The following is a 61,235-nucleotide window of genomic DNA, read 5'->3' on the forward strand; positions in this document are numbered from 1 at the left end:
TTAAAGACATTGTTGGGCCTGAGTGGGTTTGGTTAGAAGCTCTGCTTGGGTATGTCCACATTACGAAATTAGGTCGATTTTATAGAAGTCGATTTTTTAGAAATCGATTTTAAACAGTCAATTGTGTATGTCCACACTAAGCGCATAAAGTCGGCTGAGTGCGTCCTCACTACCCTGGCTAGCATCGACTTATGGAGCAGTGCACTGTGGGTAGCTATCCCACAGTTCCCGCAGTCTCTGCCACCCATTGGAATTCTGGGGTAAGTTCCCAATGCTTGATGGGGCAAAAACATTGTCGCGGGTGGTTTTGGATACATGTCGTCAGTTGCCCCTCCCTCCGTGAAAGCAACGGCAGACAATCGTTTCGCACCTTTTTTCTGTGCAGATGCCATACCACGGCAAGCATGCAGCCCGCTCAGCTCACCATCACCGCCGCTGTTGTGTCCTGGGTGCTGCTGTCAGCAGATGGTGCAGTATGACTGCTAACTGTCATCATCCACCGCTTCCGCTGCAACTCTGCTTTCCTGGTGCCATGAATCCACCTCACAGGTCCTCTTGTCGTTCTGTATAAATATCTATTCTCGTGCCATCTGTCATCATCCACCGCTTCTGCTGCAACTCTGCTCTCCTGCAGATGCCATACCACGGCAAGTATGGAGCCTGCTTAGCTCACCACTGCTGTTGTGAGCATTTTAAACATCTCGTGCATCATCCTGGAGTATATGTAGAACCGGGCTAAGAGACGCCAGCATGAGGACAATTTTGATGAGGACATTGACACAGACATTCCTGAAAGCACAGGCTGTGGCTATTGGGACATCATGGTGGCGGTGGGGCTGGGGCCCGGCAAACAAGCCCAGACTGGTGGGACCGCATAGTGTTGCAGGTATGGGATGATTCACAGTGGCTGTGAAACTTTCGCATGCATAAGGCCACTTTCCTGGAACTCTGTGAGTTGCTTTCCCCCACCCTGAAGCACAGGAATACCAAGATGAGAGCTGCCCTGATAGCTGAGAAGTGAGTGGTGATAGCCCTGTGGAAGCTTGCTACGCCTGACTACTACCGGTCAGTTGGGAATCAATTTGGAGTGGGCAAATCTACTGTGGGGGTTGCTGTGATCCAAGTAGCCAATGCAATCATTGACATTCTGTTATCAAGGGTAGTGACTCTGGGAAATGTGCAGGTCATAGTGGATGGCTTTGCTGTAATGAGTTTCCCTAACTGTGGTGAGGCAATAGACAGAACTCATATCCCTATCTTAGCACTGGACCACCTTGCCAACCAGTATGTAAACCGGAAGGGGTACTTCTCAATGGTGCTGCAAGCGCTGATGGATCACAAGGGACATTTCACCGACATCAACATGGAAAGGTGCATGACGCTCGCATCTTTAGGAACTCCAGGCTGTTCGAGCTGCTGCAAGAAGGGACTTACTTCCCAGACCAGAAAATTACCATTGAGGATGTTGAAATGCCAATAGTTATCCTTGGGGACCCAGCCTACCCCTTGCTCCCTTGGCTCATGAAGCCGTACACAGGCAGCCTGGACAGTAGTAAGGAGCAGTTCAACTATAGGCTGAGCAAGTGCAGAATGGTGGTAGAACATGCCTTTGGGCATTTAAAAGCTCGCTGGCGCTGTTTGCTGACTAGGTCAGACCTCAGCACAACCAACATTCCCATTTTTATTGCTGCTTGCTGTGTGCTCCATAATATCTGAGAGAGTGCATTTACCAGCACAACATCCTTGTGAGGTAGACAGTGATATTCTCCTCATTTTACAGAAGGAGGACTGAGGCAGAGCAGCAAGTGACTTGTCCAAGGTCTCAGAAGAAGTTCATGATTAGGGCCCTACCAAATTCACAGTGCATTTTGGTGAATTTCATGGTCATAGGATTTTAAAAATCATAAATTTCATGATTTCATCTATTTAAATCTGAAATGTCATGGTGTTGTAATTGTAGGGATCCTGACCCAAAAAGGAGTTGGGGGTGGGGTTCATAAGGTTATTGTCAGGGAGGTTGTGGTACTGCTCCCTTACTTCTGTGTTGTTGCTGGCAGCGGGGCTGCCTTCAGAGCTGAGCAGCTGGAGAGCGGCAGCTGCTGGTCGGGAGCCCAGCTCTGAAGGCAGAGCCGCCGCCAGCAGTAGCGCAGAAGTAAGGGTGGCCTGGGATGATATTTCTGCGCTGCTGCTGGTGGGGCGCTGCCTTTAGAGCTGGGTGTTTGGACAACAGCCATTGCTCTCCGGCTGCCCAGCTCTGAAGTCAGCGCAGAAGTGAGGGTGGCAATACTGTTACTCCCCTAAAATAACCTTGTGATCCCCCTGCAACTCCTTTTTGGGTCAGGACCCCCAATTTGAGAAACACTGGTCTCCCCCATGAAACCTGTATAGTATAAGGTAAAAGCCCACAAAAGACCAGATTTCATGGTGGGGAGACCAGATTTCACGGTCTGTGACATGTTTTTCATGGCTGTGAATTTGGTAGGGCCCTATCTATGGAGGAGCAAGGGAATTGAATTTGGGTCTCATGTTCCAGGCTAGCATCCCAACCACTGAACCATTCCTTCTCTCTCCCCACTTCAAACTTTTTTTTACCATGAAACCAGAGTTTAAGAAGCCATGACATTAAGCCTGGTTTAATAAATCACAGACCTCACAATCAGCAATGGGGTTTAACTTCTTTCATGCAAAATATTAAAATGGTGGTTAAGCGAAAAGGGATTTTCTACCTGTTAACATCCTGGATTTAACTATTTTACTTATATGGGCGTGTCCTCTTTTACAAGAATACTCAATAGTGGAAAGAAGAAGTTACTCACCTTGTGCAGTAACAATGGTTCTTTGAGATGTGTGTCCCTGTGGGTGCTCCACTTTAGGTGTCGGTGCGTCCCTGCGCCGGAGATGGGAGATTTTAAGTAGCAGCGCTTGGTCAAAGCATGTGTGCGCAGCAGCTGTCTCACGGTGTTGTTGGCGCCTCTTGTAGTGCGTGCACGACCCAACTCCTCAGTTCCTTCTCTACTGTCCTCGGCTGCAGTCAAATGATGACTTCGCTAATTATGGCAAACTGCAGGAACTCTTAGGGGATCTTCCTGAAGACAAACATCCCCAGCTCAAGGCTGTCATGACCAGGGGACAAATAATAGCCTGCACAGCTCTACAGGCCTCAATGGATGTGGCAGACACAGCCATATGAACAATGGCCACAGCATCTCTTAAAACTGGGTGAGCCTGGCATTGTGTCTGATGACGTTTCCCGCAACTGGGAAAGGAAATGTGAAGAAAAATATAGAAATTGGTTAAAAGAAAACTCTATTTCTACTGCTAAACTAAAACTGAAGGGAAAGAGATTTTTTTTTTAAATAACTGGCTAAGTAAAGTCTAATCAAACTACCTAAGAGCTAAGAAGCTAAAATTACGATGTAAACGATTTTCTTTTCTAGAGATGTTCGAAGAGGCAGCACTGCCACTAAGCTCTGTCGGCAGCAGAGGAGGGCAGAGAAGGAACTGAGGGGTCGGGTCATACGCGCGCTACATGAGCCGCCACCAACACCGTGAGACAGCTGCTGCGCGCGTGAGCCCTGACCCAGCACTGCTACCTAAAATCTCTGGCGCAGGGATGCACCGACACCTAGAATGGAGCATGCACATGGGGGCACTACTCAAAGAAGCAGCAGCATTCAGCGTCAGATGCTGATCTTATGGCTGGAGGTACGCTGACTTTACGTCAGTGTAAAACATCAGAATGTGGCCCATGGTTTTGTTGCCACAGGCCATTTTTATCTTGCAAAATGAACTGTAAAGCTTAAGGACTGCCTAGAAGCATGAGTACACTGGCTGTGTGAAATACATGATTCTCATTAGAATTTATTTGAGCACTGGTTGATTTTAGGTATAGTAATGAGAAGGGAGAAGCACCCATCTTGACAATGCAGTCCTCATGCTTCCTCAAAGTATGTATTATTGTACAATGACTTCATGAGCTATGTAGTTTGAGCTGTTAGCCAGGATGGGCAGGCATGGTGTCCCTAGCCTCTGTTTGCCAGAAGCTGGGAATGGGCAACAAGGGATGGAGCACTGGATGATTACCTGTTCTGTTCATTCCCTCTGAAGCACCTGGCATTGGCCACTGTCAGAAGAATGGATACTGGGCTAGATGGACCTTTGGTCTGGCCCAGTATGGGCGTTCTTATGTTTCTTGTTTTTTATGTCTTTAAGTGTATTGGGTGCTGTGTAAATGACAGTGACAACTTAAAGGAAGGGATTGCTATAGAGAAAATTCCTTCTTTCTCAGCTTAATACATAAAACCTCACTCTCACTGCTTTATAGTGTAGCTTCTAGTGTGTGGTAGATTGGCTGTACATATACAAGTGTGATGGTGACACTTCGTTTGATGTTCACAGCAGAGGATATTCTCAGACACCAAGTCAACAAGCACACTTGGAATCATCACACGTTAGTCACAAGCCAAAAGGACACCACACTCAGTAATTAAGTTACTAGCGTGTTGAATGGAAACTCCTATGAATTCCATTGTTGAAGACCTGTTCTACAGTAGTGTTCTCTAAAAGGGGTACACTGGGGAAGAAAAACTTGCATTTCTCCAGAGCCTTTCATCCAAAGTGCTCATATTACTTTACAAACAAAAATTATGCCTCATGACCTTCCCTTGAGATAGATATTGCTGTATCTACACAGTTGGTACTACTACTCTACCTAATTTTGTTACTATTAAAATGTATATGCCCAAGTGTTTACTGTAATACCAAAGGTATCAACTACTGACTAACTTCACAAAAATGAATCAAGGATCTTAAGGTTTTAAAACCATTTGCATTTAAGTTTACTCCACAGACTGTACAAAACAAAGAGCTCAGTTCCACTCTGATTAAAGTTAAAGGCTGAACAACTTCTGATGTAATTGGAAGCAGAATCATGCCCAGGCACCTGGGCAGAGGAACCGTGTCCTTCACTAGTACTATAGGTATTTGAGGTTCGTAGTGTGGCTACTCTTTCTGTGACTTATTACCTCTAAATGGAAGTGCCGACTGTCATCTTGAATATAAAAACATTTTCTTCTGCAATTTAATTGACATGCAAGTGGAATTCCACTCGGGTAAACTGTGGAGCTCAAACTTTTAGTGCTTTCACATCTAATTGAGACAGGAGTTTTTAATAAGACTAAACAGCTGAATCTTTAAATATAGTAGTTGATCCACTGACACAATTTAAGTGCACTTCTGGGGTTGATTAAAAAATAAGATCCTTTATATTTAAATAAATGCAACAATCTTCTTTCATACAGAAAATGAATGCAATGGGATAACTGGCATCTTAACTACTGCAGCAGAGAAATAGATGTGAGAGAACCTTTCACAATGGTAGATATGTTCATAAAGCAATACCAAAGGACATAAGACTGCCCATAACACTGTCACATTTGAAAAAAAACAAAACGGACATGAACAAATATTTGAAATATGATTTATTATACTACAATCTAACAGGAATAACAGTATTTTCTAGACTGTATTGTCCTATCTCTATTTCAATGTACTTAAACAGAACACTGTCTTCTTTTTCCACAAACTTTTGCAATTGCAAAATGAATGTTTGTCTTTTGCTTGTGTTGCTGACAAGAATCCATAACAATTATGCAAAGCAAGAGGTAAAGGATTGTTTATTTATCTGTCACTGTTTAAAATATTAGGACTTGCCATGAAAATCTTCCTATTTTAAATACTGGACACAATCTATATGTTGATAAAACACAATGTTTTCTGGATTAATTTTTTTTAAGAAGTGTGAACTTAGTGTACTGGGAAGCACTAGCGTGCCTCTTCTGAGAACTGAAGTTCTTTTTCCCACAAGAACTACAGCATGAGAAGCAGCAGAGCAAGTTTACTCTATGCTGCCCCAGCCATATGCTTCAACCCTAGGCAGGAGTGGCACTTCTAGGGATGAGGATAGCGGAGTCTCCATGGCCCATTCAATTCTCAGCCATTGAATGGTAACAGCCTGTCACTACTTATGTGGAGAGGATTCAAACAGCAGCCTAAAGACGAAAGACTCTATATTGTGGTAACAACTAGGGTCCCATGGCACTGTACAAGGACAATCCCTACCCTGAAGAGCTTACAATCAAAATAGAAGAAGAAACAATAAATGGCTAAGGCAGACAGGGAAGTACAAGGAAGCAATGAGACTGAACTGGTCAATATGTAAAGCCATGGCCACAGCACACTGGCTGCCTAACAATCTATATCGCTGTATCCGTCTCCTGAGTCAGTGAGGCTCCTCTGTAAGGTGTATAAATCTGAAGCCTTCACTGGTCTTTTCATGAGACACCAACTTGTCATGAAAGGATTGGAGGAATCCTAAAACTCTTTAATCTATGGCAGCAAAATAGCAGCTGCTTTCTATACTTGTATCATGAAATTGTGTGCTGGATCAGTTTGTTGCTTTTTAAGACACTATTATGCTCAAGCATCCCAGAGAGACTCAGCCTCCATAATTCTTGCTGAGCTGCAGCTCTTTATCCACTGAATTTTCATAGCTTGATTGGCTTTCTAAACGATCTGTTCTATCAACTCCCATGTGAGTTCTAGGCTTCTGGAAAACAAACAAAAAAGCAAATTAGTGCTACAGAATGTTAGCATTTTTAAACAATGGGACAATCGGGCAGATATTTGCTAAACTACAACTCTGAATTTTAGTCTGTCACTGTTTTGGTTCAATAACAATATGGAAAAACCAATGAATGTTATCACTAATGCTTAAAACAGGAGTTTGTGTGGCAGGATATGAAAGCAGCAGAAATTGAAATATATATATATAGATATAGATATATTTCTCTCTCTATATATATATAATATAAGCAAATTAACTTTAGGATAATAGTGCCTGCTGCTAATTTACAAATTACTTGAGTGTGTGTGTGTATATGTGAGAGAGATCTTAAGTATTCATCCTATCAAAGGTCATATTTACAGTAATGGGAGTAAGAAAATGCTTTTTGATACTAAACTAATCTACCTCTAAGACACAAGTAATCACAATAATTAGTAATAGTATTCAGGAACTTTATTCTTTACCCCCCTCCCACTTCCCAGATAAACGATTACTGCCATGTTTAACTTCTGTCTCTGCTTCAAAGAGCCATATATTGAATGCACAAGGCTGTGCAGTGTCAAAAAAACCAACTGCCCTCCCCCCACAAAGCCCCAAACCTCCCTATTGATATGCTCATCCTTCTACAAAGAATTTTTTGTCATTCTCCCACTCTTCAAATGACTAAATTAAGAACATCAGAATGGCCATGTTGGCTCAGACTAATGGTCCACTTAGCCCAATATCCTCTCTTCCAACAATGGCTTGTGCCAGATGCTTCAGAGGGACTGAACAGAACAGGGCAATTATTGAGTGATCCATCCTGTTGTCCAGTTCCAGCTTCTGGCAGTCACAGCCTGGGGTTGCGTTCCTGACCATCTTGGCTAATAAGTCCATCAATGGCTGTCTTCCATGAACTTGTCTAATTCTTTCTTTGAACCCAGTTATAGCCTTCACAACATCCCCTGGCAATGAGTTTCATAGGTGACTGTGCATTGTGTAAAGAAGTACTTTCTTATGTTTGTTTTAAACCTGCTGCCTATTAATTTCATGGGATGGTTCCTGGTAAATGACACTTCCTTATTCACTTTCTCCACGCCATTCATGATTTTACAGACCTCTATCGTATCCCCCCTCATTTGTCTCTTTCCTAGCTGAACAGTCCCAGTCTCTTCAATCTCTCTTCATATGGAAGTCATTCCAAACCCTAATAGTTTTTGTTGCACCTTTTCTGTACTACTTCCAATTCTAAGAATCTTTTTTGACATGGGGTAACCAAAACCATGTGCATTTGTTCAAGGTGTGGTTGTTCCATGGATTTATATAGTGGCATTATATTTTGTGTCTTATTATCAATGCCTTTCCTTATGGTTTATAACATTCTACTAGCTTTTTTGACAGTCACTGCACAGTGGGTGGATATTTTTAGAGAGCTATCCACAGTAACTCCAAGATCTTTCTTGAGTGGTGACAGCTAATTTAGACCCCATCATTTTGTATTCACCGTTGGGATTATGTTTTCCAATGTGCATTACTTTGCATTTATCAACACTGAATTTCTTAAGCCATTTTCTTGCCTAGTGACCCAATTTTGTGACATCCCTTTGTAACTCTTTGCAGTCATCTTTGGACTTAACTATCTTGAGTAATTTTGTGTTGTATTGTATTTGTCTGCAAAGTTTACTACCTCCTTGTTGACCCCTTTTTCCAAATCATGTACGAATATGTTGAACAGCACTGGTCCCAATACAGATCTTTGTGGGACTCCGTTATTTACGTTTCTCCACTGTGAAAACTGACTATTTATTCCTACCCTTTGTTTCCTATTTTTTAACCAGTTATTGATCCATGAGAGGACCCTTTCCCCCCCACCACCATCCCATGACTGCTTACTTTGCTTCAGAGCTTTTGGTGAGGGACCTTGTCAAAGGCTTTCTGAAAGTCCAAGTACACTATATCACTGGATCAACCTTGTTCACATTTGTTGATGCTCTCAAAGTATTCTAATATATTAGTGAGGCATGATTTCCTTTTACAAAAGCCATGTTGAATCTTTCCCAACATATTGTGTTTATCTGTGTCTGATCATTTAGTTCTTTGCTATAGTTTCAACCAATTTGCCTGATACTGAAGTCAGGCTTACCAGCATGCAGCTGCCACAATCACCTATGGAGCCTTTTTAAAAAATCAGCATCACATTAGCTATCCTGCAGTTCTCTGGTACAGAGGCAGATTTAAATGATAGGTTGCATACCACAGTTGGTACTTATGCAATTTCATATTTGAGTTCCTTCTGCACTCTTGGATAAATTACCATCTGGTCGTAGTGACTTACAACGGTTTAATTTATCAATTTGTTCCAAAGACGCCTTCTACTGACACCTCAATCTGGGACTGTTATTCAGATTTGTCTCTTAAAAAGAATGGCTCAGGAATGGGAATTTCCCTCACATCCTCTTCAGTGAAGACCAATGCAAAGTATTAATTTAGCTCAGGGGCGGGCAAGCTTTTTGGCCTGAGGGCCACATCGGATTTCCAAAATTATATGGAGGCTGTGCCTCCCCAAACAGCCAGGCGTGGCCCAGCCCGCACCCCCATCTGACCCCCCCTGCTTCTCGCCCCCTGATGGCTCCTCCGGGTCTCCTGTCCCATCCAACCCCTCTGTTCCCCGACTCTTGCCCCATCCAACCCCTCCATCCCCTGACCGCTCCCGGACCCCCCGCCCCTGACCGCCCCCGGGACCCCTGCTCCCATTCAACCCCCCTGTTCCCTGCCCTCTGACCACCCCGCCCCCTGATCACCACCCTAAACTCCCCTGCATTCTATCCAACCCCCCGTCCCCTTACCGCACCGCCCAGAGCACCAGGAGAGGCAGCTGTGCCACCCGGCTGGAGCCAGCCATGCCACTGTGCAACACAGAGCACCGGGTCAGGCTGCGGCTTTGCAGCTGCGCTGCCCGGCAGGAGCTCACAGCCCCACCGCCCAGAGCATTGCGCCAGTGGTGCAGTGAGCTGAGGCTGCGGGGGAGGGAGAACAGCAGGGAAGGGGCTGGGGGCTAGCTGGCTGGGCAGGAGGGTCCTGCGGGCTGGATGTGGCCTGCAGGGCGTAGTTTGCCCATCTCTGATTTAGCTTCTCTGCAAGAGCCCTTGTCTTCCTTGAATGCCCTTTTAGCACCTTTATCGTCCAGTTGACCCACTGATCAGAGGCTGTTTGGCAGGCTTCCTATGTACTTTTTTTTTTTCTGTTAGTTTTTGTGTCTTTTGCTGGTTGCTCTTCAAATTCTTTTTTTGGCCTGCCTAATTATACTTTTACACTTGACTTGCGAGAGATTATGTTCCTTTCTAAATTCCTCAGTATGATTTGACTTTCAATTTTTAAGGATGCCTTTTTGTCTCCAACTGCCTCTTTCACTTGTTTAGCCATGGTGGCATTTTTTTGATCCTCTTACTGTGTTTTTTTTTAATTTGGGGTATACATTTAGTTTGAGCCTCTCTGATGGTGGTTTTTAAAAAGTTTCCATGCAGGTTGCAGGTATTTCACTTTTGTGACTGTACCTTTTAATTTCCATTTAATTACCTTCCTTATTTTTGTGTAGTTTCCATTTTTTAAGTTAAATGCTACTGTGGTGGATTCTTTGCTATTTCCCTCCTACCAGGCTGTTACAGTTAATTACATTACAGTCGCTCTCACTGAGCACTTCAGCTATATTCACCTCTTGGACCAGACATTATGCACTACTTAAAACTAAATCAAGAATTGTCTCTCCCCTTGTGGATTCCAGAATTAGCTTCTCCAAGAAACAGTCATTAAGGGTATCTAGAAATTTTCTCTTTGCATCACGTCCTGAGGGGACGTACCCAGTAAATATGGGGATAGTTGAAATCTCCCATTTATTATTGAGTTTTCTCAGAATAATGATTCTCAGAGTTTTGTAGGCTCTCTACTCTCCCTGACCATTTCATAATCAGTGTTGCCGCCCTGGTCAGGTGGTTGGCAATATATATCCACTGCTACACTTTGATTATTCAAACATGTAATTTCTATCCATAGAGATTCTATGGTACAGTTTGATTCATTTAAGATGTTCACTAATTTTGACTCTCTGCTTTCTTTCACATGTAATACCATTACCCCACCAGCATGACCTACTCTGTCATTCCTCTATATGTTGTATCCTGTATTACGGTGTCCCATTGATTATCGTCATTCCACCAACTTTCTGTGATGCTTATTATATCAATCCTCATTTAATACCAGTCACAAATGTACTATCCAATAATGTTTAAGTGAAAGGATCATGCTTACAGTAAGTTTAACAATCACACTTCAGGAAGTGGGACAAAGGATGTACAGAGCACACAGCGAAATGCTGAAGCCACTGGAAAAGTGAGCACCTGGAAAGTACAAAGCATTATGTCTTAGTGTCATCTGGAATGTGTACAGTGCTGTCTTACTTTCCCAACTTCACCCACTAAAACAGAATTACAAACACTTAAACAAGCAGAAAAACCCCAACCCACAGTGAAGCAAACTGCAAGAATCTGAATATTCAGTTGCTCAGAAGGCTCCCCTTGCTATGGCAGCTAGAAGATTCAATTTAATATCCACACATCCAACAGAGAAGAGTCTCAAATGGGTAGCTCCTGCCACATTTCTGTTATAGCAATAAATGAATGAAAAGCCTGAGTAAGTAGGTGAGCTTTATGCCATGTTGAGATCATCAGGAAACTCCTGCCTCTGGTAGAACCACAGAGGGAGCAGATTGCACAGGTGAGGCAGTGGTGCTGAGAATAATTTTATTGGGTCTAAGAAGTTCAATTCCTGAGACAACAAAAGCAACCTAGCAGCTCTTACCTCCCTGCAGCGCTCATGTGAACCCCCACGCCCTGATAACAGCTACTGTTCCTCACTGGGGAGGGTGAGTAGTGGCAATAAGAGCAGTACCTGCCCTCTCTTGGGATGACTTCCCTCAGGAGTGCAGAGATCTGGGCTGGAGATGTAATTTACACCCCACTGCACCAGCTTGTGTAAATGCAACCTACGACAAACTGAAAGATGTTTGTGAGCATTGCTAAAACTTTGATCAATTAACTTTCAATACTGAGGATTAATAATCCAGTCACTGAAGCTCATATCCTGGATGGCTTTTTCCCTATGCAGGAGACAGAAACGGGAAATGCTACTGCAATGGCCCAAACTCTCCTTGAAGGAGGAACACTAAAGCAACAGGCATGATCCCTTCCTCACTTCCAGCTCTGCAGGACAACCTTACCCATGTGATCTCTGCACACTGGGACTCAGTGTCTTTTTAGGGGAGGCTAAGAGAGAGCAACTGTCTACAGTGCATGGAAGGCATGCTTTGAGTTTAAATCTTTCAGGGAGGGGGTATGAGAAGGAATCAGAGAGGGAAATGACGCTGTCTGTGGACTGTATTTTACACCAGCTAGTGGTTCCCATTTGTTAGCATGGTGTGACACGGCCAGCTGAGTTTGACTGCTAACACCACCCCATGCTGTCCCTCTATTGGCTCCTGTTGCTGGTGAAATTCATGTGTTGCATCACCCTGATTGTGTCTACAGAATCCTAGCCCACACTACTGCTCTTCAGTGATGGAGACAGGGTAAGATTTACTCTTGCAATATGAGAGAAGATGGAAATACTGCTTTCCACTCTTGTTTGTGTGAGAGCAACTGGGGACTGTAAGGGGGTGAAATAAAAAACCTGGTAATGCACATGGACCAGTTTCCCAGAGTTTAAGCCAGTGGTCACCAACCAGTAGATCGCGATCAACTGGTCGATCGCGGTCTCTGGCTACTAAAAGTCTGGCGGCGCAGCAGGGCTAAGGCAGGCTCCCTGCCTGCCCAGGCCCCATGCCGCTCCCAGAAATGGCCAGCATGCCCCCACAGCCCGAGGGGAGGGGAGACGGGGTCTCCGCACGCTGCTCCTGCCTGCAGGTACTGCCCCTGCAGCTCCCATTGGCCGGGAACAGGGAACTACAGCCAATAGGAACTACGGGGGTGGTGCCTGCAGGGAGGGGCAGCACACAGAGCCACATGCTGCCCCACTCCCTCCTGGGGTCACAGGGACTTACTACTGGCTACTTCTGGGAGCGGTGTGGGGCCAGGGCAGGCAGCCTGCTTTAGCCCCACTGCACCGCCAATCGTGGTAAGTGCTGCCCGGCAGAAGCCTGCACCCCTCACCCACTCCTGGCACCCCAACCCTCAGCCCTGAGCCCCTTCCTGGAGCCTGCACCCCAACCCCCTGCCCCAGGCTCAACCCAGAGCCCTCTCCCACACGCTGAACCCCCCAGCCCCAGCCCAGAGGCCACATCTCATCATGCACCCCAACCCCCTGCCCCAGCCCAGTGAAAGTAAGTGAAGATGGGGGAGAGCAAACAATGGGGGCTGGAGTGAGCGGGGCGGGGCCTCAGGGAAGGGGCAGGGTAGATCCTGGGTTGCAGTTAAATTCAGAAAGTGATCTTGTGCTTAAAAAGATTGGCGACCACTTCAATACTGACAATAACTGTCATGTCTGCTTGGCTTGGTTCTGGTAACTAAATAGAAAAGGAGTACTTGTGGCACCTTAGAGACTAACCAATTTATTTGAGCATGAGCTTTCGTGAGCTACAGCTCACTTCATCGGATGCATACCGTGGAAACTGCAGCAGACTTTATATACACACAGAGATCATAAAACAATACCTCCTCCCACCCCACTGTCCTGCTGGTAATAGCTTATCTAAAGTGATCATCAAGTTGGGCCATTTCCAGCACAAATCCCGGTTTTCTCACCCTCTACCCCCCCCCCACACACAAACTCACTCTCCTGCTGAGGTCACTTTGGATGGGCTATTACCAGCAGGAGAGTGAGTTTGTGTGTGTGGGGGGGTGGAGGGTGAGAAAACCTGGATTTGTGCTGGAAATGGCCCACCTGATGATCACTTTAGATAAGCTATTACCAGCAGGACAGTGGGGTGGGAGGAGGTATTGTTTTATGATCTCTGTGTGTATATAAAGTCTGCTGCAGTTTCCACGGTATGCATCCGATGAAGTGAGCTGTAGCTCACGAAAGCTCATGCTCAAATAAATTGGTTAGTCTCTAAGGTGCCACAAGTACTCCTTTTCTTTTTGCGAATACGGCTGTTACTCTGAAACCTGGTAACTAAATGCTACTCTGTCTTTTATAACTGTAAAAGTGGAGGCCAATATTTCCGAATATAAGTGCATAAAGTTAAGCATCTATATGTAAACTTATAAAACTGAAGAAATGGTCCATTTCCCCTTCCGCCCCCTCCCCCAACAGCTGATTACCCAAAGCTCCCCCTCCCCCAACAGCTGATTACCCAAAGCTCCCATTTTAGTTGGCTGGAGTAGTGTGTACTTGGCATCTCGGGGTGGGGGAGAGGGAGGGGCGGGAAATCAGGCTACTTATTTAGGTGTTTGATTTTAGGCACCCATGTTCAAACATGTTGCCCAGAATTTTCATTATAGTACAACTCCAAAACAAGGGCCTGTGCCTGACGGGTGTTGAGCCTCTGCAATCCCTACTGACCTCAGTGGGATATGTTGATGCTCATTATCTCTCAGGATCAGCTCCAAAGTGTTCTACTCACAATTTGAGGCTGGTGTATGTGTTGACTGAATGGTGCTTGCATTAGTTTGTGTATCTTGGACACCTGTCCTTGCGCCATCTAGTGCCAGCTGAAGACTCTGTAGCTGTAATGCATTCAGAAGGTTTCTCTGCGATTCAGTAACCATGGCTGCATTTTCAGGGCCAAGGTTTGCTATTTGTTCTGGGGACAGCACCTTGAGGAATAAGTTCAAAAAAACAAAAACCCCTGCTTTAGGATGTCCGCTGCATTACACAAGTAATGAATCAGAGGTCCAGACTGCCTTGTACTTAGAGTGAGGAAAATAGCCACACTCTGTATTGCTGGAAAAATGCTCAGTATTGTTTTATTCTTTTTAAATATCTGCATATCTGTTTACCTGACTGGCCATTCATCTAGCTTTCAGCCTTCTCCTTTGGTTGCAACAGTACCTAGGTTCTGGAGACACTTTCTGTGCTACCAGTGCATTTGTCAACCCTCTGATATTGGAGTCTCAGCTTTAGTTGCTTTTGGGGGGGGGGGTTATACCCTACGACTGCCAAACTATTTTTTTCTTTCCTCTTGCATCATCTTCCAAACCTGCCCCATTCTTGCCTGCCTGTGATATAGACACAGGATTCCACTATCTATACAGCAGCAAGATGAAAAGATGCCGTCGTTCCACCCCTGGATTTTTCCTTCTAGATTGAAAATCTTCCAACTGTGGTCACATTGTCTTGTTTTAAAAATGGAACAAGATAATTACTGTATGGTTATGATTATCTTTCAGTACGTGGTGATTAAACCAATTTGTAAAACAGGCATCTACAATGCATCCTGTATTGCCTTGATTATAGTAACATTCAATGTTTAGCTCCACCATGGAGCAAGCTCTTTTTGCTGCAGCAGCTATGCATCCAGGTTTAATTTTAATAAAGGGCCACATTTTAGTTTAAAAGTAGGCCCGGTGACAGATCAAAATTCCATTCCATATTAATTATAATTGTCTGTCTGAGACTTTGTCTACATAAGCCAGTTGCATTTGTTAAATAAAGGTTAAGTAGGTTTGAACCTACTTAATTAAATTGGTGCAAACCTCTGCATAGAAGTGCCAGTAAATTTTAAAATAAACCCCTCAAACGAAACTAAGTTTCCACAAAGTGATAAATCTGCTTATAATCAATACCTTTAGTTAAACTGGTATTACTTTTTCATGTAGAATGCCTTAAGATAAAACTGTAGCTACACAAAGCCACAGTAAAAATAAATGCCACTTCGAATTGCTAAAGAAGAGCATTAAGCTCTTCTGGGTAAGGATTCTGTATTTTTTGTGTAAAGAACTATGTCGATCTAGAAATTTCATCACATGTCCCTCTCTCTCTTCTTGTGTACATCTGCTGAATTTCTGTTGAGAATCTCTAAAGGATACCTTCAACCCTCTGCTTTGTGGATTTTCCCGAGCACTGAAAAGTGTGACACAGTGAGGCTGCAGACTTATTGGAGCTGTCAAAGGTGCAGCATAGAACACTTTTTTGCAGCTTGTGGTCAAGGAGTTTCTCCTTTTATGGAAGCTGACAGTTAAGTTGTCTGGCTCATCTATCCATCACTACATTGAGTGACTGACCTCATGAGTGTCTGAACCAGAGGTGGTTGGGCAGAATTTTAATCTTCTCTCCACGTCAAACAACGTCTGGGTCAGAGACTTCAAAATCCATGTGCTAGTCTCTGGGCCATATTCAGAGCTGACATAAGCAGGATGAATTCCAATGAAATCAGAGTGTAGCTGCTTGTACCAATTCTGAATTCAGCCTTTCCCCGTCTGTCTGTCTGTGTCTTTCAGAAATGCTGCATAGGAGAATGCTATCAGAATTTAGGGTTAACAAAAAAGCCCAAATACGACCAAGGGGGTTGCTTGTAGCTGTGATAGTATGGATGAATGCGTTCACTGTCCTTAATAAAAGAGAAGAAAAGGAAGACCTCAACAGAATATCACTAGAGACACAGACCTTACTTTAAGCCATCTGCCCCTATGTACTCAGGCTGCAATTTTAGAACACTTTCTTAATGCTTTTTCCCTTGGGACACATTTTGCACTGAGCATAAATAAAATAAACGGTTTGACATTTTATGTGCATCACAAATATAGATGAGATAGCTGTGAGTTAATGCTTCATACACTTAACTGCCTCTCACTTAATAATCAAGCCAGAAAGGGTCTTGCAGAAACCCAAATTGAAGCATAAATTAGTATTGCAGTTTGTTTATAATAGAGTAAAAGTGATGGAATATGACTTCTTCAGTAACCGAGCACTTACTTTGAAAACTTCATCAGGTATATGTCTTATGGCTGCTGGTTGGAAATATGGCATCACATCTTTGTCAAGAGCTGTCAACTCTCTCTCATTTAAACCAGCTTTTAAGACAAAATAGGAATAGAGCTTAGTTCACACATCCTTTTCATTATGTTACGTTTTGACTAATTTACATTAATACATTATTTGGCCAATATTTGTCTCTGAACTCTGTTCCAGTAAAACATGAGGAAATCAACACTCTGAAATTAAACAGAAAAAGAGACCCTTTTGTGCACTTGAATGAATGCTCAAGTTTAACAGACATAAGAGGTAATTAAGTTATAAGTAAAGACAAATACACAATTCCTTTTCCTGCTTTCTTTCATAGTAACCACCACCACCAACCAGCTTACAGACAACTGTAGCACATAAGAAACAAATATACTATGACTGAAGTCCATTAGTAGTATTCTTTGCAATACAAAATTAGACAGTAACCTCCCTCTCCCTGAAATCCTAAATACAAAACACAATGTGGACTCTGTTCACCAATAAAGGGAAGCTTCTGCTTTTGCAGAAGGCTATCCCTGGAACACACATACATCATATTAGTGCCATACAACATGTCACTATTAAACTGACCACATTCTTGGAGTAAGCAGAAGAACTTTAATATTGACTTGGCATGCCTGCTCTCTAAAAATGGGTTCCATGAACATGCAGGGAGCAGATCAAGGGCCCAGTCCTCCAGATGCTGAACACCCTCAACTCCTGCTGACTTCAGATGAGACATTCAGTCCCTTGCAGGACTGAACCCTAAGGTAGGATTCTGGGACCCTGTAAATGGAGAGACAGAGCAGCTGTGGGCAGTGCAATGCTCTGCTGGATAACTGTATGCTGGAAAGCTGGTAGGCACCTCACTTAGAAGGAAGATCAAGAACTTAACGGTGAAAGGAAGAATAGTCCCTCCAGAGGGGTGGCCCTGAAATTTCAATTTGACTCAGCCCTGCTTAGCCAGGTTAGCTCTCTGAAGTATGTACAATGCCAAATTCACTCCAGTCTGCCCCAGCAGAAGCTGGTGCAGATTCTGGCAGAGGTCCCCCAGCAGTGGAAAGTCAGAGCACCCTGTGGAGACTAACAGTGTTTTTCTTTGGTGGGGGAAGGATGTTAATGGAAATGCTGCCTGTCTTTCCCCGGAGGGGTGACTCCTGTCCTGTCCCTGCCAGTGCAGAGAAGCACAATATGGGGTGAACCTGTCCTGTAATGCTTTTAAAGATGGTGTTTCAGAAATGTCACTGATAGAACTTGGTCTCATTACCTGCTATGGTACCAATCTCATGTATAATAGAACTGTTCCACCCTGCAGCAATTCCAAATACAGATTCTGCCACCTTCTTAAACTCTTCCAGAACAGGAGTGCTACATGGCAACAAGCCAACTCTTGCAATCACAGCACTGCAAAAGGGCAATGGGGTTAGCATGACATACTGTCATTACACCCTACATTTAAAATGTTTGAAATATGCTTAATCTATGCCAACAGAGTTGTAAACACAGTTTCAGGCCCAAATATAGATGAACACATTGCAAAGAAGTTAGAACGGTCAGCCTTAAAAAAAAAAAAATCTACAATGCTTTAAGCAACAAATTTGAGTTTCTCACTTCAATAGCTACAGTGGATCACAGTGGAATCTGTCTTAAACAGCCACTCAAGGCTCCACTGAAAATCAGTTGCTTGATCCAGGTGTTTTCTAGCCTAAGGGCTGAACAAATTTATAATTAAATATCTGGGAGTATTTTAAAGGGTCACTGAAGGTGGCAAAGTTGCCTATTCCAAATGGCCCTTCAAGCAGATTTTTCTGGGTACATGGCTTTCGTTAATGGAGGTGGCCTCAGAGAAAACGTTAACAGAGCACAGTTCAGTGGCTATGGTTTGACAGCTTCCCAAAGATTACAGAATGCCCAAAAGCTTTTGAAGTGTTGGAAAAGAGCTCTTTAGACATAGTGCTTCTGGAAATCCTTGAGGGGAGACAAATTTCACCACTAATATCATTAGCAGAGACTTAAAAATAAAACTGTATTTAATTTTGGTAATAAAGTATTTCTACCTGAATTCTGTAGCCTTTATGGTCTTGATGTCTGTGGTGTTCAGAGCACACAGATTAGCTCCTAATCCTGCTAAATCAAAGCTTTTCAGCCCATAGACTGTCTGACCAGAGTGTTCAAGAAACCCTTGTAAAATGGATTTAGCCTGCAGAGGCAATGAGATGAAGAACAGTTATAACTGTAAAATAGGGGTCTACAACTGGAAGCTGCTACTGATATCAGCTGTTACGAACTGATCTGTAATTTTACTAAACTGAGCCTGAGCCTACTCCCGCTGAAGTCAATGGGAATTTTGCCATGGTCTTCAGTGGGAGCAACGTCAGTGCCACTTATGGGCACAGTGCCTCCTGAGAAGTGCTGAGCGCCACTGCCTACCAGTACAATCAATGTGACTTGAAGGCATATAGCACCTCTTACGAAAGACTTGGCACCTCCCATGACTGGACCACAAATGAACACTTTACCAGAATAATCAGCTATTGAAGCATCTAACACAGGGGTGGGCAAACTTTTTGGCCTGAGGGTCACATCAGGGTTCCGAAACTGTGGAGGGCTGGGTAGGGATGGCTGTGCCTCCCCAAACAGCCTGGCCCCCACCCCCTGACTGCCTCCCTCAGAACCCCCAACCCATCCAACCCCCCCCCACTCCTTGTCCCCTGACCGCCTCCTCCCAGGACCCCCCCACCACAACTGCCTCCTGGAACCCTACCCCCTATCCAACTCTCCTGCTCCCTGTCCCCTGACTGCCCCGATGCCTATCCACACCCCTGCCCCTGACAGGCCCCCTGGGACTCCCATGCCTATCCAACCACCCCCTGCTCCTTGTCCACTGACTGCCCCCCAGGACCCCCTGCCCCTTATCCAACCTCCCTGCTCCCCGCCCCCTTACCATGCGGCTCAGAGCACCAGGACTGGCAGCCATAAGTAAGCAGCACATTCCTAAGGGGAGCAATTTAATATACTACACCGGTGGCTCCCGTAGCCGCGCTGCCTGGGCAGGAGCTTGCAGCCCCGCTGCCCAGAGCGCTGGGGGCACGGCGAGCTGAGGCTGCGGGGGGCTAGTCTCCACAGCCAGGAACTCAAGGGCCAGGCAGGACGGTACCTTGGGCTGGATGTGGCCCGCAGGCTGTAGTTTGCCCACCTCTGATCTAACAAAACTTCCCAATTTCAACTTAACTGAAAAGAGCTAAATCATAGATAAGTTTTTCTCTTCCATAAATGGTCAGTATGAAGCATTGCAAAATTAGAGCCTTCCTGTACTGTTTAAGTGTCTTATGTAGATGCTAACCTATGCTTAATCAGTATCATTTATTAAAATACAACAGGAAATATCAAAAGTGAAGTACTGTGTTAAAACACGCCAGTTCCTTCTGTTTCCTTATAGTGCCTCTTCAGCATAAACATCTGTTACATAGATTTCTGACACTGAGCCAGTGCTAGCTACCATCAACCTAATGTCATACGCTGAAGAGAAGTGATGGCAAGACCACATGGACAGAAATTTGCTGCTAGTTGCATATGCAAATAAAGGATTTTAATCTTCTTTTATTCACTATGTAAATCCTACTGGCATTAATGGGAGTTATTCAGGCATACTGAGAGAACAGAGTGAGTACTCGAGCATCTGAATGGAATAATTTGTAAATAACAGCTCATCTGTACAAGTGTCTGGATGTATTTAATACTCCTGGGGGCATTCTGTGCCAAAAAATTAAAAATTCTGCACATAATATTTTAAAATTCTGCACATTTTATTTGTCAAAATAACACTACATAATCACACCTGTTTCATTTATTTCAAAATACCTGTCAGCAAGTATGTCCGTAGCAATACGGATACACAAATTCCCCCAGGAGTAGAGAGTTAAAGAAACCCATATGACAACTCAGTTCCTGTTTCTCTGCCGCATTTCCTCCTCCCCTCCACCCTGAGCCCAGCTGCAGGGCCCCTCCTTGCCCAGATACCCAAACCCCCTCCCCCCCCTCAGAGCACAGCCTTGGCTGCCCCCAGCCCAGCCATCCCCATCCCCTCCCCCGAGCCCAGGGATCCAGAGGGGGAAACAGCCTGATGCTTGGTCCCAGGCTTGTATGGAGTTTCCTGTGTGTTGTCCTCTCCTTCCCTTAGGGGCCAGGGCATGCTGGGAATTGCAGCTGCCATGAACCTTCTAGCTCCCTCCCCCTCTCCCCAGCAGCATCTTCTGTGTACAAGCTGGGTTCTGCCGGGTCCATCAACCCCTAGTGGTGGCTAGCAGCACTGCAGCCCATTTCTGTGGGGGAAAGGAAATTCTGCACGCGCATCAATTTCTGCAAAATTCTGCATTGCGCATTGGCACCAAATTCCCCCAGGAATAATTTAGGGTGGTGGTAGTAGCAATACAGAATCCAGCCTTGGTCAATAAGGACTAATTGTTTTTACCAGTTTGTGTCTATTCAGAGACCTGGGTGAAATGAGTTGATGGTCTCATTCTAATCCCTAATGGGCAAGTGGTCAAAGCATAGTGAACATTATCATAATTGGTACATATTGCCACCCTCCTTGGTCCTCTCACCAGAGAGGCTTAGGACCAAGTAGGCATGAACATTTAACTACCTTCTCACCCTTAGAGGTGGCACTGGAGATCCTGGCTGAGAAAAACTGGAAGGGCAGCATGGGGAGCTGTATTTGTTCTGTAGGTGATTTCAGGTCTTGGAGGGTCATTCATCCCATGCCTTTTCACCAGCAGTAAATTTAATAAAATATTTACCTGGACAAGAGTCCATTCTGTTTGTTGACTAAGTGCCGCAACGGTGTCAACAGAACTTAAATCCAGTGCTTCTATTTCACGCTCACTCAGAGCTAGGGCAATACGTCCAAGGGAAACGATATGGTAACTCTTCCAGCCCGGCAATGCACCCCAAACCTTTAAAATAAATTAACATACAGCATCTATTAGTTCATAACGAACACTCACTTACATGCTCCATTGTCTCTACTTCTGATTTTAAAGTAATAATTAACAAAATAAAACTCTATGGGCTGGATTGTGTGGTCTGCTAATCCCATTCTTCACTGTGTAAGCAGAGGTTGGACAGTGCAGAGAATTGAGCCCTTCATATTTCTAGGGTGGTGACGCTCAGTTGATCTAAAAATACTTACATTGTCACACAAGATGACTTCTGGTTAATAAGTATAAATTGGTTGAATAAGCGGGTATGATTTTCCCTTTGGTTTTTTGTTTGTTTGTTTGTTTTTAAATCTTTTTTCCTCAAATTCCTGGGTTTTAAAAAAGCCATTATTCTGATTTTACTGATTTTCATCCGAATTTTGGAAGTGCTGGAACTCTCCAGATGTGGCTCCCTGCTCTAGAAGGAGAGATGGTGACCTGGTCTCCCTCTCACAGAGTCTTCTGACCTGCTTGAGGACAGTTTGTGGCTGCTGCTTCACAGTAAGAGGGACAGGGAGGGAGGGAGAGGGACAGCGAGCTGGGTCCTGGCAGCTGAGACTGCTTGACTGCTGCAGCAACAGGCTCGCAAGGAGGGAAGACTTGGTCACTGCTACATTGTGGTGAGTAGCAGGCACCCCTAACCCACTTCCCCCGCCACAGATACTGGGCACTCCCTCCCACACAGAGCACCCCACACCGCCTGCCCATCACTGCCCCCCATGAGTACCAAGCATTCCCATCCCCCCATGCTAACTAGGAGTTTTGGAATTTACAGTGAAGCCCCTAATATCAAGCATAAGTCACCAATAGTAAACTAAAAAGAAAAGTTTTATTTCTTTAGGATTAGAGATAATAATAGTTTTGTAAACATTTTTGTCTCTCTTTGTTGCTTTTTTTTTCTGTCCTCCCATCCCTCAGTATTAATGCCAATATTTATTTGGAAAACTGAAGAAGTTACTCGCCTTGTGCTGTAATGATGGTTCTTCAAGATGTGTGTCCCTGTGGGTGCTCCACTCTAGGTGTCGGTGCGTCCCTGCGCCGGAGATTGGAGATTTCTCACAGCAGTACTCGGTCGGGGAAAGGGCACGCACCGGAGTCGTCTGGTGCAGCCGTTGGCACCTCATGTAGCACGCGCTCCCCGACCGTCCCCTCTGTTCCTTCTCTACCGCAGAGCTTGGCTGTGTGAACTCCGAAGTAGAGGGGAGGAGGGTGGGTAGTGCAGCACCCACAGGAACACACATCTCGAAGAACCATCATTACTTCACAAGGTGAGTAACTTCTTCTTCTTCAAGTGGTGTCCCTGTGGGTGCTCCACTCTAGGTGCTTGTAGAACAGTACCCCACCAAAGGTGGTAGGGGTTCGGAGTTATGTATAAGTGTGTGATGAGAGCACTGTCAGGCCAACGACAGAGTCTGAGACAAGGCCTTGGGTGATAGCATAATGCTTTGCAAAAGTGTGCTCTGATGTCCAGGTTGCAGCTCTACAAATATCTATTAAGGGGACATTGTTCAAAAATGCAATCGATGTCGCCATGGATCGCTTCGAGTGGGATCTGATGCTCACAGGGGGTTCTTTGTGATGCAGGTGGTAGCAAGTCTGAATACAGGTAGAGACCCATTTGGAGAGTCTCTGGGTCGATATTGTAGAGCCCTTGGAGTGCTCTGATGTAGAGACAAATAGTCTTGGTGACTTGCGAAATGGTTTAGTTCTGTCCAAGTAAAAGGCTACAGCCAGTCTGACATCTAGCATGTGCAACGTTGCTTCTCGAGAGTCGTTATGTGGCTTGGGATAGAAGGCAGGTAAGTGTATGGTTTGATTAATACGAAAATTTGTAGCCACTTTGGGCAAGAATTTTGGGTGAGGACGTAACGTGATTTTGTCTTTGGTAAATACAGTGTATGGTGATTCAGCTATCAATGCTCCTATTTCACTGAAACGTCTGGCAGACGTGATTGCCACTAGGAACGCAACCTTCATTGACATATGAAGGAGCGAGCAGGTTGCTAGAGGTTCGAAGGGAGGTCTTGTGAGACATTTGAGCACAAGATTGAGATCCCATGGTGATGCAGGTTGGTGTACTTCTGGGTACATGTTCTGTATACCTGCTAGAAAGTGCCGTGTAATCAGGTGAGTGAATATTGAAGCCCCTTCTATCTGTTCGTGGAGGGCTGTGATGGCAGCCAGGGGTACTTTAATAGAGCTTATGGCTAACCCCATTTCCTTCCGTTCTAGTAGGTAGTCTAGGATCATAGAGAGAGGCGCCTTGGTCGCGTCCAGCTGTTTTTGGTGACACCAAAGGGAGAATCTTCTCCACTTGTGGCAGTAAGTATTTCTAGTGGTGAGGGGACGGTTATTTAGTAATACCTGTTTTACTTTCCCCAAGTTGGAGCCAGAGAGGAACCACGCTTTGAGATGGAGTTTCGCTGGGTCTGGATGGAGCGTCAGGCCCTCGTTCTGGACAGAAGGTCCGTCCAGAAAGGCAGCGGTTGTGGAGCACAGACGTAAGAGGTACGGAAACCAAGTCTGTCTGGGCCATGTGGAGACAATGAGAATGATGTATGCTCTGTCGAGTCGTATCTTGTGGATGACCCGTGCGATCAGTGGTATCGGCGGGAAGGCATACATGAGTGACACGTTCCACGGGATGAGGAAAGCATCCCCTAACGATCCCAGTGCCAGGCCTGCCCTGTAGCAAAATAGTGGACATTAGTGATTTGTTGCTGAGGTGAAAAGGTCGATTACTGGATGACCCCATTTTTGGAATATTGTGTAGAGAACACGGTCATGGATTTCCCACTCGTGTTCCTGTGAGAAGTGCCTGCTGAGGTTGTCGGCTGTAGTGTTTTAGCACCCTGGTAGGTATGATGCTGTGATGTTTATATTGTTATGGACGCAGAAGTTCCATAAATTCATGGCTACTACGCATAGCGAATGAGACCTGGCTCCTCCTTGGCAATTGATGTAAAACATGCACACCACATCGTCGGTGAGAACAGAGATTGAGGTTTCTCGTCTGAGTGGGAGGAAATGTCGGCAAGCATTGTGTACCATGTGGAGTTCCAGGAGACGGATATGTAGCCGGGTTTCCGTAGCAGACCACTTGCCTTGAACATTGTGGTGACACAAGTGGGCGCCCCAACCTATCAGGGAGGCATCTGTTGCAATAGTCACTGATGGGGGGGGTCTTGTTGAAAGGGAACCCCGGAGCATGCATTCCCTGGCTGTGTCCACCCTTGGTGGTAGTGTCACACATCTGTTGAAAGAGTGTCCCTATCCTGCCCCGACCACCCCCCAAACTCCCCAGCCCTCTATCCAAACACCCCCCCATTCCCTGCCCCCTTACCGTGTGGCCTGGAACACCAGTGGCGGGCAGCACGGCTGCACCAGGGCAGGCAGCCACGCAGCATAGAGCACCGGGTCATGCCAGGGTCTGCAGCCCTTCCACCCAGAGCATTGCGCCGTGCGGTGGCGGGGGGACAGCCTCCTGGGCCAGGATCTCAGAGGCCAGGCAGGACGGTCCCGTGGGCCGGATGTGGCCCACAGGCCGTAGTTTGCCCACCTCTGCTCTAAAACAATGGAGCATATTATTTTATGACTAATCTTAGATTATTTCCCCAATAAGCAATGGATATTACTGCAGCAATAGAGATTATTACAGCAATGGTGGCTTTAGAAATGCACATTTTAATAATAGTAAATTAAATTATGTATTTATGTTTCTTTCACAGACATAATAGCTACCTGCTTAGCTTTCTCCTTCAAGACAATAAGCTGGGATCTGTTGAAACTCATCACAGTCCCAAGGAATTCCACATTTTTGATAAAAGTATCTGTATCCAGGCACTGCAGTTCCTGAACTGACCAAAAGGCATTTGCTTCTGCTAATTTAATTATCTCATCTGAAGAGGGAGCTGTGATTCCTGTGCAGTCTGGGAAGAAATCAAAACACAGACTGAAAGGACGACTTCTTTCCTTGAAGAAAACTAACAAAAATGCAAAGCAGCAAAGACTTTTGCTCTCTCGTTACGATGTTGATGTATTATGTATTAACTGGAGCCAGAACAATCTTGACGTTAACTTAAGCATAAAATATTTTTGCAATGAAATAAAAATGCATTTTTTAAAAGTACAAGTGCAATTAATGTTCTTGCTACAAAATTAGTGTTTACCTAAATTTAGGTAAACATTTGCTCTGACCCTGTAAGGCAGCACATGCTGGAAAGGAAAGGAGGAGCAAACACACTTTTTAAAACTGTTACCATATAAAGGTATCTTAATAAAATGTAATTTGCATGCAGCAGCTAGAAAGCATCTAACTGTCCTACGCACTGCTCAAAAAAATGGCACCCTACATTATTAAGAGTCAAATACTGAGATAAAGTCTTCCATTGACCTCAGTGGGAGTCTTGCTTGAGTCAGAACTCAATTAAGTTCCTTAGTTTGGCCTCAGTTTAAGTTTCCACATAGCTGTAGCTATGTACTTTTGTTCACACTTTTGTACTATGTACAATAGCTGTATTGTACTTTTGTTCACACACAAATTTCAGCTGAATAAACCTGCCTATCTTTGTTCAAACAAGACTTGGTGAAGTCCAGCTCATTAGCTATTACATACAGTAGCAGGCCTCTTCAGTTTGAAAGGCACGGTCAGAGATGTATGACTGTAAGCGTTGCCTGACATTTAAACAAGGCAAGTAGATTGGTTTCCAGAACTTAAATGTGAGAGAAATGCAATACTCATGTCAAGCATGTTGTTAAAGTGCCAAGAATTAGGAAAATGCAGAAAGGGATGCTTATTTACAATAGAAATGTTTGGTCTGCCAAATTGTATTGGTTAAATATCTGATATAAGGGCAGATTCTGCTTCTTTTTTTATTGTGCATTTTGACAAACTCAGGTCTCTATAGCAGGGGTGGCCAACCTGTGGCTCCGGAGCCACATGTGGCTTTTCAGAAGTTAATATGCGGCTCCTTGTACAGGCGCCAACTTTCCAATGTGCCCGGGGGGGGGGGGCTCATTACTCAACCCCTGGCTCTGCCACACGCCCCGCCCCCTCCCCGAGCCTGCTATGCGCCCTTGCTCCTCTCCTGGGGCCCCCCGCCCCAGAACCTCCTGCATGCCACGAAACAGCTGATCGGGAGGTGCGGGGAGGAAGCGGGAGGCGCTGATCAGCAGGGCTGCCAGAGGGTGGGAGGCACTGGGAGCGGGAGGGGCAGGGCGGAGCTGATGGGGGGGCTGCTGAAGTATTACTGTGGCTCTTTGACAATGTACATTGGTAAATTCTGGGCCCTTCTCAGGCTCAGGTTGGCCACCCCTGCTCTATAGGCTTAATATCCCTGATACTGATGCAAGGGAGAGCCTAGCATCCTAACATGGTCTCTTATTAGCCACTCTCCTGTCCCTAATTTAGCAAACGATTGTTCAGTCATTATCTAAACCAAACAATCTCTGAATGTCTTCAGATTTGGCCATCACCAGTAAAAAGCAGAACTCCACAGATGCTGCCTCTGAGCTGAGCTTCCAGAGCTAAACAAATTAAAGCAAGGACGTACAAAATAACTTTGTACTTTAAAAGGAAGCAGAGGACAGATTTATTTGAATCAAATAAAACTGCGGCAGTGGGTAGAACCCTGAGAAGGATGAATCTGTAGGCAAACGGAAAAGCTGTTTGACTTCTGTACCAGGAGACATTACTGCTTTCCCTTTGTCCATAATAGAAACTGGCCTCTTGTAAAGCTAGATTGTTTCACTTTCCTCCACTGCAAAAGGTCAGTTTTTCTTATGTAAATGTTGCCCACGCAGAGACAATACAGTTCCATGCCCTTGTCATGAAAACCTAATGTTTTTGGTTCTTGGGAAAAAAAGCCTTAAGGAGTTCATTTCTTGTAACACACCAGCTCTGCTGGCAAGTTTGCAGATGGCAGTATTCATTACAATCCTGGCAGCATTTCCTGTGTTTGATGCTGATTCATTCTTGTTGTTGCTGTAATCAGATTTCACACTGATCAAGCATGAATGGGGCAGATATGTGAAAATGCTTAGATCTGAACATACACAATAGTATTTCATGACGCTGAGCCAGGAGACCTAGCTTTTATTCCCAGCACTGCCGTTGCTTCACTGTGAAACCTGGGGTAAATCACTTAATCTCTTTGCCTCGGCTCTCCCCTCTGTAAAAAATGTCATAGGACACTCACTTTTATTTTAAATAATATTACTGAGAAATAGAGATTGAAAAAAAACTACAGTCCTAAGCATGACTGTTGTTATGACAAATCCGCAACTGGATATTTTGAAAGGCAAACACTGGGCCAATTAGCATGAAGTTTGAGGAGCAACATTAGACCACTGCAATCCTGAAGGTGTTTTCATAATAATCCTGTTTTTCAGGGATTTAGAAGTCAGTCACTGTAACAGGGTGGCTTCCCCCGTTAATGGCTAGAGGCCTGGGGCCAACCAACCCTAGTTACAAAGTAGACACACCTGAGTCCTCTAAAGAGCAGTAGGAATCTGCAAGAGGAGGGATGCTCAGAGAAAAACAAGCAGAGTCAGTTGTAGCTGGGAGCAAGAAGGCTCCAGCCAGGACCGGCTCTAGGCACCAGCAAAGCAAACACGTGCTTGGGGTGACACCATTCTAGGGGCGGCATTCCGGCCATCCGGTTTTTTTGTTGCTTGGGCAGCATTCTGTCCACGCCCCCGTCCCCCCTTTTTTTTTTTGCTTGGGCAGTTGTGCTTTCGGAGTTTGGGATGGCAAAAACCCTAGAGCCGGCCCTGGCTCCAGCAAGGCACCCAGCAGGAAGATTGGAGCAGAAGCTTGATGGGGATTGGAGAACTTTTATTTTGAAATGTTATGTTAATAAATGCAGCCGCAGGAAGGAGTGTGCTGAATTTAATAGGAGTTTGTGTGTGTTTAAGAATCCTCTTGAAGGGGGAAACAGACGCAAGGTGCCTGCAGAACAATCTCAGACCACAAGGGTACATTAGTGAGGCAGCTGACCTGATGACAGCCATAAAACTTCACTTCTGGCTGAAACTTGCTACGTGAGCTCTCTATAAACTGTGTGTGATTATGTTGCAGAACTTCATTAAAATTAATTCAGTCTTTCTTTCTTGTGTGTGTCTGATGACAGCACAAACTCTACACTTCAAGGCTCTCCCCCAGCCAAATTATTCATATTTGTTGAAGAATGAAAGGCCTCCACGGCACTGGAGCACCATGATGGTCTTCGGTGGGGAGCGTGGCAGCACTGGGGGGTTCTGCATTGGCTGCTCGTTGCCCCTGAATGCAGAGGGGGCCACTGGGGTGAGCCAGAGTGGCTTCTAGATCCATGTTACTCATAGACTTTAAGGTCAGAAGGGGGGACCATCGTGATCATCTAGTCTGAACTCCTGAACCTCGCAGGCCACAGAACCTCACCCATCCACTTCTGTAATAGACGCCTAACCTCTGGCTGAGTTATGGAAGTCCTCAAATCATAGTTTAAAAGACTTCAAGTTACAGAGAATTCACCATTTATACTAGTTTAAACCTGCAAATGACCTGTGCCTCATGCTGCAGAGAAAGGCGAAAACCCCCCAGGGTCTCAGCCAATCTGACCCCGGGGAAAATTCCTTCCCAGCCCCAAATACAGTGATCAGTTAGACCCTGAGCATGTGGGCAAGACCCAACAGCCAGACACCTGGGAAAGAATTCTCTGTAGTAACTCAGAGCTTTCCCCCATCTAGTGTCCTATCACCAGCAGCTGGGGATATTTGCTACTGGCAGTCGTAGCAGTCCCATCAGACCATCCACTCCATAAACTTATCAAGCTCAGTCTTTAAGCCAGCTAGGTTTTTTGTCCTCCATTGCTCCCTTTGGAAGACTGTTCCAGAACTTCACTCCTCTGATGGTTAAAAACCTTCAACTAATTTTGAGCCTAAACTTGTTGATGGCCAGTTTATAGCCATTTGTTCTTATGTCCACACTGGCGCTTAACTCCTCTCCCTCCCTGGTATTTATCCCTCTGATGTATTTATAGACAGCAATCATATCTTCCCTCAATCTTCTAGTTTAGGTAATCCCAAAACACTACAGATACTTCAGTACAGGTGCTGTGACCCAGTAGCCTGAAAACTATGTTCTAAATGACATAAAGGCAGGCTGCACTGCAGACTTGTGGCCACTCGCTGGGTTACTTTAAGCTCGTTTTATGCCATAAATCACTACCTGTGCAGGGAGGGGTGAATTTCATCCACACTACACAATTTCATCCACACTACACCACAAAACAGTAGTGTTTTGGTACCTGTAGTGTTTAGACTACCTAAACTAAAACAGATTTTGCTTTGTTACGCCAGTGTAAATCTGGAGTGACTCCACTGAAGTCAGTGGAGTGGATGGGGGGAGGCAGTGTACCCTAGAGCACTGGACTCGGTTCTGCATTAGGTTCTGTTTCTGACTCTGCTACTGGCCTGCTGGGTAACCTCAGGCGAGCCACTCAACCGCTTTGTGCCTCAGTTTCCCCATCTGTAAAATGGAGATAATGATACTGACCTCTTGTAAACTTTTTTTGAGCTCTACAGATGAAAAGTGCTAAATAAGAGCTAGGTATTATTATTGTTTTGCTGTACTGAGGCAAGAATACATCACTCCAAAACTACATTTATTGTTCCTCCTTTGTATATAAATATAGTATGATAAGGGCCAAATTCTGATCTCAGATACACCATCATAAATCTGGAATCACTCCACTGGATTTGAGTGGGGGTCCATGCAGATCTAAAGGTATCGAGCACAGAGCTCCATGAAAGATAGGGGCCTATACTATATTAAACAAAGAACCCAGGGTGAAGCTTTCGAAGATGCAAAAGGCAGGTAGGCATCCAACTCACAATGAAAACATTGGGTGCCTAATCCACATGTATGCCTTTGAAAATCTACCCATAGCAGGAGCAGGTATGTCTTTCAGTCCATTAGACTACATAGTTTAAATATTCTCCCTAGGTCATTGCACGTGATCTTTTAAATTGCCAGAGGTTACAATGTAGTTATAGACTCACACATAATCAAAGTATGTGAAATAAATACATGGGATAGACTTCATTTGGCACAAGAGTTTCTGATAAGCAAACAATTGTGTTTTTCCTAAAATTTATTTTAACCTGTAGCAACCAATATAGTCTGTTTAGACAGACCACAGTACACTGATGTCACATTTAGAACAGCTGAGTTAATCCTTTATCAGACATCAGTGTATGTTAACTGGACAGTATCTTTTGGCTCAACATTTTGGCTCTCTGCTGTCTTTCTATTCATTAAACTTTCACTTATACTACAAGTCAAGCAAAATAATTCTAAAATGCAAAATCTGTATGCAACCAGATATGTTTCAGCCCTTGTTTAGTAGTGTATTTTTAATGAAGTAAAGCATTTCATTAGTTGATCATTAAAAAAGATAAGCATGTTAATGGTGAAAGTCTTTGCTCTAATGTTTCTAAAAGACTGAACCTCTTTAAAATACTTGGCATTTTGCTTTTTGTCACACTGCCTCTCAAAACGCATTTGACAACAAAGCAAAACAAAGAGACCATTCAGGTTGCAGCAGCATAGTCAAAAATGTCATGACTGTCAATCCAACACATTGACATTGGACAGGTACCTGTGACATACTCACCAGTTGTGGGGTCAGATGCTCTAATGCTATTAATGGAGTTGCGAATAGGTTCAAATATAGCAGATAGAAACTCTTCAGGTGGAGACGCTGGCCAAGCCATCTTTGCTATTTGTAAAATTGTATTTGGGAACTTAAAGAGGGGAGATAAAAGCAGTAAGACATTTTCAGAACTCCCTCCCATTTGAAACAAAGCAGTTAGGATGTGACAAGGGGCAGGAGCACTGCCTAGGCTCCAGCGAACAAGGGGTTAACCACAACTCAGCACCCTCGTCTTTTGTTACAGGTGTTCAGGGGAAAGGACTGTAAATTGGCTCCTCGCAGATAGAGGGAGCATGATTTGCGGGAGGCTCCTGTTACATGGTCCCATGACCGGCATGAACCACAAGCTAGCAGTTTTCAGTAACACTTCTTGCTGATTTCAAACTTGTCATCTACCTATATAACTCACAAGGTGGGTGAGGTAATATCTTTTATAGGAAAAATTTCTCTCACCAACAGAAGTTGGTTCAATAAAAGATATTACCTCACCCACCATGTCTCTCTTCTATCCTGGGACCGACATGGTTAATACTACACTATATATAGTTCACAGTATGTGCCCACTGTTAATAATGAGTTAGGAAGAGTTTTAATCCAAGCAAGGTGACTCTTCACATTTGGATAGCATGATGGGGGAGCAGGGAACACTGCACTGTCTGAAGCTTTGAAAGCATGAATGTGTACAGGCTGTGTACAGATCCATAAACATATAATCTCTTCCTATATAACAGTGTGCACTTATCTATGTACAAATACAGATAACTCTTTACATTACGTGCTAAATCCCAGGAGTTTTGACTGAGTAAGGAATGCAGGACTGGGCAAAAATATTTACAAGGTTCCTTGCAAGTAGAATTAAACACCCACTAAGTACTAGAATGCACATATTTTAAATTGAATTACAACATTTACTATAGCAAAGCTTTAAAATGATCTTCTAGAAATTAAAATAAGAAGATACCTTTTCAGCAAGGACAGTTAATTCATCTTTTGACAAAAGAGCTACGAATGGTCCAATATCCTGTGTTGTTTGAGCCGTCCAGTTCTTTGGGGTGCTGAGAAATTTTTTTGGAAAATTATACACAAAATACCAAATGACTGCAATACCATCCTGACTCATAATAGTACTAAATCTGCATGTGTATCTTATACTGTGTACAGTCGCAAAGATAGATGCCTATTTACCAAAGTGACTTTTTGGGTTTTAACATCCGATCACATTTTCCTGGAATTCCTTGATTTATGGTGAATCTACAAAGCTGTCTCTCCCTCCTTAATCAGAGAGTGCTTTCCCCCCTCTTCATACATCTCTCTTAGTATTTATTGCATGCCTATTACCATAATATCTGATGAAGGATGAGTCTCTCTCCTTTTAAAACCTCTGTTCTTTTTCATTATAACAGTCTATCATATTACACAGCACCAAAATTGAGTTAAGAACTTTATAAAACAAAAATAGACACATTCCCTGTCCCACAGAAATTACACTAAGGACCCAATCCTCCAAATAATTAACTACTTGAGTAACTTTACTCACATGCTTAAATATTTGCAGGATTGGCCCCTAAAGGTACACAGGCCTGATTTTAAGAGATGATGAGCACCTGCCACTTCCTTTGACTTCAGTGGCAGTTGTGGGTACTCATCTCCTCTGAGCATCAGGCCCATATACATTACAAAAGCTAAAAAAAACCCTAGTGTTCAGTAAAACTGACATTCAACTTACATTTGAAAAATAAAGTAATTTTTAATACTTTCTTTAATATATTCAAGTTCCAAGCACTTCATTACTAGAAAAATACTGACATCTTGGAGGAAATTCAAAGAGGAGCAACAAAAAATAATCAACTCAAGTGACTGAATGTAAGGGGAAAAGACTGCAAGCACAGCTTAGCTAAGTGATGACTAAGGAGCAATGACTTTGTTTTCAGGCTCTGCCTTCAAACATGAGATTCTTCTAAAGGGAACGAGAGACAACAAGAGAGAAATTGTGTATTCCTGTAAAGTGGGGATTTGGGATAGTTTTCTTTGTATAACTGATATATGAGTTAGGTTCAAATTAGTCTTCTAGTATGACAGCTATGAATTAACATTAGTGGGGCTCACACTTTGTTGCTTCTTTAAACTGTGCTGATTGCACACACTTGGGGCTCCCCTTGCATCCCACTACTCCCCTGCCCCAAGCTTCCTGTGTGCTACCCTCCTGATCCCCTTTTTCCTTCTATTTGGCATAAGGGACTTGCTGCAGCCTCCCCACCCCTCACTCATACCAGGAGCTCTGCATGCCCCCCCATTCTCTCCTCCTCCTATTCCAAGGTTCCCCCTTCTCCCCCAATGCCAGAGGCTGACTCTGTGCACTCTGATTCCCTCCTTCCTCCCATACTAGGGTCTTCCATTCTCTCCCTGCCAAGGAATCTGTCTGTCCCCCACTCCCGCTCCATGTCAGGGGCTCTGTGTGAAACCCCATTCCATCCATGCCAGGAGCCCTGTGCTCCCCTCCCATTCCTGGGGCTCTGTGTGCCCCCCTCCTTTTCCCACCCTTCTTATTTCTCTTCTTTATGTCCAGGAGGCAAGTCATTCAGTGTCAACATGTTCAACGCTATTGGGAGGATAAGCAGAGATGAGCAGGGATATTGTGCAAGAAGACATTAACTGGTGCCATCAACCAATTGTGATCCTCACAATTCCAGAGGTGCTTGAAGCTGGGGCTCTGATGAACAGAAGGCAGGGCCTCTCTTCCATTTTCCCCCTTCCAATTTTCCACTTCCCCCAAAAATGAGTAGGGTTCTGCCCATTGGTTTCTAGAACAATCTCTGAAATGTTGGAACTGATGCATCATTCAAAAGTTATCATGTTACAGCCAAACAGAGAAATGCCATCAATTGAGTGTAGGGCCTTGCAAGGTCAGACAAGTACATAGGGTTAGGATTTTTTAAATGCAGGTTGGTTTGGACAAAGCAAATAGCGAGTTTTTATATGGATTAACCCCAGCAAAAGCAAAACTGCATGTCTAATATCTTACCCATATAACTCAGTAAATCTGTATTTAATTTCAGTCTTCTGTTCATGGCTGAGCCGTTGGCAGAATCTGAATTGGTGAAGGGCTATTGCCATGGCCCGCAGGGATATTCCATCACGTATAATTGCCGGAGGTAAATGGCAGATTAGATTTCCAAGTATGTCCACATCGTATTCATCACTGATGGAACCGTTCTGAAACAAAGAGGCCACAGTTGATGTGTTTACCTCGCTGGTAGAGTTAATATCAGGTATTGTACTGCACAGCCCAACAGTACCACAGTATGTTCAGCCTGGGAGTTTCAGTAACTGCTTGCTCACAAAACAATGGCAGATGCGCAGGTGGGTTAATCCAGTGGCTCTCAACTTTTCCAGACTACTGTATGCCTTTCAGGAGTCTGATTTGTCTTGTGTTCCGCCCAAGTTTCACCTCACTTAAAAAATACTTGCTTACAAAATCAGACATAAAAACACAAAAGTTTCACAGCATACTATTACTGAAAATTTGCTTACTCTCTCATTTTTATCATATAATTAAAAAAAATAATCAAATTGAATATAATATTGTTCTTACATTTCAGTGTATAGTATATAGAACAGTATAACCAAGTCATTGTGTGAAATTTTAGTTTGTACTGACTTTGCTAGTGCTTTTTATGTAGCTTGTTGTAAAAATAGGCAAATATCTAGATCAGTGGTCTACACACAAGATCACTTTATGAATTTAAGTGCAACCCAGGATCTACCCTGCCCCTTCCCCAAAGCCCTGCCCCGCTCACTCCATCCCCCTGTCTCTGTCGCTCACTCTCCCCCACCCTCACTCACTTTCACCGGGCTGGGGCAGGGGGTTGGGAGTGTGGGAGGGGGCTCCAGGCTGAGCCAGGGGCAGTGGGTTGGGGTGCAGGAAGGGGTGCAGGGTGCAAGCTCTGGGAGGGAGTTTGGGTGCAGGAGGGGGCTCTGGGCTGAGCCTGAGGCAGGAGGGGGTACGGGGTGCTGGCTCCGGGAGAGGGCTCAGGGTTGGGGTGCAGGGTCCCGCTGGGTGGCACTTACCTTGGGCGGCTCCTGGTTGGCAGTGAAGTGATGCAAAGGCAGGTTTCCCTTCCTGGCCTGGCCCAGCCACACGCCACTCCCAGAAGGGGCCTGCGGCCCCCTGGGGGAGCATGTGGCTCTGTGCGCTGCTCCTCTCTGCAGGCACCACCCCCACAGCTCCCATTGGCCACAGTTCCCCGTTCCCGGCCAATGGGAGCTGCAGGGGTGATGCTTGCAGGCAGGAGCAGCATATGGAGACCCCTGGCTCCCCTCCCCTGGGGCCGCGGTGGCATGCTGGCTGCTTCTGGGAGTGGCATGGGGCCAGGGCGGGCAGGGAGCCTGCCTTAGGGGCAGCCCGACTGCACCACTGGACTTCTAACAGCCAGAGATCACGATGGAGTGGGAGAGTCTCCAGGATCGACCAGTCGATTGCGATCGACCAGTTGGTGACCACTGATCTAGATGAGTCGATGTAGCTCCTGGAAGACCTCTGTGTACCACCAGGGATACACGTGCCCCTGGTTGAGAACCACTGGGTTAATCTATGGCTTCTCTCAGGGTTGCTTTGCACTCTTTTCCATTACTAACAAATGACAACAGACATCTGGCAAAGTTTAAGATGTTTTGTTGTATCTTTATGTATAATGTTGTCCTTTAAATACTGAACCAAGCAAAACAACACACACAGATCTCAATTAGAGCAAAATCCTGCCCCCTCCTCCATATCCACTGAGCACCTTCGATGCAGCAAAACTGGTGAAGCTCTGCCATGTGGAGACCAGGTAGCAGGGTTTCCTGGAGTCTGTGCAGGAATGGGTGGGCACAAACCCTGGGTGCCAAAGAGCCTTCCTCTGCAGGGTCTTTCCCTGCATGCCATTGCATTGAGGTTTATGGTGCAGAGCAGTACTGTGTGATGGGATGAGCATCTGCTGCTATATGGATCAACCAGCCAATTTCCCCCATCCAGCTCAGATGCAATAGCAGCAGGACTGTTACAGCCTCAAGGTTTACAGCAGCAGTCACAGAACAGTACTGATGCAACTTTGCAGCCTGGGAGAAAAGACCATCCATTTCCCTCTCCTCGGGAATGCCCTGTGCCTGGTACAGCTGCTCAGGATCAGCAAAAGTTAGAGAAACAGGATGTGTTTCTTGGTGTAAAAACTTTCCAGGTCTATGCTGTCCTCACCAACTCAATGCATGCGGCAATGGCTTCTCATGAAATCACTTTGGTCATGCGGGGGATTGAATATAGCTTTTAAGAAATGTTTACATCTTGGACGGAGAAGAATAAACATCATTGGGAAGCAGAGAACATAAGAATTCATACAGTCTAGAAGAGAACACAGCTGAATAGATACTGATATGCTTATAAGAAATACAGTACTAGCTACAACAGAGAGGAACAAGCAGGAAATATAGGCTTTATTTTGCTTTAAATTTTATTTGCTGAGCTAAACAGCTTTAACCCATAAAAAAGCATGAGCAATAATCCCCCTGAGCTGTACCGAAAACAACTCTGCAAAATCAGGGAGTTGCAGGAATTTTTGGCCCTTCGCAGCCATCTGACCTTTGTTCTGAACGAACTGGCAGCCTGCTAAGCCAGTATCTACAGTCTGCTATGGGGCTTGATGGTCCAGATCATCACACATATTTTGCACTAGCTTGGTCCTAAGACTAAAGTGGAGCTCTAATGCTTGGCTCGACTGGAATTTCTAAATGGCAATTTCGCTTACTCCTTAAATATAAATGCCTCTTTTTTTCAGCATGTGTAGACACGGACCCAATTCTGCAGTCCTTACTCATGTGTGAATCAGAAAGATCCTGACTACACTACAAAGCTAAGCATGTGTAAATGTGGTTATGGAACAGTTGTGGCCTAGCCTTATTATAACATATATCCTGTTCCTACCCATGTGGATGAAAAAAAAAATAACGTTATGTTATTATTACTATTCAAAATTATTTGTATTATGGTAGGGTCTAGAAAGCCCTAGGCATGGCCCAGGACCCCATTGTGCTAGGCACTGTACAAACACAGAAAAAAAGACAGTCCCTGCACCAAACAGCTTGCAATCTAAGTATAAGACAAGAGAAAACAGGTGGATACAAACCAATGGAAGAGCACAAGGAAATAATGAGACCTTGTTATAGATAACAATGTTTAAACCCTGGTAGAAAGCCTATGAGATATGGTTCTCTAACATGGTTATAACACGTATTTTCTATCCACTTAGCATCTAATGCAGAGAATTTCCAAGAAGTCTCCCACCATATGGCTAACACCAATGCAGCTCCCTAAGTGCTAGCAACGATGGGAGCACTAGCCTAGACGAGCTGCTAGTGTCTATACCACTGTATTGTCTAACTCTGAGGTCTAGAGGACCATCCCTAAGCCATGTCTACTCTAGCTCTACCACCACTGCTACCGCGGGTAAAGCTGCACCTCTGAGCGATTTCCTGAAAGATGCCAGTACAGACAAGGCCATAGACAGGAACAAGCCATACTGTAACATGGTTTGGCCATACCATGTGTCCCAGCCATGTCTCAATATGGTTATTTCTGTAGAGTCCATGGATTATAAGATCAAGCACAATATGAAATTGCAAGTACTGTGTTACAGTGAAAACACAAATCTGACAAAGCCACAAAGCAGAACTTCCTATGCAATGTTAAAGTAGCACTTATTTTACTTTGTGAGGCAGAAACCATCCCAATTTATGGTAATTGCAGAAGTGGCTTTTGTTTTGTTGCACTTTTTCCCCACCCAAAAGAAAAGTACCACGCTTACCAGACACTCCTGTACTTTCTGTAGGACTGTATTCTTTTTGTGCGAGTCTAGAATCATAAGATCCAGTTCAGTCTTCCCCAGACTTATCAGGAAAGGGACACACGAAGTGCCTGAAATGGATTCCAGATACTGAGCACTGGAGAAGGAGTTACAAAAAAACAACAACACTTAGTTTGTAAAGCTGGATTTCAGCTCAACCTAGTACTGCATGTGAAGTGAGAGGGCCACATTCAGAGACGGGTAAATTGGCATAACTTACATACTGAGGAGCTAGAAAAAGGTGTAAGTTAAAGTAGTCTCCACTTACACAGAGGGAGCTGGAACAATTTTTATAGTGGGGGTGCTCAGAGCCATTGAACCAAACTGTAAACCCTGTATATAATGGAAACCACTTCAAGCCAGAGGGTGCGGCAGCAACCCCAGCACCCCTACTTCCAGTACCTATGCTTACGCCTTCTTCCAGCTCTTCAGCATGTAAGTCAACTTATCTTCCCTTAAACAATGCCAGAGTGGGCATAAGCAGCTCTGAGGCAATCTGAGTTTAAGGGAGTTGAACTCAGGGGTTCTCAACCTTCTTCTTTCTGAAGCACCCCCACGACATGCTATAAAAACTCTATGTCCCACCTGTGCCACAACTGTTTTTCTGCATATAAAAGCTAGGACTTGTGCTAGAGGGTAGTAAGCAGGGCAACTGTCTGGGACCTCATGCCATAGGGGGTCCCCGCGAAGCTAAGTTGCTCAGGCTTCATCCCCAAGTGGCAGGGCTCAGAGCCCTGGGCTTCGGCTTTCAGCCCTGGGCCCCAGCAAGTCTAATGCCAGCCCTGCTTTGCAGACTCCCTAAAACCTGCTCTCCCGGGGGGCCCCGGATCCCTGGTTGAGAACCACTGGTCTAACTTACATGTGGCTTCTGAATTTGGCCCACAATTATAAACTTATTACCACATTCAAGCAGCACTGTTCATATCCTTCTCTGTAAAGGGGTTCTATGAAGTGGTGTTGTAGGTTCTTTGAGATATTTTGATTATATCTAGAGAGGAATTTGAACTAGACCCCTGGATAGGAGCTCTCCAGAACATTGGAGAAGTTCAGACCGCATCTGTACTTGGTGGTTGGTCCAGTTCTCTAGAATGGGCCAAACCAAACTCCTGGATTTGAGCGCTCTTGAACTCTGGGGAAGTTTGGATCCCAATTTGAACATTGTAGCTTGGACCACTCTCTCATTATAAAACTTACATTTGAGGGGTTACATCAGTAACACAGGGAAGATCACAACCGAAAAGTAGGTGTGTGCATGTTCCTATATGCCAGTATCTTATCCTGAGCTGAACTTTTGCAGGTCATTATTCCAAAATGTAAATTAATCCCTGTAGGTATTTTGGAAGCCTCTCCTCAAAGTCAGACACAGGTTAAGCAGTTACTGTCTGTGAACATTAACTTTCTTTAACAAAAATACCTCCCCAAAACTCAAATATGCCTTCTTACCTACAAGAAATGAAGTGTGTGTGTGTGTGTGTGTGTGGGGGGAATAATATACTGTTAACTCAAGGTGTACATCAAAGTCACCATGTGAGCTTTTCCTGGTCAGCCTTGTCCTTCCCTCTCCCTCTCTTTTCATCAGTTCTGCTTGACCCTCACTTATTGTCATGTCAAATCTAGATTGTGTGCTTTCTGGGACAGGGATTATGTCCACACTCTCATCTCTACCCATCTCAGTACTTCACATCTTCCCCAATCCCAGGACAGAAAGAGCACACCAGATCAGAAGACTTTCTTCATGAAAGGAAGGCCAGCAGGCCTTGTTCTTGTTTTAGGAACTTTGTTTCTCATCTGAGATTCCGGAACCCAGTCCTCAGCCCATCAGTGGAGATACCTAATTACCTGCACTGCAGGGGTGCATAAAATATCCTGTTCGGTTTCCCTTCCCTTTGTGTTACTTTCTGCTCCCTTATTTTCTCCTATAATATCTCTCACTTTCTTGGCTTTTCATTAGCTCTTGAAATCAACTGCAACAAATCAGCACAGTGAGATGAAATGACCACAACCCTGCCCTGTCTAAGGAAAAAAGGCCCAACCAAATGACATCTCTGACTGGAGTGTGAGCCAGGATCCAAGCACCAGGTGTTGTGGTTGACTTGCCAGCCAAAGCATCCATTCGTAACCCTGGTGTAGATGTGCAGGCTCAGGTTGGAGCGCAGGCTTTAGAAACCTGCAAGGTGGGAGGGTCCCAGAGCTTCGGTTGCAAACTGAGCCCTGGAACGTTTACACTGCCAATGAAACAGCCTTGAGGCCAGAGCCATGCAAGCCTGAGTCAGCTGGCATGGGCCAGCTGCAGGTGTTGCAGTGTAGACATACTGTATTGCAAGAGGAACGAGCGCTGCTGTTGTCAAAGGACTTGTCTCCTCCTCATTTTTATTTTATTTAGAAATGGGTAAGACAAATGCATGAACATAAAGGTTATAGAAGGTTTCCACACTGGCAGCTCTCTTTACTGGTTACTCATTATATAGTGTAAAAGAATGGGTGCAGGCTCTGAAAAGACTCCTGGGTTGGCAGAGGGATTGCTGGAGAGCAATGCAAGCCTACCACAATCACCCTGTCAGGAGTAGTGCGTGACACCGCTAGAGACTCAAATTGCTGACCACTGACAGGCCACAGAGACAAGTTTGAGAACCACTAATCTGCTGTGCTCCCAGTCTCTCCCTATGCTGGAGCAAAGGACCAAACATCATCCAGTTTTGATTTCCCATATGGCAATGTGCTGTGCTATCTAGACAACTGGGCTCACTAAGAAGCTTTACTACATAACGACCATTGTGATAAAGTCAGAATACATTCCAAAGTCACCCTTTGCAAGTGAACTCCTCAAAGGTAGTTTTTAATTTATTTTATAAAATAAAATGCAAGTATGTAGCAGAGCTTGACAGCACTACCAATGCAGGCATGGCCAACACAGCTAAGTGAACAGAATATTTTATGGGGGGGCGGAAATACTCCTGTAAACTGTTAACACAAAAACAATAAATCCTCCAGCTGGCACCTTTTAGAGGACTATAAAGTAAATATAGCTTCAAAAACGTACAATAGAGGCGAGCATTTCTCATCTCTCTAATGAGTCAAGATGCAGTGGGTGGATTACTGATAAGAATTTTTGGAACATGTCACTCTTTTACAATGGTCTAAGAAGGGCTGCCAAATGAAACCAAAGTTATGTGGTTTTCCATCTGAGTGGCAGACAGCCTTTTAGAATTGAATCCAATCCCAAAGCTATACCAGCCATGCTCTCCAAATGTTTCTGTTCTCTGAATGAGCAGTCCTTTGAAGCCAAGAGCATCAGAGTATACCAGCTGTTTCTGATGGAATAGAAGAAGATGCAGCATAAGGGGGTCTCTGTCAGACATTCCTGGTACCAGAGTTTATTCAAACATTTCCATCAAAAGTTTTTTTCCCCTGATAGAAAGCCCTCTTTCAATCAAAAGGAATGACTTACATTTAAGTCAGAAATTTTAGTTCTTCATTACACATTTCATGGGTGGGAGGAAGGAAGGGAGAAATGGACCACTGATTTTTTCACCCTGCTCTTCCCCCGCCCCCCAGAGAGAGAGAGAGAGTTTTCCCAGCAGGACAAACAGAAATGTTTTGAAAAATTAAAAAATCTTTTTTTTTTAAATTTGTCACAAAATTCCATTTCACTGAAAATTTCAAATGAAATTAAAAAATTCGTTTTTCAAATTTTTCCATGAGGCATACTAAACTCCGCCACCCCCCAACAGCTCTACTTGGTAAGTTAGGCATCACAAAATGTCTGTATCTTTAAACAAAAAATAAACAAACAAATGTAAGTGAATTTAGCAACTATGAAAGGTGATGAACTGAAAGGCCTAGAGAATTAAGTCCTCTGTTCATCCATAGAGCAGGTAGAGTGCAAGCTGTCCACACAATACCCTGTCAATGTGCCTCAGTCCTGCCTGGAGAGAGACCGCTTCAAAAGGGTGAGAAGGCAATTTAGTCTTTATAACAGTCCTCCATGTACCAATAAATTCCAAGTGTTATGGTTCTCATGAAGTGAATGGAACCAGGGATTAAAATTGACTTGTTTCACACAAATCCCTTAACACACATCAAATGGTAACAACTTTTGGTTGATACTGATTTGGCTGGAATCAGGACTTACGTATAAAACTATCATTTGCTTGAGTCATACACTTTTCTGGCACTAAATGGTTAAGTAAAAAAAGCTGTTGAGGATTAAATGGAACATACTGCCATGCATACTACAAGAAGAACTTACGGAAGCACTGATAAGAGGAAGGGAGGGATAGATGTGTTGGAGGTTTTCCAAAATTTCCAAGCCAAACAGTTAACCTGAAAACAAAATATTTAGAATCTTAGGCACTTATGAATTCTGAGGAAGAATGCAGATATGGTGTTTATTACATTTTAAAAATGAGCATATGTAGGATTATGCTTATCCTCAGAGAGTTTTTTCATGTACACAATTTCTGCAAAGTTGTTTGTAGCTTCCTCTTCCTGTGTGCCAGAGATGAAAAGGCCCATGCTTGGGTGCATATCAGGGTTTGTATGAGTTTTAAATAGATTATTCATGAATTAGCTCCAAATCAAGAATGAACTGCAGAAATTATTCTGCAATTAATTCTTGAACAGCAAATGAAATAGTGAAATTTGAATCTGTTAATGGACAGTTCACACAGAAGATTTGAAATTCCCTGAAAAAAAATTATGAATTCACCCTGCCCTGATCACCCTACAGTTTGTGTATTAGATTATGTATATAGAAAAATATACACACACTATTATGATTCCAATTTTACCTGATATGGAGAAAGCAACTGGAGATTCTTTTCAAAGAATCTGAAATTATTTAGAAAAGAGTCGGTGTTCATACGCTCAATCTGCTGGCACGTTACTCCTTTCACCAACTGCCCTATACTGATAGAGAGAACATTGCATGATCTCATGAATTTGTTAGCATGCTTCAGGGCAGAGGATCTTCATCTCTTTCACTCTACAGACCAAATCCCAAGAAAGAACCTCTTCTGGACCCCTCTTCATTCCTCCCCACCTCCTTGTGCTCTCCTCTTAATTTTACCTCCCGCTCCCCCCCGCCTCTTTGTGTCCTCTTCATTTCATCTCCCCTCCCCACCTCCTGCCTCTTCATGGCCTTCTCTGATAACGAATCATTAAAGCCATCGGAAAGCAGAGCGGAGCCTAAACTAAAAAGTGTTGATCAAGATCTTTGGGGGTCTTTTCATATATGTTTTGAGCTTAAGGGCTCCTCTTTATGAGAAAGATGAAGGGGCTTGGGGTCCCATGAGATGAAAGGTGTTATATAAAGTAAAATATTTTGAGAGTTATAGAAGACTGTTTGCTTCATTGCCACCTGATGATAAAATGAGGCTTCAAATGCATTTAACCTGGGTGTGAAACAGTGAGACTAGTATCCATACCTTAAGAGGTCAGCAGGAGCTGTTGTTTTCTTAGACAATAATTCATACAGAAACAAGGCCTGAAATTAAAAATACATGACAGTGCATCCTGGGTAATTTGTATGATAGCTCAATGAAATACTGTAGTATCTTTCTTATGAATTTTAAAGGCATTAAACATGATTGTGAGGCCCCAGCCCTGCAACCCCTATTCACAGGAATAGTCATTATCACTGACTTAAGTGATGGCATGTAGGTTAAACGACAGTGATCATGATACCTCTATGTATAGACCACAGGATTGATTTCAAATGCAAGTGGCAATTACACAACGTGCAGAAAGAAGAAATATGTGGCAGAATCTTGACAAGCTGTGTGCCTATTATATTAAAGAACAGTTTATCCTTATATAAAAATTCCTTATAATGCTGACCAGGTCAGTGAGACCTTTGGTTGTGAGTGTCCTCAAAGCATATTTGGATTGATTCTTTCCTTCTACCCATATTCTCCAATCTCATTCTGAATATATGCTTTTCCATCTCTACTCTCTTCCCATTCTCCAGTAAGCATCAGAACACACCTCTGAAAATGGAGTAGGAAGGGAAAACAACAGTAATGACAACTTTTTTGGTATTGGGGAAACGTGGCCTGGGATCCTAATCAAGAGAGGAGCCCCTTTAAAAATTAAAAAAATTGCCTTTGAAGTGTTTCACTGTGTTTTAGAGGAAATCTGTTTTTTGTATTTATAAAGGCATCAATCACAGCTGAAATGGAAATACGATAACTACTCAATACCTGGCTCTTTCGTAATTCCTTTTCTTTTACTATTGAAGAGTTAAAACCGGTTTCCTTCCATAAATCAGAAAGACATACTTCTTTAAAAAATGCTCCTTGTATATCTGTGACTGCTGAAGAAAGCTCTCTAGATGCAAGCATCTAATAAAGAGGAAAAAAGACATGGGACTTAGAGCTTATTTCCAGATTCATAGGATTTGACTAAATTCTTTCAATTCAATGTAATATGCCTTAAGAGACTGCAGGTAAAGAGTTACTTCATTACTCAAAATTAACATGTACTGAATGACAGAGAGTAAAGTACATAACTTTTTAAGTGTGTTTGGTGTTTGAGAGGAAAACAGAATACAAATAGGAGGTAATTATTTCAGCCAACAATTAAGCCAAAATCCACATGTAATTGACAGTATTTAGAAAAAATCATGTTCTGCATACAAGGTCATTGTGCTTTGGTGTACATGGAGAGGGGGATTAAGAATTTATTATTACCTTAGTGAGGATACCTTGTTGTTGTGCAGGTGATAAATCAGAAGCATACTGGGATAAGGTGCCTCTAATAACTTGAGAGAGCTCCTTTGGATTCATGTTGTAGAATGATGGAGTACTAATTCCAGTCACCAAAGAACCCATTTGACTAATATTATAAAATGATAAAACCTATCCAGAGAGCAGAGGAAACAAAAGGGGGAGTTTACAAATCCACATATAGCAGAAATCTTTAAAGTAAAATTTCAGAACCATTCATATTAGATGTGCAATATACGTTTCTTGGCTAAAATTCATCTTTCAACATCCTACTCTTTGGAATGGAGAGCCTCCAGTAATAGTTTTAACATTTCTTAAAGTTCAGCTAATTGTGGCAGCAACTCAGAACTGAAAGTAAAATTGTGTACTAAAAATGCACATTCTTCCTATATCAAGTGGTATCTTAGGCACTATATTTTCCTATTGTGTGTTAAAACACTGTTTAAACAGAATTTTCTGATCAGCTCTGTCAATGACAGAATTACAGAAATCTTGCACTGAAAATAAATTACAGAGTAAAACTCTGGATTCCAAACTTTTCAAAATCAACAGTTGCAGTTGAAAAAAAGGTTGCTGCACTTCGTTTTTATCAAATGTGATAAAGTTGTATCAGAAAAACCCAAATGTACCTTTTCGTAAGTGAGGTATTTGCTGGATAAAATCATAATTTGGCTTTTTGCCCATCCAGAGACTTGGTTTAATGTTGAAATAGCATTATGCACGGCTTCAGGTGACAAAGAGTCCAGCTGACTTGAAGTCAATCCAATCACCGCGTCTGACAGAGACCCAAGGGTATCATTCAAGGTCTGGTTTTGCATGGCAATGTCTAGGAGTTGAGCTTTGAGCTACACCAAGAAAAGGCAGATGCAGAGCATGAATTGTATTTAAGAGCAGGGAAGCTTGCCAACAGTTAATTTCCATTGTTACCTAAACATTATCAGGGGTTGTTTGACTAACCATCAGCACCAGAAGCAAGCATTTAGCAAGAAGCCACTTCACAAAAATCCTGAAGTAGACCCACAAATGGCAAATAAATATGAAGAGTGAGGAAACAGGCTAAGAGGACTAAATGCTGTTAAAAGCGTCAGTGGGCTTTTATCTTTTGCATTACTTATTCAAGTACTTTTCTATGTATTTCTTGGAGGTCAGTGATTTGTCACTCTTTTCTTGTTGGATTCTAAAGATGAAATTTATCCTAGCTAGGGGAGGGTGGGAAACATATTAGCTGGGATAGTTCATGCAAGAGTGAACAAATACGCACCTTATAAACATCAGCCTGGAAGCCTCTCAGTTGATTGCATTTCATCATTTGATGAAGTAAAACCTGTGCCACAATGGCATCCATTTGTTCCATATTATCATAAAAACAAACCAACAAGCCTAACCTGTATGGGAGACCAGAAATGAGTTAGCTAACTGCAAATACATGAATCCAGCTCCTGTGCTCAAAGTCTTTAACTAGCTTCCTGATCACTTCTAGTTGTCACCAACACCTTGAATTACAATCTTTATAGCTCTGAATGGTCTGAGACCTACACTCTCTTGTACTCTGTTAAAATCAGTTGGGAAACACTTGCTGTCAGAACTTAGGTTAATGACTCAATACGTTGTAGCAGGATTCTCTCAGTTGAAGGACTCCAGTTTTGGAATCTGCTCCCTTTGGAAGGATTTTGGGTATAATCCCCACTTTAGAAAGGATGAAGGGGTGAATAGGAGTCTCTGTAGGTGTCTGATAGGCTGAGTTCCTGTTGGAATTATTAATTTAATGCTGCTGGGATTTCACTGTATTGTATAATTAATTAATGTGCTGGGCATCTAGAGTCTTGGATAGGTTTTATTTTATAATTTTAAATCTAAATAAATAAAAATCTACCATGTTTCACATCTAGCATAGCTCCCTATCCACCACACAGCCAGAGTTATGTGGCTGCCCCACTGGACGTAGATTTGTTCAACAGCAGTTGTAAGAAAATCCAGTTGATACCCAACAGAATGACTGTAGCCATTTACAATGCTCTGTTGTACTATTTACCCTCACAAGACAACCATTTTCAGAGGCGGGGAAGGCGGAGGATATTTGACATGCTATGTCAAACGTGCCTTTGTTTCCTAGCATGGGCAGAGCACACAATTGTGTGTATGGCTGAGGATTACATGCCTAATATCCTTCTGTCTTAGTCGACCTGGCAACTGAAACTATGTTAAGAACACAATAAAGTTCAAACACAGTTACTACAAGCAGGGATGTGGTATGTTTTCTGTAACTGTGATAAAGAGGGATATTTTTCTTAACTGTTTTACAAAGCTTCCCTACAGACTATTTCACTCAGCACCCTTCTGATTAAGTTTATAGCAGAGTTTCATAATATAGAAGGAAAAAAAGCTGTCCACACTGGTTAGGAAAATAGTCCCTCAACAGCAAATTGTTTAGCAATGTAACAACCCACTGTTTTAGTGGCCCAACAGAAGTCATGGGACATCATCATCAGATTAACAGGAAAATCGACAAAGTATCTATAACTGCATTTGTATAACAGTTACCATCTGATGCATTACTGCATAGCCACCAAAGGCTCCTAATCTCCCTTGGGATTAGCAGCAATAAATAATGCTACTTCTTAAAAGAGCATTTTAAATTATTAATAGAGTTAAAATGTGTAAAATAAAATAAGGGTGTTGTAAAAATGGAATATATTAAGGACTTTGGAGCGTGACATTCCTCCAGTTTGTAAGAAGTTGGCACCTTGTATGGGTAGTAAAACTATTTGTGAGGTTTCTTTTCCTCATTCTTGACACAGAAATATACATGGTGGGCCTGGTTCTCCTCTCACTTACCACCAGTGTAATTCAGGATAACTCCACTGAAGTGAATAGAGCCCCACTGGTGTAAGGAGAAAAGAATTGGAGCCATAAAGCCTATTCTTTATAAGTTTGAAAAGTCCAAGGAAATGCCTCAGGGTGCTGCAAACAATGCCAGATAGTGGTGTTTTGGGACTAACTAGGATCATTTATGTGACAAAATGTAATATAAATGTAAAGGAACAAAATGTTCTTGCAGGTGGTTCACACTGAGTATTCAAGGGAAAGGTTCGTTTTCTTTCGTATTGCTATTATTGTTAAAGTGAGTTTAGTGCTGGTTTGACAGCCCTGAAGATGGAGGTCCTCTGTTTATCAACAAAACAGCCACAAGATGGTCAACAAGGCATGCAAATGTGACTCACTGCTATACTGAGGGCACAGGCTGTCTTTATGAGTTGCTGTGGTGTGCTCAACCCCTGCTCCACCTCTCCACTACCCCCTCCCCCAAGTGCGCCCCACCCTCACTCCTCCCCTGCACCTCCTGTATGCCGCTAATCCAAGGCAGGCAGGAGGTGCTAGGGGGCGTGGGGGAGAAGCTGGTCTGCAGGGCTGCCGGTGGGTGCTGAGCACCCACTATTTTTTTGGAGCACCCACAGAGTCAGCACCTATGCCTCTGAGGGCTCACTAAAGTGGGGAGGCTAGAGCATTCTTTTAACCTATTTCCTCCTTGGCCTCTCTGCTGCAACTGGTAATGTAGGTATCAATTAATGACACTTGTGGTGGTGGTGGCTAGTGTCGTGTGATTCCCTCCTCAAAGTCTATTCTGCCATAATGCCTACAGATTGATATCATCAGGCAATGGTTAGGCAGGTGGCTAGCTGAGTCGTCTTTTCTGGTAAAAACTAATTTGTTTTATTGTAACTTCATCCTCATAACCTACCCCCCCCCACCACCACACACACACACTTTTTTATCCACCTGTGAAATTATTCCTGACATATAGGTTGCAGACTCTCTCAGGCAGGGAATATCTTATGTTATTTGTCTATATGATGCCTAGCACAATGGAACCCTGATTCTTGGGTGCTACTAATAACATGGACACCTGTCCACAAGGAAGCTGGAGTAAGACCATCAGGTTATTTTAGAAGCACCTTCAAAAATTCATCAGAGGGCAACAACTCTTGGTTATTACTAACCAGTGGCAGTTTTCAACCAGCAACCTAGAAGCAAAAGACTATGATGTTCTAACAATCCCATGCGGCATCCAGTCTCTCCCTTCCCTTCGCTCCACTTTGCTCCAGAAAAGCATTTTCAAAGACAGCTAAAAATGAAAGTAAGTCTTGCTTGCCTGTAGATAGTTGAAGTGTTTCTCAGATCAAATCCCGATGAGTTTATTCTTTCTAGAAAAGCTTGCGCAAGTTCTGGTGTGATGTCATACACTGTATCCAGCTGCTTTGTTGCATTATCATAGCTTATGAATAGTCTCATCTAATTAGTACAAACAAAAGCATATTATCAGGAATCTATACAAACTAAAGACATTAATATACATGTTGGATACTATAAACAATCATCTGCCTCCATTCAGATTACACAGATGGCACAAAGAGCAATTTGGATAATACAAAGTTTAAGAAGGCAAAGACCAGTAGTTCTGTATCACACCTAAATAATTTGAAATCTAACATGGGCCTGATCCTGCCTCATCTGAAGAGCTCCCGGTGCAGCTCATGGAAGTTTTGATGCAGATAGATTGTGGGAAAGAGACAACGACAAGAATACGCATCTTATTAAGTACTTATGAATGTTGTACATTTTTCAATTTTAAAAGAGGCAGTGGAGTGGTTCATTAACAAATGATCAACTGAACATTCGGATTTAGTTTGCAACTAAGTAATTTTAATACACATTAATCTTTCATTTTTAAGTTTGTGCTTGTGATCATTCTAGCTGTGCATCACATCATTGGATAACTGATACATCCAAACACATTTTTCTACTTACCTCATTCAGACTAATTTTCATAATTTCTTCTAATGGAAGATGGACCATATATCTTCCCAAAATCCATAGATTTTCTGCACTGACCCAGGAGGATGAATCATTTAACTCTGTTTTATACAAAAATACTCATTCAAATGTAAAGAATGTCATTGTGATTACACAAACATTATACTCTATACATCTTCATTGCTGGATAATCAAAGGATCTCTAAAATCATAACACTACTAGGTCCTGCTTTTAAAAATGGACAATGTCAGATAGTTTAAATCCATAAATGGTGGAGAGGAGATGAGTTATAACCAACATTTTACAAACACTATAATAGAAGTATATTCATTAATATTTTAAATGTCAATAAATCAGCTTTGTTTGCTTTTAAAACTTTCCACTAAGGTTTGTGCACCCATCTATTGCAACTTCGTGCTAATAATGAGAATCAGAAAGTGAAAATGACTCATCTGTCTGTACTGTCTAAACTGAACAAAATGGAAAAGTAAAAAGTAGTCTGAAGTAGCAGTTTTTCTGAAATTCAGTTTCATAATCAGATGTGTTATTTGGTAACATAGGTAAAGCACTTTATAGCTGTATATTATTAACCTGACAAGGTTCCTTTAAACGACTGATTATACACTATGACTATACAGAACACTCTCATTGTTAACTGAACTGATATTAACCTCAGAGAAAGTAAAAAATATTTAGTACAGCCATAAATTAGGATAAAGGCTGAAGAAATACAATACTGTATTATAAGAAGAACAATCATTTGCATTTATATAGCATAATCCAAGGACCTCAAAATGTTTTACAAATAAACAATCACCACAGCCCTGGGAAATAATTATCCCCATTTAACAACTGGAAAAACTGAGGCACAGAGTAGCTAAGGCTTAAATTTTCTAAAAGTGGCTATGAATTTTGGGTGTCTCAATATTTGCATGCTCAGCTTGACACTTCTGGGGCCTGATCTGCAGAGATACTGATCACCCACAACCCTAGTTGATTTCTATTAATAGTAATGAATACACTTGAGGAAGTTTTCAAAATCTCTGAAAAATCAGGCCACAGGTTTCTCAAACTGAGGCATCCAAAATTAGTGGGCATTTTTGAAAACACAGCTCTTAAGTGACTGCCTTATGATGGCTGACATGGTGAAAGAGTTCAGAATAGACTCCAAAAGTCCTTGTGTCCAGTCACTTGCTTTCATCATTAAACTATACTATCTCCCACGACCAAGCACATTAAGAGACAGAAAGGGAGAGAGAGAAGAGGAAAGAGAGGGGGAAGGAATTTTCACAATGTTAAGATCCTGACTGCACCGTTTAATAGAAGAGGAAACTTGCTTTTGGCAACACTGGAGTTTAGGGTCCCTGGAACCTTTTTTTGTTCTTTAAAAAGCAGGCAGAAAATATAAAACACATCAGCACCTGTTTTTGTAAAAGCCACCAGAGTTTTTCATCTTTTGAGAGGTTGGTATTTTTAATAGGAAAGAAATGAGAATTAGCTGAGTTACTTAGAAACAAATCTCTAGTCTAGAGAGACGTTTTTGAAACATTAAAACAACGCGTCATCTCATGTTGATCCTATGACCTTGGCACAATTGGGCAGGAAGACATGCTGTTATGAAATAGCTCTCTGCTTTTCCACAGGCACAACAAATATACAAATGAGGAAATATCTGTAACAAAAACTAGCAAAAATGTCGGGAAGGCAGCCTACTACATAACATAGATATGTGGTATGTTTCAAGATCCTTGCATTGCTGAGTTGCAGTGGAAGGAGGGGATACTGCAGATGGGTGTGAAAGCTCCCTGCTTCCTGTTGTCTTCATACTGTTCCTAATCCATAATGGTCATGGGAGCAAGCAAGAGACCATGACAACCAAGACCATTTGCCAATGCTAGAACTCTTAGGTGGGGCACTGTAACTTTCAGTTACTTCTTGGCTGTATAGTCACTTGTTAATTAAGGGAGGATGTGTTTGTATTTAACGCACAAATCTGGAAGTCAGAAGATCTAGACTCTTTACAACTCTGGCTCAGACTTGCTGTGGGCAAGTAATATACCTCTGTTTCTCAATCTGTAAAATGGTGCTAATCAGAGGTGAAAGTAAGCCAGTACGGTATGCCGGTAAGAAAGAGGCCGCCGGTACAGGCTGGTACACAGCTGACGTTAAAGCGCTGCCATGGCAGTGCTATTAGCACTGTACTGGCAGGGCCACCAACTGATGGGCGGGGGGGGGCAGTTACCCCAGGGCCTGGCGGTTTAAAAGGGCCCAGGGCTCCTGGCAGCGGCCGGAGCCTTGGGCCCTTTAAATTTCTCCCAGCCACCACTGCCGCTACCATGGCAGCCGAGAGAGCCCTGAGCAGCGCAGGCTGGGCAGCGCTGAAGGGCTGGCTGGGTGAGTCTGGCCCCAGCCCCGCCCCTTCCGCCCAAGGCTCTGCCCCTTCCGAGGGCCCAGAGCCACCACCCCACCTTCCCCAGGAGCCCAGCCGCCTTGCATACCAGTAAGTCCTTTAAGGTACTTTCACCCCTGGTGTTAATACCTACCTATTTCTCAGGGGTGTCTGAGGCTCATTCATTGTCAATATTTACAGATTACTCTGATATCTTTAGATGGAAGATTGCACAGGAGCTTGATCCTACTCCACTGAAGTCACTGGGCATTTTGCCATTGATTTCAATGGGAAGAGGATCAAACCCTGGAAGAGCAAATTGCTACTATTACTCGGGTGACCAGACAGCAAATGTGAAAAATTGGGACAGGGCTGGGGGGAAATAGGAGCCTATATAAGAAAAAGACCCAAAAATCAGGACTGTCCCTTTAAAATCGGGACATCTGGTCACCCGAACTATTACTACTAAAGGGCTGCTAATGTGGTTAATGAAGTGTAAGCGCCTTCCTGATGTCTTGTTGCTGTTGCTTTGGTGCCCCCTAGTGGAACGTGTGCTGTACTGTTGGGCCCTGGAATAAGCACCTCATCCACAGGAGATAAACAGCTGCGAAAGGCATATAAAATTGGGAAGGAGGTACATTTATTTTACTTTGCTTTTAATTTTGTAATTTCTCTGAATGAGCCAGTGCCCCAGTGGTAGAACCCTCATAGCCTCCTGTTGTGTTTAAAAACATGGTAGCTAACATTTTCAAAGATCACCTATTTTCCTAGTGTAAACAGGGTACCACAGTGAACTTCACCTCTGTGCAGAGAGCCTGTACTAGGATAATACACCACTTAAATCCCATATAAGCCTTAGAAACAGGACCAAAGGGGCACACAGTCCTTGTGTATGGCCCTCTGCACAAGGGTGGAGTTCACCTTTAAGAATAAGCATATTTTATAATTTTATCTGCAGTGCAGTTCTAGCAAAGGACATATGTTTACTGTATGCTGGAGAGATGTACAGTATTTAAGAGGGCTACCCTTAACACAGCACTATTCATAATGAGGAAAAAAGTTCACTAGGAAAGATTAACCCTTTCCTGGCCATGTTTTTAGAGAGATAAGCAAGTCCTCCTTTTAATGTTCAACATACCATTGGTGATACAGGATTTTTGCAGAATCTGCTTCATCCAGTCATACACAGTACTTTGTGCATTTGCCGTTGTCTTGTCATAGAGGTCCTTGAATACTGCTGATCTAAATGATAAAATGGCACATGCAAATTAACTGATAAGTGGAATTTCTTTTAATGGTATAGATTAGCATACATGCATTTATAGCATCAGAATGAATGAAAACTAAATAGAAAATTGTATCTTGATGCCAGTATAGAGTCCCTATATCAAACTCTTTTTTAAAAAAAGTATATTTAATCAGAAGACAATAGAAATGATTGTTTTCATTGGGAAATAAATGGCTTACAAGTTTCTGAAAGTGTCTTGTGGAAGATCTTTAGGGAGGCTTCTAATGACATCAGGTTGGAGATAGCTCACTGACGACACCCGCAGAACTTGGCTTAGTATATCCACACATTCCATAGAGCTCAAAGCTGGAAAGCATTTCTCCAATGTAACAAGGAACAAAGTCCTATTTCCTCCTGGGCTTTGGAAAATTCTCTCCCTAATCCTGTCCAGATCAATAACAATATTTCCCAATTCCTGCAGGTATCCAAGAGTTAAGAGAATATATTTACTTTCATCATTAATTTAATATATATTTTAATTTGAGGCCTGAGAAAAAGAAGCATTGATACAATATTCCACTATTTCGAAATAGAGCAGCAATAAAATACTGTGGCTGATTGCATAACTGGAGATTATTCTTTTCTCCTATGGGCCAAAAATCAGCTTGAATATCTCAAGCAAAGTGAAAAGCAGAAAAAGGCTACTAATGGCTGGAGATTACGGAGTATTTGCCCGGATATGAGGGAAAATGTGAAGATTTGTGGCAACCGGTGCATAAAGTATGTATGTATGCAGATAGATAATCACCTTACCCTTCCTGCCCCCCAGAATGGATCTTTTCCACATGCCACATTTCTTGCAATGTCTATCCAAACATACGTCCTTCAGAAGACTGGACAAACACTTAAAAATATATTGATAGAGGGATGGACTAGAACTAATAGGGCCATTTTCCAGATTAAATGTCTGTGGTTCAGAGGCAGCACTTTCAGGCCTGATGTTTCAGTACCAGTTCGAGGGATGGTGATTTGGCACCACGATCAGTCCTGGAGGTGCCTGGGAACACCATGTGAGAAAATGCCATTTGCAGCTCTGATTAGTATTATTTACATAGCTCCCAAAGTGTTCTAGGCACTTACCTGTGCGCTCTGACAATGCAATCTGAATCGCAACTGTCTCTGTCTGAATAAAACAGACTCTACAATACACTGATGTCTTATAGATTCATAGATATTTAGGTCAGAAGGGACCATTATGATCATCTAGTCTGACCTCCTGCACAACGCAGGCCACAGAATCTCACCCACCCACTCCTGCAAAAAAACTCACACCTATGTCTGTGCTATTGAAGTCCTCAAATCATAGTTTAAAGACTTCAAGGAGCAGAGAATCCTCCAGCAAGTGACCCGTGCCACATGCTACAGAGGAAGGCGAAAAACCTTGAGGGCCTCTTCCAATCTGCCCTGGAGGAAAATTCCTTCCGGACCCCAAATATGGTGATCAGCTAAACCCTGAGCATATGGGCAAGGTTCATCAGCCAAATACTACAGAAAATTCTTTCCTGGATAACTGGGATCCCACCCCATCTAATATCCCATCACAGGCCATTGGGCCTATTTACCATGAATATTTAATTACCAAAATCATGTTATCCCATCATACCATCTCCTCCATAAACTTATCGAGTTTAATCTTAAAGCCAGATAGATCTTTTGCCCCCACTGCTTCCCTTGGAAGGCTATTCCAAAACTTCACTCCTCTGATGCTTAAAAACCTTCATCTAATTTCTAGTCTAAATTTCCTGGTGGCCAGTTTATATCCATTTGTTCTTGTGTCCACATTGGTACTGAGCTTAAATAATTCCTCTCCCTCTCCTGTATTTATCCCTCTGATATATTTATAGAGAGCAATCATATCTCCCCTCACCCTTCTTTTAGTTAGGCTAAACAAGCCAAGCTCCTTGAGTCTCCTTTCATAAGACAAGTTTTCCATTCCTCGGATCATCCTAGTAGCCCTTTTCTGTACTTGTTCCAGTTTGAATTCATTCTTCTTGAACATGGGAGACCAGAACTGCACACAGTATTCCAGGTGAGGTCTCACCAGTGCCTTGTAGAACGGTACTAAAACCTCCTTATCCCTACTGGAAATACCTCTCCTGATGCATCCCAAGACCGCATTAGCTTTTTTCACGGCCATATCACATTGGCAGCTCATAGTCATCCTATGATCAACCAATACTCCAAGGTCCTTTTCCTCCTCCGTTACTTCTAATTGATGTGTCCCTAGCTTATAACTAAAATTCTTGTTATTAATCCCTAAATGCATGACCTTACACTTCTCACTATTAAATTTCATTCTATTACTATTACTCTTGTATTATTCGGGCACTCATCACATGTCTCCAGGGGAGTATCCTCCATTTCTCCTGGTTTGCTCTCCCCCATGTCCATGTCCTCCTATGTTGCAGGCCTTTCCTCCCATCACGGAAGACCCTCTCTTCCCTATCCATAAACACCATGTAATGGCCCTAGTCCTGCAAAATGATACATGTGGGTGGACCCCAAATGCCCATGTGAAACCCCACTGATTTCAACAAGACTCTGTGTGGGCGTAAGGGTCTCTTGCATGGATCAAATTACAGTATCAGGTCCTATATTGGTAGAAGAGAGTGCTCTGTCCCCTACACAATTGTTTAGTGCACTGTTCTCATATTCCCACACCCAATCAACAAGGGATGTCAAACACCACACCTGGGAATCTAATCCATGTCTGCTGTGTTACAGCGTGAAACATTCACAAAAACCCCCACAGTCTGGCCTTCTTTCCATTTCTATTTAAACATCAAAAGGCAGCTCTTACTTTTCACACAGTGAGTGCAAAGTGACTTACAAAATGGTTCTTTTTGCTCCTGAAGAGATATTTCACTGCAGTTTGAAACTGCTGATGATTAATCTGTTGAAAATCTGACAGCAGCTGTTTGGGCTGGTATAAAAGGTTCTCCAGGTAGTTTTTTATAGACATCTGCAGACAGGAGGGGAATAATAATATACATATACACACCCCCACACCCCCTCCCTTAATCTTTTACTCCCGGAAACTCTCTATTTAAACGCTCCAGGCTGAAAGGATAGGAACTCACAAATTCTAACCCTGGGTCCGACGATGACTCCCTCTGTGCCAGTGTGTAAGTCATTTTACATCTACGCCTCAGTTTCTCCATTTGTAAAAAAAAGGCAATAATAATACTTATCTACTTTACAGTGGGCTGAGATGATTAATCCCTTAAATCATTTTGAAGATTAAGAATACTGAGCACTATTAATAATAATAATGCAAAACCAAAAGAAACATGCAACTGGATGGGAGGGAAAGTACATGCCAGGTCCTCAGTCAATGAGGCACATCACACCCCACCATTAGTGTACAAAGTCCTATGTGTTTTGGAACTCAGAGGGAACAGATAACATTAAGAGAAACCATTATAAGTGTGATTAGCACTGGCATCTCACCTTTACTCTTCCCTGGACTGGAGTAAGAATTAATACTACACTGAATTCCAACAAGACTATTTCAAAACTAGTTTGAAGTTGTAATTTTTTTGTTGTTTTCTTTGCTTAGGGTGGAAAACGATCCGCATTTCAAACAAAATACATTTTACCATGCTTAGACTTCCTGGAGCAGAAGGTATTTGCAATCTCTAAGGCTGACTACACTGCTTGGAAGTGTTAATGAAGCTAATCAGTATAAACTGATTTTAAAATAATTAGAAACAGATGGGAGAAGCCTTCCTTATAAACAGAGCAATATGAGTGACATGATTATCTTTTCAGTTGCTAATGATATATTATGACTGAATATTACTAAAGCCATTTTTCCTGTACCTGTTACTGGAATACAGCTGGCTCTGTGTGCAATATAAATCCTTAAAATACTGTATCCTTCATACCCAATATGTACAAACTGCTTCACAGTTAGCCAATTGATTTACTAATAATTCCTAGAATAGATTCCTAAATATTTGATATCAATATAATCAGCTGAAGGCCTAACTCCAGATACAACTTTAACCAGAACTTCATCTGATGTAGATCTACATAGCTCTATTGACATCAGCTCAGGATCTCTAAATGCTCCCTACACTGATGATTACCTTACGCATTAAATCTTTTTTGTAACTTTTATTTCTACTTTAATTCATATCCTTTTATATCTACTTAAAATCAATAACCCTTATGCCTGTGACTTTTCACAGTCATCTAAGACTACTTCAAACTCATATCATAGCTCTCCATGAAAGCCTAAAAAAATAAAATTAAAAGCAAAACCTTAATGTAACTCTCTATAGTTTTGGAAGAGCTATGATGATGAAATGGAGTCATGGGACACTGATTCATGTGCTTCTGAATGGCCATGGGCTTTTTGAGAAGGTTAAGAATGCAAATTGGACATTAGATGTTTTTTATTATACAGGGGGGCCAAATGCAGATCTGGTGTAAATGGTGCAGCTCCACTGATGCTGATGACATTGCTCCAAGTCTGAACTTGGCCACCATCATTTGTAATGACTGTGGATAACGAATGGTGTGAACTTCCTGCACTACTTATGCTGCCACAAGAAGTTTTGTTTTTTTTTCTAAACAAAACAGAGTTCGGTGAAGTCTTGAAAGGAGAGAGAGTTTTGTAGGAAATCTAGCATCCCACATTCCGTAGAAGTAATGCAAAGCACAGCCAGGCCTGAAGTATGGGTAGGGAAATCATCTGTTTTATGGAGAAACATGGTGTGGCTAAGTTACTTGGCTAGCAGTTACCATACCAAACAGCGCATGCAAGCCCACAGTGCAAACATTCAGGCCCTGCCTTGCCTCCAAAAGAGGAGCAAAAGGACCCTTTTCTTTATTATTTGTGTCTTAGTTCTTTGCAAACTTCTGAAGGCTATAAAGCAAAGTACTCTATCCTCAATTTAATACTGACCTGCAGTATTATGCAGACTTATTGGTCAACTCTATAATTTAAGGTTTCAACTTAGACAACAGACGCTAGTTTTCTTAATATTTTCTCCCTCTCTCTTTAGTAAGAAAGTTTGGGCTCTTAAAAGGGTACTAACCTGTAGGCTGCTAATAGTAAATATAACATTCTGAGCATGGAAATATGCCATGATTTTTTTAGGCATATCTGTTGTCCATACATTAGTGCTACAGCAGAAAAAAAAAAGTAAAATACAGGTAAAATAATAAACTACTTTTGCTTACAAGAGAAAATAAATACGACAAACAAGTACTATTACCAATAAGACAGTGATGCAAGGATTTAGTTAATCTTTTTGCCAAAACAGATTTACACTTAAACCCATGATTACAGTGGAAAAAAAAGAACAAAGATAACTACCAAAAAGGTTTTGAAATACAGTAATGTAGCATGTATTTATTCCCAGCCTCATTCCATGTATATTTCTGTTTTGGCATGAGAAATTGTTTTATACTTGTTAAGAGGAATTAACAATTTTAATTGTAGTTCTGAATCATAACAACTAGATGCACCTATTCAATGATTTGGTGGTTTAGAATTCTGTATGCAGAGCCTGTAATAATGCAGGTCACAGAGCTAATAGTGTATTTTCTGTACATAATACGTTAATGTTCGTGAACACTAAATATATATCCTTTGATTACACTTTTTTTCCATAATGTTCTATTCTAGTGCATACACATATACTATCTACAGTACAGGATGTCATACATTACCCCTGAAAATGGAGTATATCAAGGAAAGCTAAACAAGAAAATAAAGCAAAAAGAATTAATATGTTGCATGATATTTGAAAATGTTTTCAACACATAGGTAGGGACAGTTCTATACATTACCATGCAGATATTTTCCTGCTATTACTTCCTCCTAAAGGGCATAAACAACAAATACATGTAATAACACAAACATTTTTAGATTATATTACAGAATTTTGGAAGATGGATAAAATAAAAATACTCACCGCAGCTTTTTGTAATAATGGAGGCAAATCTGTAAGAGATTATCCAATTACTAAAATTTGATTCAACAGCCTTTTAAAATAAGAAAGTATAAACATAAAATAAATGCATCATAAGTAAGCTAATTTAAAGAAAAGCTGCTTTGATCAAATGTACCTACAGTGGATGTATAGTGCTAATAAAAGTTGCTTAATGAAAGGTCTTTGCTTTTAAACAAAACTTTTATTTATTTATTTATTTATTTGGCCAAATTCTCAGCTAGTATAACTCATGAGTTATGCCAGCCGAGAAACAGACCCCATATTTCTCAATTGTACTTAATCTATTTTACTACATATAGCATTTTCAATACACAAAACACTCTTTCCTCTACACAAGATTTCTGATCTTACCTTTATCAGACTTCTGACCACTTGTAGTCCCTGCATGATTCATTAATATCAATAAGAAACATATCTTCAGATTTTTGGACATTTCTTCTACTGTTTATTAGAGTCAGAAGATATTTGGATTGCAAAAGAAAATAAAAAGACAATGTCAAAAGACAATATTTATCCTAAAGATTCAGCTATAAATTAAAGATGGCTCTGCGATGCAAAATTCAGATTGAGATCATAACTTCTCTGAGATTCAGGACTGTTTGGACCACGGATTTTAGTTTAGACTTCTCTACAGCATAATAATAAATAAAATAAAAATAATAATAATATCCCCCAAACTTGATGTGTGCACAGTCCGTCTTACTTCCCTTGTATTCGGCAGTTCTTTTAATTTTACTCTCTGTGGTATACATTATAAACAATATTCCAGCTAAAGGATTAACCCAGTTTAGTAAAAAGGAAATATGCATCTTTCTTTGAAATTATGTAATATTTTTATTTTATTTATTCTTTTTAAAGCTATGGAAAAGTAAAGAGAGGCATATTGATGTAATTAGGCTCCCAAATAAAAATGAGAATGTATCAGTCCTATAACACTTCCCTAGAACAAAATGAGCAATAAAATTGTATAAAAAGAGCCTAAGCCTGTTGCTAGCATTAGAAAGTTGGACTGTCCTGATGGTTACTCCAATATCCCCACAGGATCTTTGTATTCACACAATCCCCCAGTATGGAAGCCCTTCACAGCACTTGCTGATCCCATTCCAGTAAGAGATGCTCCAGGCAGGGCAGGGCACGGTTCACGGATCACAGGGAGACCGTTGCTGCAAGTATGAGGAGGCAGGTGCTTTCCTTTCCTCAGACATCCAATGTCATCAGTCTTCTAGCAGGAGGGTTAGCTTGCATCATAACTAGAGGAACATCTTAGCTACCACAGGGCTCTGCTTGACAGGTAAGTTAGGTAACAAGCTTCTGGAAATGGTGTCTATGCAAATGGAAACATGCAACTTCACTGTCACACACTGATTCTGAGTCTCTGGATAATGATGATGATTTGTATTATGCTAGTGCCTAGGAGCCCTAGGCACGGGCCAGGACCCCTTGTGGGGGAAGGGTGGGAACCCATTTATTCACCACCAGTTGGGATACACTGAGCAAAATGTACATACTTTGCTATGCGTACACTATCCCTAAGGCACAGGGCTCCATGCCACAAAGATTATTTGAAAGACCAAGTGGCTCAGGGGCCAGGTAATGGAAAATAGACTTTCCCTGCTATAGCACTGGTTCCTAATGCAGCCAAGACTGATAGTGACCCAAAAATCATCCTATGTGAAATTGGTTTGCTGATCTTAGTCCAGTTCCCAAGGGACATTTATCCACATCACAACAATTAGCACCCTCATCAGCAATCTCAACACCAAGACCAAGGAGTGAAAGGGAACAGTGACTGAACTATCCTCTCGCCTACACACATAGTACCTCCAGATCAAAGTAGGAACATATTCATTGAGCAATGTGGGGAAGCCTGTTCTCTGGAGAATCAGAGGATTTTCTTCTCCAGGACTCTCAATCTGGCACCTAGCCCAAGCACTAACTTGAGCTTCCCAATAGCTAAAAGAAAAGAATGAA

At 42.8% G+C, this 61,235-nt stretch overlaps 1 protein-coding gene across 1 annotated transcript; it reads right to left on the minus strand.

Moving 5' to 3' along the window:
• Positions 1-5,535: 5,535 nt before the first annotated feature.
• Positions 5,536-59,697, minus strand: OTOA (otoancorin). The gene is made up of 29 exons (XM_073362180.1): positions 59,616-59,697; positions 59,226-59,254; positions 59,101-59,131; positions 58,981-59,008; positions 58,344-58,431; positions 56,129-56,260; positions 53,478-53,713; positions 53,149-53,252; positions 49,615-49,721; positions 48,959-49,098; positions 46,070-46,193; positions 45,438-45,653; positions 44,773-44,940; positions 44,284-44,424; positions 43,510-43,568; positions 42,874-42,991; positions 42,333-42,406; positions 38,045-38,180; positions 34,231-34,421; positions 32,170-32,263; positions 31,170-31,299; positions 25,258-25,445; positions 21,337-21,492; positions 18,595-18,737; positions 17,805-17,941; positions 16,508-16,605; positions 14,217-14,409; positions 10,910-10,998; positions 5,536-6,607 (listed from the first exon to the last, which is right to left on the minus strand). Exons 1-28 carry the CDS (start codon positions 59,695-59,697, stop codon positions 10,931-10,933), a joined length of 3,411 nt encoding a protein of 1,136 aa, XP_073218281.1. The 3' UTR covers positions 5,536-6,607; positions 10,910-10,930.
• Positions 59,698-61,235: the final 1,538 nt, after the last annotated feature.

Source organism: Lepidochelys kempii, chromosome 10, assembly GCF_965140265.1.
Source record: "Lepidochelys kempii isolate rLepKem1 chromosome 10, rLepKem1.hap2, whole genome shotgun sequence".
In the NCBI taxonomy this organism is placed as follows: domain Eukaryota; kingdom Metazoa; phylum Chordata; order Testudines; family Cheloniidae; genus Lepidochelys; species Lepidochelys kempii.

Coding starts and splice junctions, on each gene's coding strand:
- OTOA (XM_073362180.1), bottom strand. CDS start 59,697: ATGTCCAAAAATCTGAAGATATGTTTCTTATTGATATTAATGAATCAT. Junction 49,099..49,614: donor TGAAAATTAGTCTGAATGAG/GTAAGTAGAAAA, acceptor TGTACTAATTAG/ATGAGACTATTCATAAGCTA. Junction 44,941..45,437: donor AATACCTCACTTACGAAAAG/GTACATTTGGGT, acceptor CTCTCTGGATAG/GTTTTATCATTTTATAATAT.